General features: G+C 38.9%; 5 protein-coding genes across 13 annotated transcripts; all 5 read left to right on the forward strand.

Annotated features, from left to right (window-relative positions):
* Positions 1-1,842: 1,842 nt before the first annotated feature.
* On the forward strand, positions 1,843-11,834 carry plagx (pleiomorphic adenoma gene X). 2 transcript variants are annotated; one of them, XM_017487803.3, is made up of 3 exons: positions 1,843-2,076; positions 6,697-6,763; positions 6,858-11,834. In XM_017487803.3, the coding sequence occupies exon 3, from the start codon at positions 6,904-6,906 to the stop codon at positions 8,050-8,052; it is 1,149 nt and encodes a 382-aa protein (XP_017343292.1). In that variant the 5' UTR covers positions 1,843-2,076; positions 6,697-6,763; positions 6,858-6,903; the 3' UTR covers positions 8,053-11,834. The 2 variants fall into 2 exon arrangements, with proteins under 2 accessions (XP_017343292.1, XP_017343291.1); XM_017487802.3 differs by having other exon boundaries at positions 6,697-11,834.
* A 3,008-nt stretch (positions 11,835-14,842) lies between these two features.
* Positions 14,843-18,590, forward strand: trappc6b (trafficking protein particle complex subunit 6B). The gene is given in 6 exon segments (NM_001201221.1): positions 14,843-15,055; positions 15,291-15,358; positions 15,971-16,088; positions 16,276-16,359; positions 16,715-16,808; positions 18,299-18,590. Coding segments are annotated over 6 exon segments (498 nt in total). The 5' UTR covers positions 14,843-14,953; the 3' UTR covers positions 18,331-18,590.
* Positions 18,591-20,320: 1,730 nt separating this feature from the next.
* Positions 20,321-28,132, forward strand: tpx2 (TPX2 microtubule nucleation factor). Of its 4 annotated transcripts, none has more exons than XM_017487807.3 (18): positions 20,321-20,442; positions 20,738-20,861; positions 22,239-22,388; positions 22,533-22,656; positions 22,973-23,044; positions 23,128-23,172; positions 23,455-23,577; positions 23,686-23,795; positions 23,885-24,030; positions 24,650-24,821; positions 25,094-25,232; positions 25,440-25,656; positions 26,081-26,176; positions 26,281-26,451; positions 26,629-26,775; positions 26,920-27,031; positions 27,260-27,447; positions 27,721-28,132. In XM_017487807.3, exons 2-18 carry the CDS (start codon positions 20,756-20,758, stop codon positions 27,829-27,831), a joined length of 2,229 nt encoding a protein of 742 aa, XP_017343296.1. In that variant the 5' UTR covers positions 20,321-20,442; positions 20,738-20,755; the 3' UTR covers positions 27,832-28,132. The 4 variants fall into 4 exon arrangements, with proteins under 4 accessions (XP_017343296.1, XP_017343299.1, XP_017343300.1 ...); XM_017487810.3 differs by having other exon boundaries at positions 20,327-20,442; positions 27,281-27,447; XM_017487809.3 differs by having other exon boundaries at positions 20,332-20,366.
* A 797-nt stretch (positions 28,133-28,929) lies between these two features.
* On the forward strand, positions 28,930-41,789 carry mylk2 (myosin light chain kinase 2). The gene is made up of 16 exons (XM_017487804.3): positions 28,930-29,559; positions 29,964-30,267; positions 30,455-30,540; positions 30,768-30,855; positions 31,140-32,268; positions 32,361-32,554; positions 34,418-34,520; positions 34,793-34,886; positions 34,975-35,084; positions 36,753-36,894; positions 36,973-37,043; positions 37,569-37,697; positions 38,436-38,507; positions 39,105-39,185; positions 40,005-40,137; positions 40,235-41,789. The coding sequence occupies exons 2-16, from the start codon at positions 30,069-30,071 to the stop codon at positions 40,313-40,315; spliced, it is 2,712 nt and encodes a 903-aa protein (XP_017343293.1). The 5' UTR covers positions 28,930-29,559; positions 29,964-30,068; the 3' UTR covers positions 40,316-41,789.
* Positions 41,790-42,235: 446 nt separating this feature from the next.
* On the forward strand, positions 42,236-57,751 carry LOC108275525 (CD63 antigen). Of its 5 annotated transcripts, none has more exons than XM_017486395.2 (9): positions 42,236-42,375; positions 44,796-44,880; positions 48,855-49,037; positions 52,025-52,099; positions 52,320-52,415; positions 55,407-55,550; positions 55,707-55,790; positions 55,906-55,962; positions 56,275-57,751. In XM_017486395.2, exons 2-9 carry the CDS (start codon positions 44,815-44,817, stop codon positions 56,389-56,391), a joined length of 822 nt encoding a protein of 273 aa, XP_017341884.1. In that variant the 5' UTR covers positions 42,236-42,375; positions 44,796-44,814; the 3' UTR covers positions 56,392-57,751. The 5 variants fall into 5 exon arrangements, with proteins under 5 accessions (XP_017341884.1, XP_053542439.1, XP_053542438.1 ...); XM_053686464.1 differs by lacking the exon at positions 42,236-42,375 and adding an exon at positions 42,711-42,894; XM_053686463.1 differs by lacking the exon at positions 42,236-42,375 and adding an exon at positions 43,087-43,300.
* Positions 57,752-65,609: the final 7,858 nt, after the last annotated feature.

Genomic DNA, 65,609 nt, shown 5'->3' on the forward strand with positions numbered 1-65,609 from the left:
GCAGGAAATTCTTTGTGTATGTGCACTGCACTTGTATTGAATTTTATCATACTATCATTATAAGTCATTCCAATTAATGAGTTATCAAGTGAAACTGTGGGGTATTCTGGAAAGTTGGTTATTCTCAGACCTTAGAAAATAGTTATGGCCAGGAAAGAAAAGTGAAGAAATTAAAACTGGCATGCAGGATATAAAATATAAGGGGGGAAAAGCCAACAAAATGACCACATTTTTAAAATATAAAGTGTTAGAAATTGTAAATATAAAACAAAGAAAAAATGAATGAATATATATATATATATATATATATATATATATATATATATATATATATATATATATATATATATATATATATATATATATATATATATATATATTCCATCCTACCTGACAGACCTAACGAACACCCTATGCATTGCACATATTTATGATTTGTACCTAAATTGTTAGCCTAAATGTTAATTGTTCCCTGTCAACAGTGGACGTTTGTAAGCATGGTCCCACATGGTGTCCATAATGAATAGTTAATATAATGGTTAAAGGAAATTTTGGAGAATTTCGATATCATTCAGGACTTAGATAGTCAGAAAGACAAATAATCTTTTTAAAACTTAAATATTATATCAAAAGTTTTCTGCACTTCAGGTGATTAATAGTAAGATTATATGTATGTAAGCATATACTGTATACAAGTGTATATGTATATTATAACTTGCAGTATTACTGTTTAGTTTTATTACTGTTATACCACAGCATTAACCAATCACTCTTATTTTAAGCTACATGTAGCCTACCTTGCTGAAAAAAGCAATAGAACCATCACAGAAATTCTAATGGTTTCCATTACAAATTATAAACCAGTACAAACCATTAGTTGGTCACTATTAAAACAATTACCAAATGGTTTCCATTACGTAGTAGGATGTATTAAGGATGTAGATCCTTAATGGTATCCTCTAGATACAAAATGCCACCAACAGAAGGCCACAAATTACCAGTAGAGACCCACGGGGGGACCATTACAGCTTCCATTAAAACCAATACAATTCCCATTATAAGTATTAGAACCATTAAAAATTCTATGAGGGATTGTATTGTTTTGTTTTGTTTTGTTTGAAATAGAATTTGACACATTTAAAAATGTGGCATATAGGTGAACATATGTATATTTTTAATCCTATATGACAGATTTAATGAAGACTGTATGCATTTTTTTTTTTTGTCTGAAATGTTAGCTTTTCAGACAAAAAAAAAAAATGCATACAGTCTTCATTAAATCTGTCCCCTGGCAACAGTGGAGGTTGTTAGTCTCCTGCTCATATAAATAAATATACATAAATAATTTAATATTGTGTTATGCTTACATATAACTATATATATATATATATATATATATATATATATATATATATATATATATATATATATATATATATATATATATATATAAAAGTTTGACTGACAGTTTATTTAGAACATTTGGCTATTTTATATTTCCGAAAAACCGTCAGTCGACGCTGTGCTACTTAACCGTTTGATTCGACTATATTTCTATGCATATTGCCATGGAAACGGAACAAAGATTTGAAGTAAACGTTGAACAACATTTTTAGACATAAAATGACCTAAAAGCAAAAGTGAGTAAAAACAATCATTTAAAAAAAAAACACACACACACACTTTGGGATTTATTTCCTGAGTACTCAAAATAGTTGAAATGATGATTTACTGAAGTTAAATAGAGATGAAGGCTACAAAGCCATGCACGAGCTATAAAAAAAGGAAACGAAAAAAAAGGGCGTGACGTCACGTTCCCACAATGCACGCGCTCTTCTTCAGCAGCTCGAGCGCCGCTGTGTTTAGAGGGAAAACACCGCAGGCCTGGACAAACTCCAGAAAATAAAGAAAAAAAGAAAGACGGGGGAAATGAAAAGAAAAATGAGAAATGTATTGCAGTAAATGTTTTGGGTGCTGATGGATGCAGGAATGGCAGAGCGAGCGTGTTTTTCGAGCCTGGTTAGTGATCTGATCCGGCACACAAAGTGGACTTTTGCTGGGCTTTAAAGTTTTGTGGTGAGTGCTGCTCTGATGTTTTTAATGCATTTATAATTATTATTTTTTCCCCCTTAAATATCAAATGAATCCGTGGTTCAGATCAAATCTGGTTAAATATCTCATGTGCATAAATATTTATATAGATATTATTATTTTAATTTTTTTTTATGCATAATGTAATTTTTCGATTTAAAAGTGGGGGGAAAAGACTTGCCCGGTAAAAAAGAAAAAAACAACAGAAAAAAAAAGCATTTCGATGACTAATGGTTGAACAAACCTTCACTGAGCATATATACTTTACATATATAATCTATTTATATCTATAGCACATAAAGTTGTTTTTGTGCTTTTTCTCTGATTTTTTCGATTGAGAAAACTTGTTTTTCGATGGATGCCCAAATATGCATGTGTAGTCTAGATGTTTTGTTGCAATTGTGTGATGTGAATGGTGTGTGTGTGTGTGTGTGTGTGTGTGTGTGTGTGTGTGTGTTAGCTGTAGCTGCATGGTGGTGGGATGATGATGATGGGGGTCTAATGCATGCAGCATTACACACTTCTGCTGACTAAGAGCAAAGTTGTTGCACTGAATAAAAAGTCTCTCTCTCTCTCTCTCTCTCTCTCTCTCTATATATATATATATATATATATATATATATATATATATATATGTATATATATATATAAATCTCTCTCTCTATATATATACACACACAGTATTTTACCATTAGTGTCATTTGCATATAAATATTTCCTTTATATTCCACTTTATATACATGAAAAACATCCAAGACATTTTTGTTTCTGGTGCGTTTCCTTTTCTAAAGTGTCAGGTGGTAACCAAATGAGATCGAATTGTTTATATAGACTCTTTCAAATCTAGTAACTTTTACACGCTTCATTTTTTAATAGTTTGAAAAATATCCTATGTCGTGACAGATTTGAAAGAAGGGGAAAAACCCACAAGTATATTTTTTAAGCATATTTAAATTCATATTACAGTCATAGCCTCTTTTTTTTTTTATCTCTTCAGAATTTTGTAAGATTTTAAACATACACAATATAATCTGTAATTGTTATGTCTGGGGTTTTTGGGGAGATTCAAATTATACTGTAATTTTCACTGCAGAATTTTGACGAAAGGAAAAAAAAAACCCCAGTTCTTCTAGGATCGAGACATTAAACATGCATAAAAGAACTTGTAATGATTTATATATAATTATTTCTCTGAGAATGACGTTGCACTTGATTTTTCAGTTGTATTCCATTAGTTATATCGTAATAATTATATTAACAGGCTACACTCACTCGCCTCTACGTAAGATCTTTTTATACGACCCTTTTCATATGGGTGAAATCCTTTCTAATCTCTAAACCTTATGTTTCTGGTAAGCATCTAATTAAGCAGAGGAATTTCAAGTTTATATTTGGTTGTAGCTGAACACTGGATTGAATGAACAGGAAAAAAAGAAAAAAAAGGGCACAAAAAAAACCCCAAACAGTGCAAGTGCAAATGGAAAAATTTTATAGACAGCCTGCTTTAAGTGTACGGCTTTGTACCTGTGCGTCTGTTCCATTTCCTGGCCTTTGATTCATTTCCCTATCTTGAGCATGAAGACTAAAATGAAACGGATCAGAGTGCAACTTAAACAGTTCGAAGGGGATAATATAACAGCTATAAGTTAGAATAAGTTTTATATAACTTATATATATGTTTTAGAAGATTTTTTGTTTAATGGCGGAAGAGTTTAATATAGTAATGTGGTTATTACACGGTCATACATAAAGTTAGTACAGTACAATGCAGTTTTGTAGCAACTCGGTGTTTCATATACACTCACCGGTCACTTTAATAGGAACACCGGTACACCTGCTCATTTATGCGGTTATCTAATCAGCCAATCATATTTCAGCAGCATAAAATACAGCTCAAGAGCTTCAGGTGATGTTCACATCAAACATGTATGTTGGTCGGGCTGCTTGAGCATTTCAGAGACTGCTGATCTTCTGGGATTTTCACACACAACAGCCTGTAGAGTTTACACAGAATGGTACAAAAAAAAAAACATCCTGTGAGCGGAGGAGCTGCTGTCTGAAACACCTGGCTGATGAGAGAGATCAGAGGAGAATAGTAACTCAAATACAACTGTGGTGAGCAGAAACGCATCTCAGCATGCACACAATATAAAAACCTTGAAGTGGAAGGGCTACAACAGCAGAGGATCACATCAGGTTCAAGGACAGAAGAACAAGAACAGGAATCAGAGATTATCATGGGCACAGACTCACGCAAACTGGGAAGTGGAAGACTGGAAACAGACCAGCTGATTTGTTTCAGTTTCGATCCAGATTGCTTCCACTGTCCAGTTTGGTTGAATCTGTGCCTATGTTGGCCTCAGATTTAGGGATGGGGCGATATCTTATCGTTTGAGATATACCGGGAGAAATTCTCCCCGCAATAAGAATTACTCTTCCCGTGATGATAACGATAAAGCCTAGTTGATGACGTATTTCTGTGGGCGACGTTCCGCGACCCTTTCGCATCAAAACGAGTACGACGGAAGGCGGACGTGAAGCCGAGGAGGAGTTTATCGCTAAACGAGGAGCCACCTCTACAATCTGGAACTGGTTTGGTTACAGAAAATCAGTTTTACTTTTAGATCAGTGTTTGTGTTTCTGAGGCTCTCAAGATCACAGCTATCACTTGTAGCTAAAAACAGTGGTGTATGATGCTATGTTTATATCGTAACTGATATCGTTATCGCAATAAATACCAGAAAATATCGTGATATAGTTTTAAGTCCATATCGCCCGTCCCTACTCAGATTCCTGTGCTTGGCTGACAGGAGTGGACCCTGATGTGATCATCTGCTGTTGTAGTACATCCACTTTAAGGTTTGATGTTTTGTGCATGCTGAGATGTTTTTCTGCTCACCATGGTTGTAAAGAGTGTTATATGAGTTATTACATCCTTCCTGGCAGCTCGAACCGATCCGGCCGATTTCCTCTGACCTCTCTTATTAACGAGACGTTTCCACCCACAGAACTGTCACTCACTCGAAGTTTTTTGTTTTTCGCCGATTCTGTGTAAACTCTAGAGATTGTTGTGTGTAACCGCACGAATGTGCAGGTGTACAGCTTTTCCTGATCAAGTGGACAGTGAGTGTATACGGTCCCCTCCGAAAGTATCGGAACGGCAAGGCCGGTTTATTTTATTTTAGTCTTTGCTGTCCTGTAGACCGAAGAGATTTGGGTTGGAGATCAAAAGATAAATATGAGAAGAGAGTTTAGAATTTCAGCTTTTATCTCCTGGTATTTATGTGTAGATGTGTTAAACGACATACAACACACTTACAACGATGTACTGAGCAACAGACATCAAATGGTCGGCTAAAGAAAACAACAGCAGCTGATGACAGAAACATTGTGAGAGCTGTGAGGTAAAACCCAAAAACAACAGTCAGTGGCATCGACAACAACCTCCAAAGGGCAGGGCTGAAGGTCTCACAATCCACTGTTCGAAGAAGACTTCGAGAGCAGAAATATAGAGGCCATACCACAAGATGCAAACCACTCATCAGCAGTAGGAATCGGAAAGTCAGATTGGAATTCTTAAAGAAATACAGAGATGAACCACAAAAGTTCTGGAACCAAGATTATCCTCTACCAAAGTGATAGAAAGACCAAAGTGTGGAGAAAGAAAGGATCTGCTCATGATCCAAAACATACAAGCTCATCTGTGAAACATGGTGGAGGTAGTGTCATGGCTTGGGCTTGCATGGCTGCTTCTGGAACATTCTCACTGATCCGTATTGATGATGGAAATCATGATGGTAGCAGCGGAATGAATTCAGAAGTGTACAGGAACATTTTATCTGCCAATTTACAGAGAAATGCATCCCAATTAATCTGGAGGAACTTCATCACGCAGCAAGACAACGATCCAAAACACACTGCCAACTCAGCAACCCGACCCCCCCACCCCCGAAACAACCAACAACTGAAGGAGGCTGCAGTAAAAGCCTGGAAAACCATCACAAAAGAAGAAACCAACAGTTTGTTGATGTCATTGAGTCACAGGCTTGATGCAGTTAGATATGCAAGAGATATGCAACCAAATAGTAAGTGTTATTTACTTTAATTTACTTCAAGGCTTATTTGTTTGTATATTAATGCTCACCTAAAAATTCGGTGTTCTAATACAAAATGTTCTATGTTTTATTTTGTTTAACACATCTAGATGTACATACCAGGAAATAAAAGCTGAAATCCTAAACTTTCATCTTTTGATCTCCACCTTTTGATCTCAAACCCAAATGTCTTTGGTGTAAAGTACAAAGAAATGAACCGGCCTTGCCGTCCCAATGGTTTTAGAGGGGACTGTATACGTATGAAGTGCAGAAAAGAGTCGAGTAGAGAGCTTTATTGTAATTTTAGCCTTATAGTATAATATATAGTCGAATGAAATGGTGCAATATGTAGTGCAAATTGTGAATGTTCCAGTGCAAATGGACAACAGAACACAAGACAATAAATGAATGCTGAGTAAGTCGACTCAGTACAATAGAAAGAGCTTAATAAATACAACACCTGGTCTATAACTAAAGCTAAACTTTATCGCATATTTGTGTCTTTGTGCAGGATGTTGAATATGCAAAAGGACTTCCAACCATCTCAAGAGAAGTTATATGACAAAGTTGGATCTCTGGTATTCTGAATCCCATCGACTCTTATATATGTATATTTATACATAATCGTAAAACCCATCATAATCATGCTGTGCAAAAAATGGCTTCTCCTAGATGTCCAAGCACAAACGTCCTAAAAACTGCTCGTACGTATGAAACGATGTTCCATGGAAAGGAGCAGCTAAACAGCCACCTACAGACTCATGACTCCAACAAGCAAGACCTGCAGTGTGAAGAGTGTGGCAAACACTACAACACTCGGCTGGGTCTGAGACGCCACGTGGCTACCCACGCCACGTCTGTGACCGGAGATCTTACCTGCAAGGTGTGCCGTCAGGTTTTTGGAAGCATGCCGACTCTCCTCGAGCACCTGAGCACTCATACCGGCCGACCTCCACCAGGCGTAGCCGTGCGGGAGCGAAAGCACCAGTGTGAGCGCTGCGGCCGGCGCTTCTTCACTCGAAAGGATGTGAGGCGTCACGCTGTGGTGCACACAGGCAGAAGGGATTTCCTGTGCCCTCGCTGTGCTCAGCGCTTCGGCCGACGTGACCACCTTACACGCCACTTGAAGAAGAGTCATGCCCAGGAGCTGGACGTCCTCACGTCTGCACCCTCCAGTGTGGTAAAGGAAGAACCAAGTCTGACCATGTGCACCTCGGGATCCCCTAAGGATGCCTCGGAAGCCTTTTCGATGGGTATATTCAACCCCCAAGGTCTGCAGGGTGCCTCTGCCTCCGGGGTCAGTCACCATCACCCTGTGGTGCCTGGGTCCCTATCCAGCCCAATGGGTGTGGGCTGCTATTTTGAGCCAAGCAAGCACCAGCCCCACCAGTACCACGAGGCTCAGCGATACCAGCCTGCCTCCGCTACCTCATATCTGAAAGCTGAGATGGAGAACTTCCTGAATGAGCTCCAGTGTGGCCCGATGCCACCTCAGGCTACAGTTGCAACCTCTGCATCCAGACCGAGCGACCTTCTTCCTGATAGTCTGGGAGGTCCGAGTGCCCACTTCACCCTCAGGAACTCCTTCACCACTGCCGAGCCTTCGCCTACCGCTGCTAACGTGGACCTCTCACCACTGCTGGGCTTCCTGCCATTTGGCCTCCCACCGTACAGTTCAGGGGGCCTTGTGATGGGATACTCTACCACTACCACAGATTGCTCGCCGACTCCTACCTCTCAGCTCTCTGGGCCACTCGCCTCGTTTCAGCCACAGCCGCTGCACGAGCCTCAGGCCTTGGGGCATTTAAATCAGCCTCCTGGTTTCTCTCCTACTCTACCTCGATTCCATCAGGCCTTCCAACAGTGATGTTTCTTTTAAAACCTGAGTGACAAGTATTCTTGCCAAATGGCATACACATAAATCGAAGCGCTCAGTGGACTTGTTCGATTGAAGGCTCTTACTTTACAGTTACTGCTCACTAAATTCTGTAGAATAATAATAATTTCTGAGAATTTTGGATTGACTAGAGGTTGTTTTAGAATAGTTTTGACTTCGTTTTTGTTTTTGTTTTTTCTTAGTAGGTCAACAGTTTATTTGGTTGTAGTGATTTTACGGTGTTATTTAGATCGATTTAGTATTGAGAAGTCCGCATTGAACTAAACTGAGGAAATACGATGCTGTGCGAAAACTCAGAGACCACCGTTTATTCAACTTCCGGTCAAGATGGCAGTTCAATGAAAGTTCTTAATTTCTCCACATCAGTAATGCAGGAAACGTGTATTTAACTGGAAACTAAACAAAAGCCGTACAAAAGTACGTGAATTTATGTGCGCGTGGATGGATTCCTGCTTAACACACAGTGTTCCTCGGATACTCTCCACTGCAATTCACGCCAGAAGCCAACACAACTACGCTCTTTACAGTTTTAAAGCTAGAATTTGTACGCCTTCTTTAGTTGGCCCACTGGGGGGGGTGGGATCTAAAAAATTAAGAACCCATACCTTTTGCAAAGAACTCTTGAAACAGGTTTACTTTGTTAACTCTTTACTTTGCGGAGTTTTCCATATTTCCAACAAGATGCAGCTGCGATCTCTCAACAAAAGGCGTTCCTAAAAGTCTCACTGACATTACGTTAAGACTTACCGTTTAAAAGTGACACTCGCGTTCGAACAAGGCCGTGTGCGTCGAAAATAGCTATAGGAGATCTTTTTGAGACGGATACTTACCTTGCATATGGAAGTGGAAAGTCAAAGGAAGTTATGTTGTAAAGCACCGGAATTTCCACATCCTGATGTGTGGAGAAACGGAACCTTAACGATGATGGCTAACCCTAACTCTAGATCACTGCATAAATAGTTGTGCCCAAAAGTTTGCATACCCCTTGCAGAATCTGTAATTTATCAAAATTACCCCGTTCAAAAGTTTACATACCGTTGATTCGTAATACTGTTTGTCGTTACCTGGATGATCCACGACTGTTTTTTTGTTTTGTGATAGTTGATAGTTGTTTTGTGAGCTGTTAAACTTTTGAACAGGATGATCGGTGTGGTAAATTGTTAGTATTTTGTCTTCTGGGAGACATGTAACTATTTTATTTAGTGTCTGAAGGGTAGTACAAAACGAGAAAAAAAAAAAGATCTTTAAACAAAATTATAACAATTTACACCGATCATCCTGTCCAAAAGTTTACATCCCCCTGGCTCCTAATGTATCGTGTTGCCTTCTTGAGCATCAGTGAATGTTCGCACCTTTTGTGATAGTCGTGTACGAGTCCCTCAGTCGTCCTCAGTGTGAAAAGATGGATCTCGACGTCATATAGACGCTGTTGGAAAGGGATCACATATGCAGAATATGCAGGAAAAGTAAAGAATGTGCAGGTCCTGGAGGATTTTTCTGAAGAACAGTGGGCAGTTTAACCGCTCAGGACAAGCAAGGGACTTGTGAAGAACTCTCACAAAACAAAAGAACATTCGTGGATCATCCAGGTAATGACACACAGTATTAAGAATCAAGGGTATGTAAACTTTTGAACGGGGTAATTTTGATCAATTCAGCTATTATCTTGTCTTATGGACTATATGTAAACATCTGTTATGTGAAATAGTTTATACAGGACAGCACTAAATCAAAGAAACAACATGGGATTTTTATGATCCCTCTTATTTTGTTAACAGTATTAAGATTTAGCAGATTCTGTAAGGGGTGTGCAAACTTTTGGGCACAACTGTATCACGCTGAGATGAACGGTAGTTAGAGATGGCCAAAAAAATCAATCATAATAAATCAAGCTCCACTCTTGTTTTAAATATGAATATCTAACACTGAGAAGACAGCTGGGTCTGAAAGGATGTCAAAAAGCCTTTTCTGAAAAAAAGTTTTTAAAAAGAATTTAAAAATAAATACATTTTAAACCACAAGAAAGGAATTTTTGACAGTATGTACACTCCCAAGAAAGAAACAGAAAAACTCTTAGGACTATGACGAGGATCAAGTGGAGTTTTTTGGAAGTGCAACAACATCGGAAGGCATTGGGATGCTGAATAAACGCTGATAAATACTTGGAGAATATAATGCAATTTAGACCGTTTTCTGGGAACTAATTCATTCTACAGCGAGATAACGAGCCCAAGCATGGGGCTAAGAAGATTGAGATGAGGTGTCGAAACTAGCTGCTATCCCAGAGTCCAATTCTCAATATTAACAAACATCTTTGGGATTCTTTTTGGGTACTAGAGATGTTATCAAAAAACAAACAAACCGTGGTATCATCCTTGGGGATTTCTTTAAGAACCGCACACAGAGATTGAAAGCTGTAATAAAGATAAGGGTAGACATGCTAAATACTGAAATGTCAGATCTTTAGTTGTGCGGCTTAAGTGTGTACGTTCCCGGAGTCACTTCGACACTGAAAAACAAATTACGTGCACTTGATGTCCATTTTGGCTGGAAATGAAGTAAACAAAAGGGTTGTCTCTGACTTTTGCACAGTTCTGTACCTTGTAATATTCTTTGGATAAAGAGACTGGATTATCACAGTGTTCTCCATTGTACAAGCACTTTTTCTCAGTCAGAAGCACTTCCATGACTTAAGAGTCAGTTTGAACTGTGGTCTCATTCACATCTCAACTCGCAGCTCACTCAGTACATAATCTACCTCTTTTAGTGGACTTCTCCGCAGGGGAGCCTTCTTCCTATCATGATATTGGCTAGAGACGCAAAGTGAATCCTTGTACGAAATGATGTAGTGGATGTAGAGAACTTTTTTTTTTTTTTTTTTTTAAGTGGGGATTTTAGAGTGCATTTCAGTAGTAATGAAACTGAGACAACTATAGATTCAGGAGTTATCAAAAAAAAAAGTAGCTTTTATTCTTGGTGTTTTAGCATTTAAGGTGAAATTTAAACATGTGCTGTTGCGTTCTGCAGATTGATGACGTACGGAACGACTGTAAAGAGTGAACGCCAATTTCGTTCGTCTCGTTCCCTGTAACTCTTCATTTCTCTCTGTTCATTCCAGAAAGTTCATTGTAAAAGCAAATGATTTCAAATATAAAGTAGCTAACAATGATGCTGAAAATCGGATCGCTACTGAAGGAACATATGATTTCTGGTTCCTTACAGCAGGAAGTTACTTCACTTCTTTTTTTCTTTTTCTTTTTTAGCTCATCTGGATTTTTTAAAGACCCCCAAGAGAAAAAGAAATACTGTTTTTGATCCTTTTATCCAATCTAAAACAAAGTATTTTGTCTTATGTGATTTCTGTTGCGTTCCTCTTACGGATGTTACATAAATTAATGACACCATTTTCTGCAAATGGCACGACTCCGGAGCAGAAGTTCATTGGCGAGATGAACTCAGTTTCTGCAACAGAAGGAAAACAGGCCTGAGTCTAAACGGACTGGAAACCAATGTTACTGTGATGTGTTTGGACTCAGACGTAAACTACCTCAGACGTATCTGCAACTGTGTTTATGTGGGTATCTCACTGGAGTAAGATGGTTTACATCTTTAATATGTCCAATCGTGGCACTTGTTGTCTTTCAATTGGCCTTTTGTCAAGTCTTTTTCACGTTTTCAGGAAAAAAAGGCTGAATTCATTTAATGTACTTAGTAACAAATTCATGGATGACAGAGAAAATAAAATAAAGTATCTTCAAGACTTCCGAGTATTTTCATTCTTTTAACCGACCTTATAATTAAATAAACAAGTTTGTGATCTGAACTAACTTTTTGACTGCTTTTCGAGAAAGAACAGCATATGAATGTATACATATTTTGCTCAAAACATTCTTCTAGACTTACAATTTAGCACACTTTTGATTATTTTTATTGATTTATTTTTCTTTGCTTTACAGGAGAAATGTGTTTTGTTTTTATTATTTAAGAAAATGATCAATGCCTTGGTGGTGTAGAACCAATTTTCCAAAGATTACCATTTTTAGTTTATTAATGAACGATACAATACTTTTTATCCTTTTATATTTACATTCAGTGTTGTGGAACGTCCCTGAAACACGTTTCTGGTGTCATTTATGTTACACTTAGGTTTTTTTTTTTTGCAGTTTGATATGGTGTATGCAAAGAATCTCTAATATAAATTATCTAACCTGATGTTCAAAATGAAGTAACTAAGTCTGGGGGTGGTTAGTTCGTTAGTTGTCCCACTGAGGATCAAGAACAAACCTCTCAGTAGTGTTCCCTATCAGAAAAAAACTTTTAGGAGGTTTTAAGAACCATTAATTAGCCAATGAAACTTCAAAGGAACCCTTGAAAAAGTACAAAGTACCACAGTTTGAAATTGCTGCCAAGTTATAGATATTAAGAAAAAAATAATTACCAATAATTTGGAGTTTGTGACATATCATTACCCAGTTAATACACCTTTAGAAAAAAAAAATCACTTCAGTGGTTCTTTGCCTAAAATGAATGTTTTTTAGTTTCCACAAAGAGGAACCCTAAAGATAGGAAAACCCTTTGTTGACACATTTAATTAGATCGTTTATGAATACGGATGCTGCATGGTTTTAGTATTGTCACTTCTTTAGTCACAAAATGTTTAATGAGAAACGGGGGTCATGAGTGCCGCCCGTTTCAACGATGTGAACAGGAAATCATAATAAGATGAATGTGATGGGGAATAAATAATCTGCAATTAGCGGTCTCACTGAAGATGCATTTTTGTTAACTTTAGGAAGGCAAATTATTTCTGAGAAATGAATTTGGTTTGTAATAATTGTAGTATAAAAATAGTGTCATAAATGTATTATAATTGAATCAAAATAAATTATACAGTATATAAGGGCGTAATAGAATTACCTAAAATAAAGTTTTTCTCATATACGGATGCGTAGATGCTGAGTCATTTAACTCGCCACCTTCTGAGGGGAGAACAGTTCCACCTAAGGTTCTTTGGTTATTCAGTATATTGGATCTGTGCGTTAGGTCTAATAAACCTGCTGCTGTCTGTGTCATTAATGTTCATCAAACAACAAAAGACAAAGAGAAAATCACTCACTCACTCCTTTGATAGAATAACTTCAGTAAATGTAATAAGAATCAATGTATATATCATACAGTGAAGTCTTTTTTTATTTTACATTTAATTGCTTTATTCAATTTCTGTAGTATTTCTTACTTGAATATTACCGATAGACCTACCCGAGAAAACGTATCGTTATCGTGAAATAAGATTGTAGTTGTATCGCCCGCCCCTAAACATTAGCATTTGGTGATTCCAGTCTTGAATTTCACGTAAAATGTGAAACGTACTTCTTAATGTAGTAAATATCATTAACCCTGCTGAGAAGGATTATTTTTTATTCACAGACAGATTAAAAGCAGTAATAAAGCGTGAAGCTTGTTGTTATGACGTGCTGCTGATTGTAACTCCACTCTGTAGTCTCTCTCTCAGACTATATAACTGTGGGGGAGAGGCATCAAATCACTGAAATGTCAACTCCAACTGGAGGACGCAATATAGTGTGATACAATAACAAAACAGGTTCGTTTGTATTTTCATACACTTGTAATATAATAAAAATTTCTATATCCCTTTTCGATAGGAAACTAGTTGAGGTGCTGATGACATGAAATACAAATATTAAATGGCAATGGTAAGATGTAATAGTGGTATTTTTTTGTTACATTTATGTTGCCATTGGTTTGTGAAGGTTAAAATATGAATATAACAGCTCAGTGTTGAGTGTATAAATTGCAATTTCAAATCTTTTTTCAATTTAATTACTTTCTGGACTCGATTCGGGCTCGGCCATTAAGGACTTGGACTTGGGTCCAACTTGGCCCCTTTTGGACTCGGACTCGGCCATTAAGGATTCGAATTTGGGTCCAACTTGGCCCCTTTTGGACTCAGACTCGGCCATTAAGGACTCGGACTTGGGTCCAACTCTGCCTCTTTTGGACTCAGACCCAGACTCGATTGGTTAAGGACTTGGTCGCCACTGGAACTCGACAAAGGTGGACTCGAACCCGACACTAGTGTTAACTGTCAAGGACCCTTCATGAACCCATTTTATGTTTTAAGTGCATCTATATTTAAGACCATACGCTTAAACATACACTTCCTCAAGGATTTAATTACATTTAAGGACATAGATGTGTGGGGGCTTCAGTACTATAACTCAAGTGGATTTTTGGATGTTGTATTTTTGACTGTAATATAAAGAGCTATTTCACTGAAGGGAAGCTGTAAGATCATCTTTTCATGTTTGACAACGAACGTGAGCAGAAACAATGACCTGCTTGTTTCAGCTCATTTTAAAACCAAACGTACTTGATAACGCTTTTATAATATTTCTAACACAGCCAGCACTGTGAATCGTTAGTTATTGTATTGTAATTTTTATTGTATTGTTATGAAATTGTTAACATTTCTATTTTTATTTCTACGTTCCAAACAGGCAAATGCACGGACAGCTAAAGCAACCCGGAAGCCCAGGCGAAGGACTCTTGGTTGATTCTCAAATGACTCCCTAGTGTACACATAGTGCACTAGATAGGGCGTAGAAGCCCATAATTCACAACCTATTTAGTGCACTTCGGTAGGAAGTTAGGAGCGGTTTGGAGTTCAGCCACTGGTTTGTGGGAGTTTGGCTCTACTGTGTGTTTTATGGCTTTTATACACATCTGGGAAGCAAAAATAGATGTAACCGAGCAAATATATTTTATTTATATATATAAGTCGCTGTTGTTGTTTGTGTTAAAAAGCTACAGATGATAACCATATCCATGTACTAGCTGGGTAATTCGCTGGATGAGTGTTTTCTTCCCAGCAGAAATGGCAGACGAGGCTCTTTTTCAGTTCCTCCATAATGAACTTATACAGTATGTCAACAACGCAGAAAGCGGAGAAAATGTAAGATATAATATTATAAAGTTACAGGTTTAATCTATAATAATATTATTTTACAAGGAGTTAAGTTATAAAATGTTAGTTTTAGGTTAGATATAAGTGTTGAATGCCTTTAACTAACTGGTTGGTGTCAGTTGGTGATATTTCAGTGTAATTAAATGTATATACTCTCTGTGAATAAATGTGTCTTTTTTTTATAAATTTCTTAACAAATATACGGAACATTTTTCGTGTCCAGGAAAACGGACGGTGTGTTTCTAAGCTTGAGAACATGGGATTTCGTGTGGGACAAGGTCTCATTGAAAGGCAAGTCAATATTGAGTGTGTATTTAAATATGGCTGTAATTATTTAGTTTTTTTCATTGTATAATATCTTCTATCTTGATTAATCAAGTGACTGACAATTCTGCCAAGACAAATTTCACATAGACGCAAAACTAATAAGCATAATTGAATTGAATTAATTTACTGTGTCACTATTAGGAAATCTTTGCCCTGAAACACATTTGGGGGGGGGCCACGGTGGCCTTGCACCTCCGGGGTTGGGGGTTCGAATCCCGCCACCACCCTGTGTACATGGAGCGTGTATGTTCTCCCCGTGCTTCGAGGGTTTCCTCTGGGTACTCCGGTTTCCTCCCCCAGTCCAAAGTCATGCTTTGTAGGCTGAATGGCATGTCTAAATTGTCCATAGTGTGTGATTGTGAACTGTGATGCGTTGGCACCCCGTCTATCGTGTCCCCCGCTTTGTGCCCCGAGTTCCCTTGGATAGTCTCCAGGCTCCCCCGTGACCCTGTATAGGATAAGTGGTACGGAAAATGAACGGATGGAAACACAAAATATGTTTAGATTAAGTTTAAAACCTTTTTGTAAAACTATAACTGATCACGGTGGTGGTTACTGTCTTTACTGCCTCTATAGGTTCACCAAAGACACAGCACGTTTCAAAGATGAGCTCGACGTCATGAAATTCATCTGCAAAGATTTCTGGACCTGTGTGTTTAAGAAGCAGATTGATAATCTGAGAACAAACCACCAAGTAAGTGTGCTCAGGTCAACTTAAATCATCATCACATCCGGTCACGGACTGAATGTGTTAATGGGTTGAATATCTTACTGACACATTGATGTCCTGTATACATAGACACATTTTTACCTCAAATACAGCAAACAGGGTGCAATGGTGTGTAACTCCACTCATGTGTCTCATACCCTTTTTTTTGTAGGGCATTTACGTCCTACAGGATAACAAGTTTCGGTTATTGAACCAACTGTCTGCTGGTAAACAGTATCTGGAACATGCACCAAAGGTAAACAAGCCCCCTGACAACACCGTCAGTGTATGAATTAACATCTTTTTAAACTCTTACAACAACCAACAAATCGTAAATCCTTTCAGAAATGGAGCGCCAATCTTTATTTCGCTATTGGATGGGACACTGGTCCATTGCAGAGTGCTACACACACGCATATATAAGCATTCACACACTCTTTCACACCACTCTAATTGCTGCCATGTTTATGGGAGGTCTGAGGAAAGCAGAGGACACACACTCCTCATGTATTTCTCTTGGCTTTCAGTAACTTTACTTTGGTTTCACTGAAAATTCACACTGTCTTGTTTTCATGACTATACATTTGTGTTATTTGTTTCATCCTGTGCAGTATTTGGCGTTTACCTGCGGTCTGGTGAGAGGAGGGCTCTACAACCTCGGTGTAAAGAGCATCGTCACAGCTGAGGTGTCCGTCATGCCTGCTTGTACGGAGCACTGTTTTTATGATTATACACAAACATATACACACACACACTAAAGTTTACAGTTCCTTCATAAACCAAGTTAGTACATCAGCTCCACTTGATCCAAATAATCACATGGGCGAGCGAGACTCAAAGTTGAAGAGCGAGACAGAGAGGCGAAGAGAAGGACGTGAGAGACAGAGAGACAGGATGGAGACTGAGAGAGACACAGAGAGGAGAGGAGTGTGACAGACAGGAGAGAGAGAGAGAGAGAGAGAATGAGTGGGAGACAGACAGAGAGAAGAGAGACAGGATGGAGATAGAGAGAGAGAGACAGAGAGAGAGAGAGAGAGACAGGGTGGAGACAAAGAGACAGAAACAGGATGAAGATTGGAAGAGAGAGAGAGAGAGAGAGGGTGGAGACAAAGAGACAGGAGAGACAGAAACAGGATGAAGATTGGAAGAGAGAGAGGGAGGGAGGATGGAGAGAGAGAGAGAGAGAGAGAGAGAGAGACAGGGTGGAGACAAAGAGACAGGAGAGACAGAAACAGGATGAAGATTGGAAGAGAGAGAGACAGGGTGGAGACAAAGAGACAGGAGAGACAGAAACAGGATGAAGATTGGAAGAGAGAGAGGGAGGGAGGATGGAGACAGAGAGAGAGAGAAACAGGATGGAGACACAGTGAGGGAGAGAGAAACCAGATGAAGATTGAGAAAGAGAGAGAGAGAAGCAGGATGAAGAGAGAGAGAGAGAAACAGGATGAAGATAGAGAGAGAGAGAAACAGGATGAAGAGAGAGAGAGAAACAGGATGAAGAGAGAGAGAAACAGGATGAAGATAGAGAGAGAGAGAGAGAGAGAGAGAAACAGGCTGAAGATAGAGAGAGAGAGAGAGAAACAGGATGAAGATAGAGAGAGAGAGAAACAGGATGAAGATAGAGTATGTAGACAGCGAGAGAGGATGAAGGCTGAGATAAAGAGAAAAAGACAGGATGGACACAGAGAGGAGAAGAGAGTGACAGACACAATGGAGAGAAAGGATGAAGACTGAGAGACAGGCAGAGGAGCAGAGAGACAGGATGGAGACTGAGACATGGAGAGAGAGAGAAATGCAGGATGAGACTGAGAGAAACAGGATGGAGATGGCCAGAGAAAGAGAGAGAAGCAGAGGAGAAGAGAAAGACAGACCTGTTAGAGTCAGAGAGAGAATGGATGTGAGAGAGCACAATGGAGAGGGGAAGAGATGGAGACTAGAAACAGGATAGAGACAGAAGCAGAGAGAGGGAGATGGAGAAAGAAAAGAGAGACAGAGAAAAAAAAGAGACCAACCGAGAGAGAGAGACATAGGGAGCATAAACAGGGTAGTAAATAAGGTACTGGTGTACAGCATCAGCGTGACACTTCCTGCTCGTCCTGAACTCTTTGGGAGGATTAGTGATCACTGACTTAATATTATTTCACTACCAGCTCATTTTAACTGACTCACCCATCTGATTGTTCTTCTCTCTTTAGGTAAATTCCAGGTGATGATCCAGAAGATGTAAAACACTGAACATAAGAACAAATTCCTTATAATATATACACATCAGTCATCGTTTTGTTGACTTTTGATTTTATTGTACTATTTTTTTTTTTTTTCTATTGAAGCTTGTCATTGGTTCCTTGCATGCAATTTACATCATGCTAAGGTCAAGCCTTGTTGTAATGTGTTCATTTGTACCATAACCCTGATTTATTACTAGTTTTACACCTTATGTTCTAAAACAAATTTGCACAAGTTATCATTAAAATGTGTTGAGTTGGAGTTTTGCACCATGTTTTATTTATATGTGTGGGATATAATATTGGCTCAGCTAGTTGAATTAGTTTAAACAAGCGTTAAGCCATACCTCAAAGTGCAGTCCAACGCATTGTTTTCGGTTGGATTTAATAAGACTGCTCATAAGACTTATTTCTCAGTTGCTTTGTTTACTGACAAATGAGTCTTTTGGGATAAAGTTGCCATCCTGCATTAAAGGAAAAATCCACCCTGAAGAGTTTACACCAACGTCGCTGGATTTCTCATTAATATGGTGTTTAACCTCCCTGGAAAATGAGTAAGAAGAAGTGGGTCTTCTGTATTTGCGGGCTAACAGCAAAATCTGACCCTTAAGATTGAGTTTGGTTCTCCTATTAAACACCATTGCAACTGCATTAGCAATGTCTACCTGAGACAACAGCACGGCAGATAACCTTTAACTTCCAACAAATCACAAACTAACTACTAACTACATCATGAAATTTCAATATAAATTATTATTATTATTATTATTATTTATTTATTTATTTTTTTTAAAGTTCTATCACCCAGGCAGAATTGTACAATAATTACTTGTTTCCCGTTATTGTAGATTGACAATCGATTGCTTTAATGGAAATGTCAGAGCCTTACTTTTAGGTGAAAAGTCTGGTTATCTTTGAACAAATGGAATCATGTGCATGTTTTTAAAGCTATTAGCACTGTAATTACAGTGAGTGCAAAGAATAATTGAAACCAAATGTGAAATACACTATATGCCCAAAAGTATGTGGACACCTGACCTGACCATCACACTCATCCTGTTCCAGACTTAGTCCTTTCTTTGCTGTTATAATAACCTCTACTCTTCTAGGAAGGCTTTAGACTAGTTTTTGGAACATGGCTGTCCTCTTTCAGCCGCAAGAGCATTAGTGAGACTGGCTACTGACTTCGGGTAAGGCTGCTTGGCACACGTTCCAGTCGGGGTTCCAGTTAATCCCATAAGGTGTTCAGTGGGGTTGAGGTCAAGGCTCTGTGCAGGACACTCGAGTTCTTCCACTCCAACCTTAGCAAACCATGTCTTCACAGCGCTCGCTTTGTGCACAGGGGCATTGTCATGGAGGAACAGGTTTAGGCCTCTTAGTTCCAGTGAAGGGAAATTGTACTGCTACGGCACACAAAGACATCCTATACACAATCCTATATGAGTTCTTCCAACTTAGTGGCAACCTTGTGGTTTGGGAAAGAACCACATATATCCACATACTTTAGCCCTTAAGTCTATGTAGCTGTAATCACCATAGATGTGTTTTCCCACATGTAAATGGATGAATAGATCAGAAAGCTTTTCATATAAACTAATATATTATGAGGGGATTTTCTACCATTTAAGTTTAGGAAGGCCTACAAAAACAGTGCAGACCCAAGACCCCTGATAAAAAAAAACGTACACACCACTAGTGAAATATTATTATTATTATTATTATTATTATTACAACCAGCATTTACGTATAATACTTTCATGAATACAAAAAACCACTGCATAAAACATAACATAATATAATATCAACCTAAAGTTCGTTGTTATTTTTTTTTTTAAATGCCCAGGAAGTAGACTTAACCTTAAAAAAAAAAGCACGTCACGTGATCCAACTCGTACTTTGACGTGACCAATAGGCAGCCGAGTTCACCCTGAGCAGCGATGCTATTGGCTGCTTTTTAAACGCGGACCAACGGCGCTGATATTCAAACTCATTTGGACTGTTGAGTTTCGGACGCGTTCGTCGGGGCGAGTTTGTGGTGGTATTTTTTCTTATTCTTCTCTGTTTTCTTCTGTGTTAACAGATTTCAGCAGCAATAGAAGAACATTTTTTTGAGGGTAAGAATGACAAAGTTAACCGGTTAGGTGCTAGAACGTTGTAGAAGTTTCTAGTAACGTTAAAGCTACTTTATATGTCTTGTTTGTTACGTTTATTAGCATGAACATGCTAGTCCTCCATTTTCTGCTGTAGCCACGTAGCTAATGGTGTAACTACATACGAAAGCACACTTTTATTCCATGTTAATTGATGGTCCAGTAATGAATAAAGTACAGCTAGTTAAATTTGTCTGATGCTATGTGTTTTTAGTGCGTGATTGATTGATTGATTGATTGAGTTAGCTTGGCTTTGCAGACCCCTCGGGTTTAGAAGATGGACACGCAGCAGCCTGGAAACTCTGCTGATCCGTACTCATTCGATGCCCCGTCTCATGTAATGCAAGATTTTAACTCCGAAGATAATGCTGATCAGTGGTTTGGTAAGCTAACACGTCATCTTGAACGTTTTATTTTTGTCATCACGTCCTGTCTGCTTCCAGATGTAACCTTTTGTGCATTTCCTCAACCTCCACTTGCATGAGCAATAGTTCTCCACACTCACTCTCTTTTCATTTTTTTTTTCACTTTACACCACAGATCACAATTTTTCATGTGTATGTCGAGATAAGTGAGATTCCTCAGACTAAGCACTGTATAAACAGCCTCAGTGAAGTTTAGATTGTAGCCAAGGAGTTGCAGAAATCTGCTTTGTAGGTGGAGGAGGTGATTGAGGCTTCAGTGGAGAAAGCTGAGGGTGTTTTTGAGGAGATCCATTAAAAATGAGGGAGAACTGGACACGAGTCTGAAAAGATTAAAACAAGGAGGATACTTGAAAAGGTTCTTGGAGCCAACCCTGCTGGGAAAACAAACAAACAAAATGGAAAGCACTACAAATACCATGATTATTGGTCTTTAATGGTATTATTATGATTATTGGTCTTTAATGGTATCTACTAGGCACTATGAAAGAAGCTACAAAAATAAGGCATCAGTTTACCAGTAGAGAGTCACAGGGACCATTAGATTTTCTGTTATAACAATAAAAACCATTATGAATTCTATGAGGGTTTCTATTTAATTTTTCCCCCCCAGCAGGGTAATGGAATGAATGTACACATTTACTGTGTTAAATGTATTATATGTGGTGATGGAGGGATGTCTGTGTAACTTTTTTTTTTATTATTTATTTATTTATTTTTTTATAAATATAAATGTTTTTTTCTTTTTGTATTTATCATTTTGAAGTAAATGTATGAATTCTTTTTGGACACGGATATCGGTCCATATCGTGATCGTAGAAACGAATGCAAACTCTGCTATATTCTGAGGCGTTTGCAATCGTTCAAAGGTGCGGCAGGTTTTCTGCGGAATCCGTGCGATGCGACAGTCAAAACTCTCATTCAGCTTCTTCGGTTCACGTGTCTGACATGAGTGCAGATAAAAGATCTCGTTTACCAACAAACGTCACTGCGAAAGAGTGCAAGACAATTTTGTGTTGCACTTTGTGCCAATTCAAGTAGTTTTCTGGGAAAAAGCTCAAACTCAAAGTTGCAGTGCAAATTCTGAAGAGAACAAGCCACAGCAAAATCAAGTGTTCTTGGATGCCATAATCGCACAAACCCAAACATGTCATGCACTTTAGTGTACTGACTTTGCATGCATACATGTGTTCTCTGGGTTTATGCACACTAAAGGAAGAAAACACAAAAACAGCCTATGGGGTTTACGTAGTGGTTTCTACGCAGAGTACACCTATTTAACTACATAACTGGGAACGTGTGGTCTGTATACAACCATGACTCTCTTTCTTTCTTTAGACCTGATGGCTGCCTCCACAACCGGGGAAATGGAGCAACTCACAACCCCCTTAAGGGTTCCAAAACCTTTTGATGGAATGCACAGTGAAGCCCTGCCTAAAGCCATAGTGCCGCCCATGGTCCATGTGTCAGAGACCACAGTGTCAGCAGGTAAGACTTCTGTAGTGTGGACTTGCTTCTATGCGAATGCTGTTGATTACAAATGAAAGAATAGTGTATGATATGATATAGACTTTCAATGAGTACGATTACAAGATGGGTTTTTTTTTTTTTTTTTTTTGGGACTCTGCTCAGATGTCATAGCTGAAAGCATTTCTCCAGAACCTCCATCTAACATTGTGACTTCATGGGGAGATGGCAGACCAGCAGGAGCTCCTGGCCAGGCTCAGAGGAGCAACGTTCCAGCTCAGCCACGCAGGTACAGACCGTTCTTACCATTCACGTAATCACTTATGTATAAAAATCAGTTCTTAAGCAGTGCTTTCAGTAGGCTGAAGGTGAGACGATATTACATAGTCAACATAAACCTTCTAATATTATTAAATTGTTCTACTAATCTAATGTGATTTGCATGGCCCATTAAAAAAAATAACTTTATGCTAGGATATGAAGCATCGTAAGCTTATTCCATGCAAGTGGCAGTAGAAATTTATTGCGGTTCATGTTCTAGCCAAGGTCTTAGTGGCTGTTCTGCCTCCGTCCTCTCTTAATTTCTTTTTATTCCCCCCCTACAGAGTATTGAAGCGTCCTGTGGTCAAAGATCAACCTCAAGCTCCTTCTACACCTCCTGTGATGAAGAAGAGGAGGTAAGAGCAGGACTGGCATGCAAAATTAATTGCAGTGGTTTATGTAATAGTGTTCAGTTAGAGGCTCATGTTGCCATTTCCAGAGTTGTTCCAACTTCTAGACGAACGGTTTTCCATCCACCTCGAAGGTAAGTGTGTGTGTAGATCTTGGGGCACAGGGTCAATGGTGATGTTGCATGAACGGGGTGCGAGCACTTCTTAAAAATGCACCACACGCGTTCCTTTTCTTTATTGTTTATTTTAAGGTTGGGTTATATTGGAATCTTATGATGAATTGTTGCGGCTCGTTTCTTGGTCGTCTTCTAGGGTTTTTCAGTGTTCGCCCACTCCACTATTTAAGAAGGAAAAAGTACATAATGATTTCATGAAATTTTGCTACAGATGTGTGGACACCACTTCTTTTTCTACAGGAGCTCAACGAGTGCAAGGCAAGCTCGCCGCAGTGGTGCTCCCACTAGACGCAGCATCAGGCAAAAGAACAAGCTGTCCACGCCCTCAGCTGCTGCATCCGCTTCTACCTCCTCTGCTAACCAGTAAGTGGCAGTACTGTTAAGCTAGTTGTCTACCCTGAGTTGTACGCACACGGTAATCGCTTTAGTTCTGTAATGTGCTACTTACTCAAGTTACTTTTTGGACTGCAGGCAGAAGAGCACCGAGCAGCAGGAGCTGGAGCGCATTGAAACTCTACAGAAGGAGGTGGCCGAGCAGCGCAAGAGGAATGAAGCTAGCTACAAAGCTGCGCTTGCAGGAAGTGAGTATGCAACCTCTTGCTGGTATGAATCCTTCCCTGACCCTGCCCCTCTCCCTTCAGACAAGCCTACTAACAATCTTCCGTTACAGGCCAGCCTCCAAAGAAGCATGTGCTGTCCTCCACTATTCCCAAAGAATTCAACTTCCGCTCCGATAACAGAGTGAAAAACCATACAGAAGTTTCATATAAGGAGTGCGATTTTACTTCCCAACTGCGCAAGCACCCTTCCTCACCTGTGAGTATCAACTCTGAAAGTAGGTTTGAACATCCAGGGCAGGGGTGTGAAGATTTGTGCTTAAATATTTTAAAGGTCCAGTTACAAAATCCCACATAAGCAACTAATGTTTAGTTGGCAATGTTTTGGTTAATAGTAGCACTTCTACATGTCTGTCTAGTGCCACAAACCCTGAATAGATAAAGATGCTCATCTGTTTTTGTCTTGGTTTTTTTTGGTCATCTTTGACTTTTCTTTAAACAAGCCATATTGTCCATTTGCTACTCAAACTTGACTGGGCAAATAAAATGAAATTTGTCAACACTTCCTTATCTGATCAAATATCTCTAGTGATGTTCCAGTGAGCTGCTCAGCTAAAGCATTCATATAAATGCATACGAGGTTCAGAGGTGTGACCCTAATAGTGTAGTAACTCCTTACAGTAACCCCCACAAGCCATCTTCTAACTATGATGAGGGTGGAGAATAGTTTCTGTCCCCTTTTGGCTGTGTTTTCTTCTGGTTCTTGGACAAGATGAGATATGAAGCTAAAAGGATTTCTTAAAGCTTTAGACTTGACATAAGCAACAGTTTTAACCCACAGACTAACTTTATTTCTAATTGTGACACTTTTATTACAGCTAAAGGCTCACAAGGGCACCACAATCCCCAAGCCCTTCAACCTCTCCACAGGCAAGAAGAGGAAGTTGGAGGAAACCAATTCCTATGTGTCCATGGCTGAGCAGATCGAACAGTTTCAGAAGCGCACACCAACCCGTTATCACTTGCGCAGCCGTCAGAGTCAGGAAAGGGGTGGGTAAAAGCTTCAGTTCTTAATGGTTTATTTGACCCTTACTACTTCAATGTTGGTGAGTGTTTTTTATGTTCATGTACTAAGCGCACTGTGTATTTAATGCATAAATATGTGGAGGTTAAACTTATCCAAGTGTAGTTCATCAGCAGATGCTTGTTTGTCTCATGCACAAAATCTGTAAGTTTATAGCTTTAAATAGTTCTTCAGTATGTTACCCAGACTTTCGTGTGTCACAGTAAAGTAAGCTGGATTTTATTTCCCTTGTCCTCAGGCCCATCACCAGCGAAAACTGAGAAGCCCAAGGTTACTCACCCTCACACCCCTCAGCTCTTGACCCGCCAGAGAAGCCGTCCTGCCATGGTGAAGAGCGCTGCTGAGATCGAGGCTGAAGAAGTGGAAAAACTGCAGCAGTATGTAGCTCTGGATTTGTCTCTTTTTTTCATGTCCTCCCACAAAACACCTAGCTTTTGCTATACAGAGTAAATTTTCACCTGATTTTATGTAAGGTGTGTTTTGGGTGGGGGGGTCGGTTAAGGAAATCCTGATGAGGTTCCTTTTTTAAATGGTATTCGTGTGGCGCCACGCATACAAGACGGTACACCCTTGTCTTCCCTCAGGTTTAAGTTCAAAGCTCTTGAGCTCAATCGCAAGATCCTCGAAGCGGCCCTGGCTCCGAAGAAGCCTGCTCCTAAAGAAGTGACCCGTCCAGAGGGCTTCCAGCTGGAGGTGGAGAAACGTCTGCAGGAGCGACATGCCGCCAAAAAGACAGTAGAGCAGGAAGACCACACCTTCCACTCCAGACCGTTACCGACCCGAATCCTGGAGGAGGTGGTGGTAAGAAGCGCTTCAACTGTTTAAAGATAAGGTTTTTGGCAGTCCAAGTGAATTTGTCAGCGTTGCACTTTCCAAATAGGCTCTTCTGCATTTGACCTAAATTTGACTCGTTTAAAGTGTTTATTTACGTGGCAAATCCAATCGGAATTAAATTTGTACATGCTTTGAGTAAAGTTAAGTGTGACAATATAGACTAGCATGTGAGTGTACAAAGTAATGCTAGATGTTTGCAGAGTTTTCATTCATGTAGATCCTCTCAATGTTACAATAACCTCCAGGCTACTGGGGAAAGATTTGGATTAGATTTTTGGAGCCTGGCCATTTGGGTTATTTTGATCAGATTCAGTAAAAAGCATGGGTTCAGCTTATTAGGCTGCGTGTAAATGGTGTTCTGAGCTTTCTAACGTTTTACTTTTGTCCTTAGGGTGTCCCAGAGAAGAAAGTACTGAACCCTACTGTCCCCGAATCTCCTGCTTTTGCACTCAAAAACCGTGTACGTGTGGAACGCAGGACGGAAGAGGTACATGCTGGCTTCTTAATTTGGATGAACTTGATTAGGAGAAACAACTTTTCTTTTTTGGGGGGCTGCTCCTGAATTTCTTGTATGTGTCTGTACATTCACAGGTGAAATTGCCGGCTCCACTGAAGGCACTTCCTGTGCCCCACTATGTGCCCTTCCAACCCAAACCTGCAGCCAAGAACCATGTAGAAATGTGTCCTTTCTCATTCGAGCAGCGTGAGCAAGAGCGCAAAGCACAGAAAGAGAAAAGGCTGGAAGAACTGAGAAATGAAGAGGTATGACTTCTCAGCTACGTGGTATTGAGTCATGACTCTCAGCAACATACAATCATTAACAACTGGATTCTTTTTTTTCTTTCTTTTTTTACCATAAATTTTTCAAGAAAACGAAATGCGCATGATCTTACCGTTGCCGATTATCCTACATGCAGCATGTTTTTCTAACATTTCCAGGTGCCCAAGTTCAAGGCTAGGCCTTTGCCTGACTTCCATGAAGTGAACCTTCCAGAAAAGAAGGTAAATGAACCTACCAAGCCTGCTCCTTTCAAGCTGATGGTGGACGAGCGTGGCTCTGTGAAGAGTGAACGTTGGGAGCAAATGGTAAATTTTCTTATTTATTTATTTTTTTACTAAGTCCTGTACATGAAGGAAATGGCCTGGGTGCTGGCTGGCTTTTATTTATTTTATCCCCCCCCCCCCCCCCTCCCCCAGTTGATAAAAAGGTTTTCTTTACTCCTGTCATAGATAAAAGAGGAGTTGAAGCAGCAAGCTGATGCAGCGTGCTTCAAGGCGAGACCCAATGCAGTCGTGCACAAGGAACCCTTTGTGCCCAAGAAAGAGTCCCGCTCCATCTTGGGTATGTTACACTTAACACATCCTGCAGTAGGGCTTGTGGCTGACTGTCTTGAACCTGTGACCCTCACTGCTGGCTCTGCTTCACCGTGGTTTTGTCTGTGGTTCATGTCGAGCTTGCTGCTCTGCTAACTTCCCACCTCTACTTTTTTACTTCCCTTTCCACTGACTTCTCCCTCTACTCTGCCACTCCATTTTGGTCACCTTTTACATCTATTGGCACATTCTCAAGCCGATACTACCCACTCTGTAGTTGCCGAGGGTTTCCAGCTGTTTACGGAGCAGAGGGCCAAAGAACGGCTGGAGTTTGAGCGGGTCATGAAGGAGAAGGAAGCGCTGAGGGCGCAGATGGAGGAGCGACAAGCCAGAGAGCTAGAGGAGCGTGAGAAGGAAGAAATCGCCAGATTACGGCAGGAGCAGGTATATCTGGCAAGCTTCGTATCGGTGGAATCTTAATCAATTTGTGAGCCATGTAGCATGGTATAAAGTATTCTACCTTCAGTACCCACTAACCATACATTACTGGATCATAGTAATGAACTCTAAGTGATGTTACAATGTGGGTTGTTTTGTTTTTCTTTTTTTTTTTTCTCCCCCGCCCCCCTAAACGGAGTGACTTAGCTTGAATGCATTGATGGTAAATTAAGTGTTTGAGCTGGGGTGTGTCTAAATAGCTTTCTCTTGCTTTTCCAGGTGCACAAAGCCCAGCCAATCAGGCGCTACAAACCAGTCGAGCTGAAGCACAGCGAGATGTCTCTCACCGTGCCGCAGTCTCCAAACTTCTCCGACCGCTTTCGTCTTTAAAGTCTCATCAGGACAAATTGTACATAACTTTAAATGTTTTTGCTTCCTCTTAAATCACGTTTGTTTTGTTTTTTTTTTTTTTTTTTTTAAAGTTGTGTGCTTAGTCAGGAATGTTTTTTTTAACCTTTGAGGCTATAGGCTACAATCGGACTTGGACACTTGTTTGTGACTGTGATCCATTGCATTATGTGAACTGTTGTATGATACATGTTCTCTCATTCTTCTCTACATGTAGCCTCTGCCATTTTCTGTCTTAAAATTTTCCCTTCTTTTTGTAATGTATTAAAGGTGTATTAGAACAGTTTGTTGCATGATGTGGGTTTTTTACTTTCTTTTCTCCCCTCTCCTACTTTCTCTTCCTACATTGGGCTGTTTGTTGGGGAATGATGCTATAAGGGCTGAGATGTTGCTACAGTTGAATGTACTGAAAAGTGTGTTCTCCTGTACTAATGGACTATCCTGTTTGGGTACAATGTCTTGGATGGCTTTTCTAATAGATGTAAAACAAACCAAGAAAAGTAACATTCACATCTTGCACTTCAGTAAGATGTGTTAAGTCATTAATTCAGTGAATGTTGTGTATAGGGCTGCGTGATGAGTCATGATACTTAGACATTTCTGCGATGCATGGTCTGTATCATAACATACAGGTCTGCTAATGGCGGTGTCGCATTGTGTGGCTTTTATTATTATTATTATTATTATTATTATTATTATTATGTAGTTGAAGGATATTTGTATTTAACGTATAGGAAAAGAAGTTACTGATGGTCTAGAAGAACATCTTACAATTTTAAAATCCAATCTTTTGTCTCCAAAGTTTGTAAGAGGAAAACAATTGCAGTGTATCTTAGATGCATGTTGACAGTTTATCATGATCTTGATGTTTATTATCCAGCCCTAATTCTACAGTTATACTATAATTTTCTATAATAGCAGCTCTGACAGTAGTGCTGCTGAAGACAAATCTTCACATTTTTAATAAATTTATATATATATTTTAAATAAAGTAGCCTTGTCTAATAAACAGATTCATGTGTTAAAGGAAAAACATTTGTTATGGTTAAGCTTTCTATGAGAATATGTTTAACATTTTATGGAAGGAGTCTCTAGTGCAAGCACTCTATAAGTGTGTTCTGCCACAGGAAGTTTCCATGGTGGGGGATATTGCACTTTCCAGTCAAGCAGTAACATTACAAACTGATTATGTATTTTAATTAGTTTATTTAAAAGCTTATTAACTGCAAAATAGGCTGTTGAGGGGACAATAAGCTTCTGTAACGTACAATAATAGGAACATGTTTTATGAATGTTCCATGATATTAACACTTGCACAACAAGAACAATATTGTCTAGGTAACAGGAGTGTTCTATTTGTCCTCATCCTTTACCTTTCTGTGGTGATATTTTAATGACCGTGGCCCATTCAGCATGGACACAGTATGGTATGTATAGGATACATGTGTTATTGTCGTAGATCCGTGTGCCCCCTTGTTGAATGTGGCCAGCCTGACATACCTCATTTATCAGTTACTATTTGAAACTCCCCTCCAATCGTGTTCCCTGCTTGTTCTGGCTATTTCTGGTGTGGTGGTGGCCACTGAGCTCAGATAAAGGAAGAATCTGAAAGGTTGTTGCATTGGCAGCTTCAGGGGGAACCAGTCATAACCATTTTCTCTGTTCATGCTCTCTTCTTTAAGACTTGATATTAGACTGCCATCTCTGTAGGTAAGTGAGTGTGTGTTTGGACCATGATAGTGCTGCTGATTCTTACATTCATGGTCAGGATTAAGTTTTGACTTGTTTGGAGATTCGCATGAAATTCCATTGTGTTTAACTTCCCTTATGTTTTTAAATGATATAAACCTGATTATTTTGTGTCTAATGTTATTGTCTGTGTGTGTTTATAATAATATTTTTTTTAAAAACAGATCAGACCGTTAATGGTATAAAAATATTCAAAGAATGTATTGATTTAAGGTTGAAGGTCAAAGCGTTATGATTTATGACTTCTCAGTGACACTTACCAATTAGGTTCCTATATACATTTGAGGTTCAAAGGTTAAAGGTAATAAAACTTGTTGTCACAAACACCTGTTTACTTCTTTATTGCCTACAATTGACTTGTGCAGCTTGTTGCCTGCTTCTGCTGCCGGCTTGGTTGATGTTTAGTGAACGTGCGGTCTGTGAAGTGGCCCGCTTCTCCTGCCTGTGACCCAGCCACTGTGGAGGTCAAGATGGATGACCTGCACCCTAAACTAGATCAGCTTTTAGCACGTGGCTCTGGGGGAAGCTGCCCAATGTGTGGGCTCTGCTCCCAACACAGCAGGCAGCAAGAGGCTACAGCCAGCCAGCTCTCAGCTCAGGCCAAGCTCCTTGAGAACCTCGAGAAGAAAGTCATGGACCTGAGGAATGCACTGGAGGAACTGACACATGGTAGGTTTACTGATACGATGTGACGCCCACTTTCTGCAACTGATGGTTTTCTGAGTATATACTGTGTGTTCTGAAGTGTGTTCAGAAATATTCTAATATAATAAGTTGAAATATCCACTGAACTGATTTTATTTTTCATTATATTATATTAAGCGGCATTTTTGCATGTGTTCCTTAAACTTTAAAGGTCTAGAAGAGAGGTCTTGTGAGAAAGTGTCTGTACCTTTAGCAGCTCTGCAAAGAAGGAAATCTTTGCCTGTACGGACATCGGTGGTAAGTAGAGATCCATTACTCTGCTTAATTTTTCAATCTTAATTCACTGCATACCTACTTCACATTGTTAATCTATAATAAACGCCCTTATTTTTAGTAACCATATCATAATATTTCATTTTTAATTGATGTTAGGTTTCTTGGAGGTTTCATGTGATCATTGCATGCATAAGATGTTTTCAAATGACCATTTTAATCGGCTGTCCATTGCGTCCATTCAACCACAGGATGAAGTCTATGTGCAGTTGGATAAACTCAGAGATCAAAAAATAATCCAGCATACTTTTAATGCACCCTGTGGGAAAGGTCACAAAGGTACCTATTTTGTCTTCAAACACTATGTCTGTTAGACTCCATTAACTTGGAAAGTTGGCATAGATCCTTTTAAAGAGTAATCTGCTCTGACGTGATACTATAAGAGTGGTTGACTGGTATGTTTAACTATAGACACTGTGTCCCAGAACACACCTGTCAGGAGTATAAAAAGCAAATGAACTCATCGATAGCTAGCATACAGTGAGATAGCATGGTTAATTGAAAAAGGAGACTCCAAATGGTGTGAATGTTAAATGCCCAATGCTGTTTGTTTCTCTGTTCAGACATTCTGATTGAAGACACAGAAGGTGAGGGGCTAAGAGGCAATGCATCACCACTCAGAAATGATTTTTCAGACAACAAAGTTCAGTACGATCCTCAATCACACAAAGAAGTTAACAAAGATTTATCAAAAGTGACCACACGCTGGTCAACATCACAGCCTGGGAATAAAACACCTAATACAGCCAAGATCGGCGAAGCAAAATCACCATTGATCCAAAATAATCCCAAAACAACAGGAGTGGCTGCTTATACAGCTGCAGCGACCTCAAAGATGGATACACCTTCACGAAAAATACTTACACTCCCATCAACGATGCATATTCCAGCACCAGAGATGATTACTACACCACCAAGGATAAGTCCACCACCACTGGAGATGACTATGCCAAAACCGAAGATGAGCACACCTCCGCCAAAATTGGAGACGATTACACCTTCGCAGAAGATTGTACCACCGATTCCAGTTACAAAAAGCACAACAAAAACAACACCAAAGATCACACAAGCTCCTGTTCCCTTTAAAGCAACTGTGTCTTCATCTAACACAACAACTATACAAACTTCAGTATCTACTGGATCTACAACACTAGTAACAAATCAGAAGATCCAAGGTTTATGGACTGCTCCAGTCACAACAACATCACCAACTCTGGTTACGTCCATGTCCAATAATCTACCAAGGTTTAATGTAACAGATAATACTGCACCACCATCATCAGTCCATAGTCTTCAAAAGGCAAGTTTGGGAGTTCCTATTAAATCCCCTCAATCACCTGTGTCGGAAACAGTAGACTCCCAGCCAGACAGCCCTATCACAAAACCAATGCCAAGAAGAGATGAATTGCTATCGCCAAAAACAATTAGACCTCCTGTCACAAGTTTGGTCACCTCCATGCCCAATTCTCCACCAGAATCCACAGCTACAGAGGATGTTGCACCAAGCCATAAACTTCGAAAGGTGATGAACGCCGGTGCTCCAGTAGCAACAGCACAAAACATAGACAAGCCTTCAACAAATGCAGCAACAACAACACTAGCAACTAAATTGTCTACATTATCACCTCCGACACTTTCAGCAGCAACCTCCTTTCTTAAACATGTCTACAGCTGTCCTGACTCCTTGCAAAGGTAACGTGAGCAAGTAAGAGTGAAACAAGCTTTTGTCTTATACTATTCTTTGCATCCAACTGGCCAAAGCAATGTCTTGTACTATTACCTAGTCTTCAGGCCACTGGAGGAAAGGCTGAGTCAGGTACCACAACACCACTGTTCGGGAAGCCTGGCAATGCATCAGCAGGCATCACCTGCACTGGACCGCTCAAAACTGGAGGAATACAGATCAAAATAAGCTCAGCGCCCGAGAGAACCACAACTCGGACCAAAAGGGCACCCAAAACCTGCTTCAAAATTATAGGTAAGCAACAAAAGAGAGAATCAAAAACTAAACCAAAGAAATAGTCGATAAGCCAAGACTTGCTTGGTGTTCAACGTTTGCTTCTTTGGTTTTGGAATGAAGCTTCAAGGCGAATGTATAGCTAACAAATTTAGTGAAGGTTATATCCTCCAGTTTAGCATCGTTCAAACTGTATGTCAAGATCACCACATGCTCTGTTCAAGCTATGTCTTGTGTTTCGTGTATGATTATGATTTCATGCGCTGTTTTCTATTAAAATGGTCACGGGGCCATCTAGAACCTGGAATCACTTTCTTCTGCTCAAGCTTCAGATGTAAGAAGGAGGTGTGGCTCAAAATTTGAAGGCGGAATTGTATGTTAGAAGTGAAATTGGTGTATTTTAGACTCATTCTTTATTAAGCAAGGTAAGCTTGCTGCCTCACAGATCTACTGACCACGGTTCAATCCTGATCTCAGGTTACTGTGTGTGTAGAGCTTTATATGTTCTCCCCATGTTTGTATGGCTTTCCTCCAGGTTCTCTGTATTAATCTCGCTGTCCAAAAACATGCAGCTAGGTGGACTGGCTAAGCTAAATTGCCCGTATGTGTGAATGAGTGTGAGACTGTGTATGTGCATGGTGCCGTGAACTAGCATCCCATCTGGGTTGAATTCTCCCGCCTTGCGTGCAGTGTTCCTGGGATATGCTCTGGATCCGCTGTAGCCTTGACCAGGATAAAGCAGTTACTAAAGATGAAAGAAAATGTCCATTGCTTATTAACAATGTTCTCCTTGTAGTTTCAGTTTAAAACGAAAGAAGCAAACTCCAGAGACTAAACGTGTCTTCGCTACATTTCAGATGAATAGGACGCTGTGTAATGTTTTTGTTATGGTTGTAAATTTCTTATGAGGACTCATACAAACTATTTCTGGCATGAATAGTGCTTTATATTTTGTAAGCCTTGGGGCAGTGGTGGCTCAGTGGTTAAGCTCAAGCTACCACTGTTGGGCCCTTGGGCAAGGCCCTTAATGCTCAGTTGTATAAATGAGATAAATGTAAGTTGCTTTGGATAAGGGTGTCTGCCAAAATGCCATACATTTAAATGTAATGTGTCATTTTAAAGGTGACAGGTAGAGAAAATAGACTTGATTTATTGTGCTTCATGTCGCTTGTATTTTACAGAATGCTTTAATTGGTAGATTTGTGCCCTCAAAAATATCTGTTCACAATTTAATCTGCAAACTTTGTTGTTGTTGTTGTTGTTGTTTTCCCAGATTATTTTGGACATTTTGCAAACATGAGATGACATGAGATGCGGACATAAATACAGGAGTTAATATGATAATACGATGGTTATTTCATTGCTGATATCTACACATTAAAATATATAAAGCACAAGTTTTGAATTTGACCTTAAGACCTGGTATCCAGAACAGGCTAATCCCTGGCCTCATTGCTGCCCTGTACACATTACTTGCAGCTGTTCAGACCTTGGGAGACAGACGGAGAGACATAGATCAGGTGTCGGCATGCCCGACATGCCTTTTTTGTTGTGTTGCATCATACAAAATACGACTACGGTACACAACACTTTGTTTTGTTTAATATGTAATGTCACATTAAGCTAGCTCAGACAAGATATTTTAACTCCCGATCAAGAAATTCTTTCACAGCTAGCATTGTCGTGATGAACATCATACGGTGTAAAGCAGCCTTAAATCACTTCTCATACAGCCCTAAAACTGTAGTCAGGTCAGTAAGCAATGAATAAAACACCGCGTCTGAGAATTGTGAAGACTCTGACTCTTATTATTCTATTCAATTATTCATAATCATCTCAGATTTGTGAGGAAGTTAAAACAAACGTTTCTCCTGCTCTGCGTAGACGATGTTCCTCCACAGCCAGCGCCTTTCCCACATCGATGTGTGTCTCTAAAGACGAGTCCACCATCTGACTTCAGCATCCACACCCGAGAAGTGCTGGGAGGGTGAGCTCAAAATAGGACTAATGATACAATATTTGTTCTAACTATTATACTATACTGTAATATATTCAATTTAATCACAAAAGCCAATCATATAGACATGAATTGTGCGTGGAGACTCCGTGTCATTGTGTGATTGCTGCGACGGACTTAAGAGTATTTAACAGTTTTTCCATGGTTTATAGCGATACAAAGAAACATAATGATGCATTCATTTCTTTTAATTGAGTACAAAAAGGCACGTCATACATTCAACTAATATTCTCTCATTTTAGTGGACGTTTCGGCAAGGTCCACAAATGCACAGATAATAAATCCAGGCTACGACTGGCAGCAAAGATCATCAGTTCGAGAAGTGCCAAAGAAAGGGTGAGCGCTCCTTCCTTGACCTTCTTTTCAGTTCAGGAAACTGTCAAGGTGAGCAGAAGTGAACTGTGGAACTTTTCATGTTTGGCAGGAAATGGTGCTGAATGAGATCGAAGTAATGAACCAGCTGAATCACCCCAACATCCTTCAGCTGTTTGATGCCTTCGAGACCAAAAATCAAATAGTGTTGGTACTGGAGTAGTGAGTATCACTCAGGTTGTTACCTATATATTTTTTTAAATGCTCAATTAAGTGAAAACGAAATAAATAACAACAGTGAACGTGAGTTGGGGTAGACACGTAAATATACATTCAATAAAATGGAGGCGAAAAATAACTATGTTATAATGTGCTACATCTTCGTAGCGTGTTTAGTTTAGGAATTTGTTCACATTTTCCAGCTCCAGTAATAAGTCGTCACCCCCCCTCCCCCTCCTCCTCCTGCTCCCCCTCCTCCTCCTCCTCCCTTTGAAGCAGACCCCTATTCTCCATCCCTTCTTGTAACCTCGTGTTCACACTGGCAGCATCTTTTGCATTATGGCACTCAACTCTATGTTGGATGCTAGTGGGGGTTTCTATCTTGAATTTATTGTTGGTTGTCATGATTTTCATCATAGCTCCAGGCTATTACATCACTAGCTACACAATGCATGCAAAACCACTCATTTGAGGCTCTGTTGAAAGTGTTTACCCTTTCATTGGGAGATCACGAGTTTGAATCTCAGCGATGCCGTTCATGGCCGACAGCCAATGGAACAAAATTGGCTGTGTTTTCTGGGTGTGAAGGACGTCATGTGCTTACATTTTACAGCATTCGGCAGATGCCCTTATCCAGAGTGACTTACATTTATAAATTGACTTATACAATTGAGGGTTAAGGACCTTGCTCAAGGGTGCAGCAGAGGCAGCGCTGGGATTTGAACTCACAACCTTCTGGTCAGGAGTCCCACGTCTTAACCACTGAGCTACCACTGCAAATTAGAAGGCTGATGTCTTAACTCGTGTACAGTATGTGGAAGATGGCGGATATTACTCGCTTCTGAGCGTGTTACGCTGCCCTGTGATGCAGCATGAGCGGCAGTTCGAAAATATGCAGTTGGCTGGTATCACGTGCCTCGTAAAAAGTACGTGTTAGCCTTCACCCTACCTCATTTGACCAGATCTGAACAAATCAGTTGTTTCAATCAAATATGAAAATTCCAGAAGGAAAATAAATCCATTTAGTGTTAGGATGAGCCAGACATAATGTTTGCATTTTATGATTTTAATTATATTTCTTTACACAAAGCATTTAAATCCTGTAGGTTACATGGCCAGTATCACAAATCTAAGGGAACATAAATACCAACCTTTACTCTTATTGCTATTGGCTTCCCGTTTGCATGAAGTTGAACTTTTTCCTCATCACTTGGGTTGCTGTACTGTATGTGTGGAATTGTACATTTCTCTGCATGTCTGTATAAGTTTCCTCCAAAAAATGGGTAGGTGGATTGGTGACTCTAAATTGCCCCTGTGTGAAAGTGTGTGTGTGTGTGCGCATGGTGCCCTGAGATGGACTATGTTGTCCTATTCACGGTGTACTGTATTCCCGCTTCAAAACCAAGCCTTTAATCCACCACCACCCTGAACAGGATAAAACAATTACTGAAAATGAATGAAAGAATTCAGTCTTTAATAATGTGCTGTTAGTTATTTAGTTTTGAGAATGAGAATAACAGTTGATCATAAATATCTCTGGTTATTGTTGTTGTTGTTTTTTTTTTTGACTGCTCATATTCAGAATTGTAAAATATAAGGCTTTTTATTGAACAACACAAGATATCAGAGGTTCAGGCCAGCGGTTCTAAGGACATTCTGAATTACCTGTAGTGTGGAGGGAGGGGAGCTGTTTGAGAGGATTGTGGATGAGAGCTGTCCCCTGACTGAAGTGGACGCCATGGTGTTTGTGAAGCAGATCTGCGAGGGAGTCCAGTACATGCACCAGATGTATGTCCTGCACCTCGACCTAAAGGTATGACCCACTGTCACGCATTCAACAGCTGTAACACAAGTGTTAATCAGCGTGTCTTACGAGCTGCTTCACTTTCAGCCGGAGAACATCCTTTGTATGAATCGGTCGAGTCATCAGATCAAGATCATCGACTTTGGGCTTGCCAGAAGGTAGAGTGTGTGTGTTAATCTCTTTCAGATACTTGTAAATATCTGTCAGGGCTTTGGACTTGCTATGTTGTGTTCTTCCATTCTTCCATTCTTCCCACATGCTGTCTTCCCTCTGTCGATTAATTGTGTCATTACTGCCACCTATGGCTCATTTCCCCTGTGTGTGTTTAAGTTGCCCTGTTCCTTAGTTTCCTGGCTGGGTGTTTAATAGTGTTGCTAGGCTAGTCTTTCATGTCTCATTGAACTTTTACCCCATGTGAGTCCATTTTTGCAACTGGGTCCCTGTGGCTTGCTGGTAGAGCATCTGACTCTCACACCGCAGACCTGAGCTTTAGTCCCGGCCCTGACAAATATCTACTAGAGTGTTTACATGTACAAAATAAACAGCAATCTGTTTTTGGCAATACTTTGATTACCATGGTTACATGCACTGACGAAATCTACTAATAACAGATCTACATAATAACATAATCTGCTAATAACAGATCTTTGGTCCCGATAACCATCGGCTCTTTTCTCCTGTAGGTACAAACCACGAGAGAAGCTCAGAGTTTCGTTCGGGACACCTGAGTTCCTGGCACCAGAGGTGGTCAACTTTGACTTTGTTTCCTTCCCTACAGATATGTGGACTCTTGGAGTTGTCACATACATGCTGTAGGTCACGCATATACATTTCCATACTGTTGTTTAAATTTGTAAAATTTGTGAAAAGGAATGATTGTTTTGACTGAAAATCCTCACAATCAGCTCTAAAGAGAATAAAAGAATACATTTGAAGAAATTTTTAAAAATTAGTTCTCCAAACAAAAAAAAAAAAACCCAAAAAATTCAAACCACCCAAAAAATGTATTTATTTATTTATTTTAATTTCGCAGATAATTTATACAAGCCAGTGAGGCAGAATCATGATCGAATCTCTGTTTGTCAAGCAGTTCAGGATTGAGGGCCGTGCTGATCAGATGAACAGGGCCAGGATTGAGTTTTAATTACTGTAGTTTCTTTAATTACATAATTTCTGTAGTTTATCTAAGCAAGCTGCACATTTATTAAGATATATGTTAATGCTGAATCAGAGATAACTGACGTGTTTGATTCCTCTTATACCACAGGAATTTACCAATGATTACAGTTTTTATTCATTAAGAAACTACACGTCATACTGTGTGCATAAACTTTTGACCGGTAGTGTAAGTATATAATGGACAGTCCAACAGAACTAACTGTATTCTCAATGGCCATGGTATAACTGAACATGCCTGAGCTTGATGTTTTGCAGAGACATTGCAATGACATTAGGATTTTCGTGCATAATGTGCGAAGCTAGGGTTTAAAATCACAGAAGGCGGAGCCAGCTGGAGAAATTGTGCCAAACTTTTCTTCTATTGACCACAGATTAAGCGGCCTATCTCCATTTCTGGGTGATGATGACAGCGAAACCCTAAACAACGTATTAACACTCAACTGGTACTGTCGTCTTTTACCCTAACATCCTGAACATTTATATTATATATTTATAACATTTATTCATAGTACTTTTCAACCTAATCTCTGAACGCAACCTCTGTACTGTATGTATAATGTACAGTGCATGCGAATGTTCATTAAATGAACAAAAGAAGTGAAAAAATGGTTATATAGTTAAAGAGAAGCTATTGAACTCCTTTAATAAACATATATACAAAACAAATATGTATAGAACATTTGAATGAAATCTTCAGGCGATTGTAAATTATGCTTTGAATCTGTATAATTTACCCTTCCAGACTAGGGACTGCATAAGAACAGTCCCAAGTCCCTAACTCCTTCATTGTTAAAATGTCATCGTTTCAATTCATGATATACAGTCGTATATTTTAAACAATTATTGACAGCATTCACCAACTGCCCTTAGACGTCCATTATAAGTGAGTTTGGGTTTGAGTTCTTTCTCAATACAGAGAATTATGACAAAATTCATGTCCGTGGTAATTGCACATAGAGATTACGCTGGAAAACAGCAAAACTGTTTTTCAGCATTTCGTTTCGTGCAATATTTACTCTCAGTGTTATTTCCCTGCACAGGTATTTTGACGAGGAGACCTTTGAGCATGTCTCAGCTGAGGCCAAAGACTTCATCTCCAACCTGCTCATCAAAGAGAGGAGGTGAGGCATGGACACCTTTAGGAGATTCATCTGAATTCGGACGTGGGAAGTTGGAGCTCGGAAATGTGTCATTTCAGAACTCCACCTTGTCGAGCTTTTTTTCTACAAACTAGAGGGGAAAAAAAGCACATGGATGTCAAATCTTTTAAGTCTTCAAGTCTTTTATTTGCTCTGTCTGAGCACCAAAAGCTCATGAACTAACAACGAGCTAGCCAGCTAACATTAGCGATATGAGTGATAACTTTAACGTTCATGATACACCATCTCAAAACAGAGAGCTGTCTGGTCAGTGCTATAGATTTAAGGAGCTACTGACTATGTATTTTGATGCAATAGGTAATACTCAATATAATCATTTAAAAAATAGCATAAAGAGATCTAAAGATATTATAATATACTATATAATCATGTACAGTGGCAGAGTGGTACATTATTTACTGTAGATGGCAGCCATATTGAACTTTCCATATCGAAGGGGAATTTTCTTTGGTTTTCTTGGAATGTCAGGAAGGTTTCCACAACCCTGATGGCACGTAAACCGAGCATTTAAATAGGTCGGTAATTAAAAGGAGCATTCTGCCAATACTATTGTTTAATATGTTATTTGTCATGATATGTAATGGATTCTGTACCAGAGTTTTGCATCTTTGCATTTTGGCTATGTGATGTGACTCATGAGGTGAAAACTCTGCTAGGGTCATAAGGCGAGGAATGGGGCTCCGACATGTTTCACACTAGTTATACATATAAGATTTACACAGCTACGAGCCAGACAGGGCTAATTATTCTCACTCTTTCTCTTTCTTTTCTCTTTTGCAGTGGACGTCTTAGTGCGGCTCAGTGTCTTAAGCACCCCTGGCTGAATAATATATCAGAGAAAGCAAAGGGCAATAATATTATCCTAAAGTCACAGGTTCTCCTCAGGAAATACATGGCCAGACGGCTGTGGAAGGTAAAAAAAAAAATTCTACATTCATACACATAAAACAATATGCCATACGTAATAATCTTTCTATGTGCTCTCTCTCTCTCTCCCTCCTTTCATGCAGAAAAACTATATTGCTATAGCAGCAGCCAATAGGTTTAAGAAGATTGGCAGTTCAGGATCCCTCACAACACTGGGAGTTTGAAATGTTGCTCATCACTGACTTGTACCAAATGTAATATTATTTGATTATGTCTGTGCGGTTACTTGTTCAAAACCCCATGTTAATATCTAAAGATAAACAGAAGTAATGTTACAAAATATTTAAGTAGATTTTATTCCTGCCTCAGGCCCAGAATAGGCTCCAGAGATACCATGACCCTGATCAGATCAGAACAGTACAGTTGTTAATGTTTGCAACGTTAGACTTTTGGCTCCAGTGCAAACTGAAGAAGTAAACCTGATGAGTTTCATTTCTGTGTAGCGTTTGTTTCCTTATAGCTGAAATAAGAATAGGAAGCACACTAGTAAAAACAAACACCAGTAATTCCCCGCAATATGAATACGAATTGATACTACGGACTATTCGTTTTAAGGCTGCAGCACTGATGTCATGTCTTGTTTAAGATTAAACTTAAACCAAGTCTTAACAATATGGGTTTTCTCTTTATTAAGCAGTTGCACATGCACTGTGCAAAATATTTTTTGGTTCAGATTCCAGTGAATGCCTAAACATTACAAAAAAACTGAAGATACATTTTCTCTTCAATATCAGATGCATCAGGTGACTTAGTGGTTATCACACTTGCCTCGCAACTCCAGGGTCGGGGGTATGATTCTCACCTCCGTCCTATGTTCATGGAGTTTGCGTGTTCTCCCTGTGCTTTGGGAGTCCTCCTCCACAGTCTAAAGACATGTGTGGTATAGGCTGATTGGTGTGTGAATGTGTGTGATTGTGCCCTGCGATGGGTTGGCACTCTGTCCAGGGCGTCCCCCACCTTGTCCCCGGGGATAGGCTCTAGGCTTCATGTGACCCTGTGTAAGATAAGCGGTACAGTATTTGTATGGTCATCAGCATGAAATATTTTTCTATATTTTTATTTCAGAATTTTTGTTTAAGATCTTGAAAGATTTTTTGTGTGTATTTCTGGTATAATATTTGATCAGTTTTTATTGATGGTATTCCTACACATGGACAATCTATTTGCTTCTGAATATAACATACTGTGCAAAGTGTTATACACATGCAAAGATATGCTATAAATCAAAGGTGCCGTCAACAAATAAAGAAAATTAAACATTTCTACAAAGCAGTAAACAGTAATATGCTTAAAAAGGCCATATTTAGCATGATATTCCTTTGATTCTGAAAAATGCATCAGCAGTGTCAGGTAGTTTGTGCAGTTTTATAAGGAAATTAGCGATCTTATGCATAACGTATAAAACTAAACTAAACGTAAATACTTTTACTGAGTATTTTGGAGAATCTAACACACTTCTGTAGACTTCTGTGACTGTCACACTTGCTTCTGTTTTCGCAGGCAAAACTCGACAGACCTAATTACGGTTTTTGTCTTAAAACTTGTCTAATATTTTATATGTTACTATATGTCAATGATGCAGTTGTGTTAAAATAAACATCTATACCAACGCAGTTCTGTAAGTGACATTTAGAAAAAGTCAAACTTCATATGACATGCAATAATAAAAACTGTAAATAATCTGGAAATGTTTTTAATATGTTTATGCTCGAAATGGTTAAGTAATAATAATAATAATAATAATAATAATAATAATAATAATAACATGAATAATAATAACACTAACAACAACAATAATAATATTAACATGAATAATAATATTAATAACAACAATATTAACTTGAATAATAATAACATTAACAACAACAATAATATTAACTTGAATATTAATAATAATAATAATCATTAACAACAATATTATTATTAACATGAATAATAATAATAACAATATTAACATGAATAATAATAGTAATAATAATAGTAATAATAATAATAATAATAATAATAATAATAATAATAAACATAAATGAGTGTTCCTATGTTTATTTCCTGAGTGCCCTGCCCTTGTGAAGCGCAAGTGTAACAGTAAATCATGCCATGAGGAGTGTTTCATGTGGGATGAAGGGGTAGTGAGTAACCACTGCCATCACAGCAGAATAAGAAACCAGATATCCGCCCACGCATTATAACTGTTTACTGCTTCAGCCGGTATCTAAAGCTTAAGGTAAGTGTTTACAGACATGTGTTTCAATCTATATGATTATGATGAAAAAAATAATAAATTGCACTTACACCTCTACTGTTTTTTTCTTTCTTCTATTTTTCTAATTTGTAAGTCGCTTTAGATAAAAGCGTCTGCTAAATGAATAAATGTAATGTAATGTATTATAGTATGAAGATGTTTTAAATGGAGTAAACAGAGTAACAAATGTTTTGTTCTCGGGAATAATTTGTGCTGCTGGGAAGTCCTTTTTTTTGTCAGTCTGTTCACATGGAGAAATATCAGAGAAATGAGAGTTTTGCTGCAGCACATGGATGGCAGTAATCTAAATATTGAGCTTAATCTGAGTAAGATAATAACGTGATTAAGGTTGGAAACATGAGTCGCTTTTAGAATACTCCTGTCATGTTCCCGTTTTACAGGTTTTAGAACATAATTAGATTAACAGCCCGCGTCATTACGTCACCGCGCCACGCCGTCCGACGTGCCTCCAGAATTTCACGTATCAACATACAGTTCTGGGTGTGTTTATTTAAATTTTTTTTACGAACGCTTTAAGTGCAGTTAATTATTTGTCATGCTGTACGTGCTAATAGACGACTGCTTGCAGCGGTGGGTGTGTCCCAAATCGCGTAGGTACCGTCTATATAGCCGAGATACATGTATTTTCCCCCACTACAGGTCTATAGTAGGAAAGTATGCGATTTGGGACAAAGCCGAACTCTCTTGTTCGCCGTAAAACTTAAAACTGCCGTGTGTGATCGTGTCCTGTCGCAAAATGCGGTGAAAACTCCTACACGACGTTCATAATGTGATTAAGGTGTTTACATGTCACTACTACACGTCCATAATGCGACTAAAACAGTAGTACTCCACCTGTCTTAATTAGATTATTGCTTACTTCGATTATGACCTTAATTAGATTAAGGTAAGTAAAAATTGCTGTTTACATGATAGTTTCTTAATTGGAGTATGGTGTTAATTAAGAGATCTTAATTAAGATTAAGAGTGGATTATTGTTGTCCATGTAAACGCAGCTAGTTACACTTGTTTTGTTCTCGGGAATAATTTGTGCTGCTGGGAAGTCCTTTTTTTTTTGTCAGTCTGTTCACATGGAGAAATATCAGAGAAATTAGAGTTTTGCTGCAGCAGTCAAACAGTCATTTGTTTGTAAATAGGAACGTTATATTGTTTGTATTGTATCCAGAAGTTATTATTACTTTTTCCTGTCTGAGCTTGTTTTAATTACAAATATGTTCACTAGCTTTCATAAATTGACATTGGACCTAAAGATGAAACATTACCTCGGATTTTGTCAGCAGATACACGGATTCTTGACTAAAACATGAAGACTGTTTTAAACTGGAGGAACAACTCCTCCCTTTTAACCCAGAGGTTCTCAACGTTTTGTAACTAAAGCCCCCCCAAGCCTCCCCTGTCATGTGGCAGAAAACCAAACTCATATCATATGGTTCTAAATAGAACATTTAAGGAGAGGAAATCTGTAGCGTGCTAGAAGGAAGCTTTTTTTTTCTTCTAGGAGTCTAAGCTTATATTCCTCTACTATCTACATTCTTAGAATAAATGGATGCTTGCAGAACCCTAAAGTGTTTGTTTTTTGTTTTTGCACAACTAGAAGAAGCCTTAATGCAAGGTAGGTCGAATGGGGTCATGAAAAATACTCACAATCATTGTTTTATAAAAAAGACATTAATATCGAGTAATTGAGTCATTTCGTACACGATGTGGCCAAATAACTAAATAGAATGAAGGACGGAGCTCATCAGTTTAACATTCCTGTGCATAAAACCTCTAAACATTTTACAGTTGGACTTGAAAGCCTGATGGACATGAATGCTTGGGCTCTGATGCATGAATGTCGCATTTAATATATAAATTATGTGGGCGAGTGTGTGAACAATGTGAACGCTTGTGCTGCTGCTGCTTCTAAGTATAAACCAGGCTCCTCTGCTCCACATCAGCCCAAATCACACAATCCCCTTATTGTCCTATAACAACACAACACTTCCCACTAAACTGGTAAATCAGTGCAAGGAAAATTCCTTTGGTTTTTAGTTACTTACATTACAGATACGTCCATACAGTATGTTTCTAACATAGTCCAATTTTCAAATGTTCATTCATAATTCAAAATGTCCATTTGAGGTCATCCTAAAAAGTTGGGAACCCCTGAGTTAAAGGTTTCACGGTATACCTTTGCTATCACCTTTTTCCCCCACTCCTTTACTCCACAGAATCTAAACCACTGAAAAGCCAGCTACTGCCCCATCTTAATGAGGTTATTTAGGGCATTCCTCTCAACTCCACACTTTATCCAGACGTCACTGAACACCACTGTACAGCTACATTAAAGAAAAGTTTATAATGTTACATTTCTGATGTAATTTTCTTATCCTTTTCAGGATCCAAATTTAAAACATTATGGCTTTGGACCGAAGACTGAAGTGGGTGAAGTTCCTGCTTTTATTCTTCAACTTTGTCTTCTTTGTAAGTTTTCAGCATCATACATCATTTTAAGATCATTGTAACATCATTGTAACATCATTGGGGACTAGCCATTAGATACAAGCCAACAATAGAAACAATCGCAACATTATTAGGGATTTCATATGGTTTTTTGCCCGATTCGCTCATTTGTCTGGCTTCATACTAATAAATATTCATAGACGCCAGTCTTGGTAACCACTTTACACCTATTTATTGTTTGCAATATATGGGAAAATCTTGATTTGATCTGGAAAGATCAATGAGCTTCCTGTGATATCTTTAACCCAGATAGCTGAAATAAAACTTTGTTTAATAAATGTTAATTCCTGTATGGCAAGGCAAGGCGAGGCAAATTTATCTGTATAGCACATTTTCAACAACAGGGTAATTCAAAGTGCTTCACATAAAACATAAAAGCAACACAAAGCAACATTTAAAAAGAAAAGACATTAAAAATATCTAAAAATAAATAAAAAAGTAATAAAAAATAAAAACAGGTTAAAACAGATTAAAAAGATTACAGTGCAGCATAAGATATTAATTAAAATACCATGATGATTTAATTAAAAGCAGCAGCAAAAAGAAAAGTTGTTTTGATTCAAAAGAACTGAGAGTTTTTGCAGATCTGCAGTTTTCTGGGAGTTTGTTCCAGATATGTGGAGCATAAAAAATAAATGCTGCTTCTCCATGTTTGGTTTTGACTCTGGGAACAGAAAGCAGACCTGTTCCAGACGACCTGAGAGGTCTGGATGGTTCATAATGTACCAGTAGATCAGAAATATATATTGGACCCAAACCGTTCAGTGCTTTTTAAACCAACAACAGTATTTTAAAGTCAATTCTTTTACAGACAGGAAGCCAGTGCAGCGACCTCAAGACTGGAGTTATATGATCTACCTTTTTAGTCTTAGTGAGGACCAACTGCAACTGTCTAATTGAGATCTTATTTAGCCCCGTAAAGACACCGTTACAGTAGTCGAGTCGACTGAAGACAAATGCATGGACAAGTTTTTCTTGCTGAGACATTAGTTCTCTAACCCTTCCAATATTTTTAGGTGGTAGTAGGCTGACTTTGTAACTGTCTTAATATGGCTGTTGAAGGTCAAGTCCGAGTCCATGACTACACCAAGATTACTGACTTGGTCAGTGGTCTTTAACATTACAAACTGAAGCTGAGCGCTGACCTCTAATCGCTTCTTCTTAGCTCCAAAAACAATAACTTAGTTTACCAGAGTGGTATTTCTCCATGGAGATCTTTTCTTACCAGAGACCACCTTCACCTTAATGGGTGCAATGGTGTCGATAACATTTGTAATTTTAGGACTGAAATGATCTACAAGCTCATCTAATGAGACCCATGAGAGGGCGGGTGTGGAAGAGAAAGCCTGAACAAATATTTCACTGGTGTTCTCAGTGATTTGTTGTTTTTTGATTACCTCTGTTTGAACTTTAGTATGCACGGAGATAGCGCTCTCAAAGAATACACAGGAATGATCAGCGAGAGCAACATCAGTTACCACAACCTTTGAGATGTTCAGACCCTTGGAGATGATTAAATCCAGAGCATGCCCCTTATTGTGCATGGGCTCAGACACATGCTGAGTCAGTCCATAGTTATCAAGAACAATACACAGTTCTTTAGTCTCTCTGTCCTGGGGGTTGTCAACATGGATGTTAAAATCACCAACAATAACTACACAGTCAAAGTCAATGCTAATTATAGCCATTAGCTCAGCAAAGTCATCAAAAAATGCTGCACAGTATTTAGGTGGCCTGTATACATTTAGAAATATAGATTGAGAAGAGGAATTCAACTGAAGAGCCACATATTCAAAAGAATCAAAATTTCCATAAGACATCTTCTTACACTGTAGAGAGTCATTAAACAAAATGGCAACTCCACCTCCTTTCTTGTTTAAATCAAAATTTCCATAAGACATCTTCTTACACTGTAGAGAGTCATTAAACAAAATGGCAACTCCACCTCATTTCTTGTTTACCCTATTTCCACTTGCAAAACTAAAGTTTGGAGGGGAAGACTCAATAAGAACAGCTGCACTGGTATCTTGGTCTAACCAAGTTTCAGTTAAAAACATGAAATTAAGATTGTGCTTGATTATAAATTCATTAATTAAAAATGTTCTTCCTGCCAGAGACCTAATATTTAATAAGGCTAAATTTAGTGTGTTAAAAACTGTCCCATCTGTCCCATTTTTTGCATCAGGCTGTGGCTGACGAGTAATTAATGCTAAATTTGCAGAATCTGCAAAGCGTTTTCTCTTTCTCAGCAGATTCACTGTTCTATTTCTCTTACCTATCAACACAGGAATTGAAAAAGCTACTGGCACACTGGGCCCTGGCTTGTCCTTGTAGCCGGGGTCCAGCATATATCAGTTAAATTCATCACCCTGTACATAGTTCTCCTGCCTCTTGTTGGTGGTAATTAGTCGTGAGTTAATATGCTCTTGTCCATTATTCTGGGTCCGTGGAAATGTAGTGTCGTTCAAACATAGTCTATTCACATCCACATTCACTTCTAACCTGTGTATTTTGGTTCCCAGCACTGCAATTTTCTTTGGAAGATTCTGGAAGTCGTCTAACCTTTGGATTTTGGTTTCCAGAGCTGTAAATTTTGGAATAAGTTTCTGGAAGTCGTCCATGGAGAAGGGAGGCATCTTGTTGCTAATTAGCCTCAGCTACAACTCCAGTCATAGACTTGTAATAACACTCCAAAGACACGAACACAGACATTCTTAACAAGGCTGAAAATTTCAGACACTTTGTGTAATAATTAATAAATAAATAAATAAATAAATAAATAAATAACAACAATCATAATAATAATAATAATAATAGTGTAATAACACTCCAAAGACATGAACACAGACGTTCTTAACAAGGCTGAAAATTTCAGACACTTTGTGTAATAATAATAATAATAATAATAATAATAGTGTAATAATACTCGCATCTTACAGTGATGACACAGCAGTCTCTGTAGCGAGATCCCCTGGTCTGAATACTGGGGAAACCCCCTTCTGATTACATATCTTAGAGGTGGGTGCAAAATTTGGAAAACTACAATGGTTATGAAGGATATTTGTGTGGGTGGGGAGGACGCTGCTGACTAGATCATGGCATTCTCAGCGAAGTGAAATAGCTAGGTGGCTACTGCTAATAAGCATTGATTTTGCTTTATGAATAAATTATTGTGATGGAGCGAATGGATTACTCAGGCAACAGAAATGACTTAATGGAGATAGAGAACCTCCATTTCCTTTAACATCTTCTTCGGCGGAAGATCTTCAGTAGTCCCCTTTTGCTTTTATAGTTTGAAGTGCTGGCACACTCATAAATTTCCATAATTTTTCGGTATTAGAGAGACTGTAGTGTTTAGTGTTTGTAAACAAAAAGAAATTTCTAACCTTGTTAGATAGTGACGTGATTATTGACCCTAGCAAATGAGCTATTGGTTATAATCTGATTGAGGTATCTATCAAGAATTTTATTTAGGAATCAGATTGACATTAGCTAAAATGTTATCCACATATTAGCCTGCAATGGACATATATACGTATCTCACAGAAACTCTGAGTGTTTATACTGGACAGAAATGAATGTTGCTTGATGCTTACAACATTGTTGTTTTTGGGCACGTTATGATTTGTTTTTTTACGATGAACACATTGGGGACATTGTTACACTGAAAGTCAAGGCGCTACCTAAACTGAAGCTATGAACAATTTTGTAAATTGAACAGTTTAGATTGTTAGATGGCTAAGCATAGAGCTATGTAGGTTTGTTAAAGCAGTATAAACTAGGCATGTTAGTTAGCTAGTGAACGAAGTATGCGAACAATGCTGCTCCAAATGCTGTTTGTGTAACTTTTTGCTTCTTGGAAGTGGAATTTTTATATGATACAGCTGAGGCATTGATTTTCTTAAATACGTTGTTTATTGTTTCTCTCTGTCTAGATGTTTGGCCTGACTATCATGGTGATTGGCGTTTGGCGTTTGATGAGTCTGAACGATGTACCTAAGGTTGTTCAGGCTGTTGGAGTAGCCATTTTTCTCATCGTGGTAGGTTTCATCTTCCTCTTCATCGCCTTGATCGGCTGCTGTGGAGTATGGAAACGGAACTTTTGCATGGTCACTACGGTAAGGAAAAGAGTGCTAATGAGACGTTTACTCTGGCTGATTAATTATAGAAAAAAGACACATTCTAGACTGGAATGCGCTAAACTGATATATCAGCTCACAATCTCTTATTCCAGGCTTGATTGCCTTTTGCCTATCCCTGGGTAGCATGGATGCTTAATTTGTAGTTTTTAGAAGTGTGCTTTGCCATTTTTTTTTATTTATTTTTTTTTGAATATCTGAAAACTAAATTCTTATTCTTATTATCGTGTCTGAATTTCAGGGAGGTTCGTTCAAAACAAATGAATACAAAAAGGATGTTTTTCTACGCAGTTTATTCTATGCTATGAATCGAATGGTGTTTAACGAGTTAAGTATTTATGAAGAATTCACTGGGTTTTAACATGCAAATATTTATGTCTATTTTTTGCTTCAATCATTCGTTATTTTACAATTTGTTTGCGTTTTTGAACCTGTGACCTTTCTCTTTTGCTTTCTGTGTTTTCCATTAATTGATCATGTCACAGATCGTTCTTGGACATTTTTATTAGGCTTAGGATTGGCTTTATTGAATTCACCCACAGTCTAAAAATCCTGGTCAGATTTGCAGAAGATAGTATTTTTCAGTGCACGTTTACATTGAAACTTCAATTATCACTGAGAAGCCATAAGAATTACAACTGAACACAGGGCTGTATCATGAAGCAAGCTTGGGTTTTGGTATGGTATACTTAACCAAACACTCACAAACTGGCTTAAGGGGTTAACAACTTGTTATGTTGAGCAATGTTTTCCTAATGAAGTCACCTGATGAGAGCCCTTTCCTAATCAGTGCGTTTACATGGACAACAATAATAATAATAATAATACTCGTAGTGTACACAAATGGAATTAAGACGTGTGGAGTATTCCTGTTTTAGTCGCATTATCGACGTGCGTTACAGACATGTACACACCTTCATCACACTATTAACGCCGTGTAGGAGTTTTCACCGCGTTTTGCGACAGGACATGTACATACACGGCAGTGCTCAACCGTTTGACGGCAAACAAGAGAGCACGGCTGTGTCCCAAACCGCGTACTTACCTACTATATAGTAGGAAATCTCAGCTACTATATAGTAGATAAGTACGCGGTTTGGGACACAGCCCACGGCTTCAAGCAGTCGTCTCTTTGCACGTACAGCATGACAAATAATTAACTGCACTTGAAGCGTTCGTAAAAATTAAAAATAAAAACACCCAAAACTGTATACGGTACCATAACGAAGACCAACTGTATGTCGATACGTGAAATTCTGGAGGGAACGTCGGACGGCGTGGCGTGGCGTGGGGACGTAATGGCGTGTGACGTTAATCGCTCTATGTTCTGTAACATGTAAAACGGGTACATGACAGGAGTATTCTAAAAGCGACTCATGTAAACACCTTAATCACATTATTATCTTACTCAGAGTAAGTTCAATAATTAGATTACTGCCGTCCATGTAAACGAGTCATAGTGAGAGTTACTTCATCAAGGCAAGATGTCACACTGGCTCAAATTAACAGTGTTTTTAGAAAAGCTAAAAGTATCGAGTTAAGGCTGTATATTTTAAGACAGAAAAACAAACAATAATATTTCATTTGTTTGAAGAATTCGGATATATTTTTGCTGGTATACTATTGGTGAAGACATATAACAAAAAAATCTGACTATGTAAATGCATACATTGTAACATACAATTTCATTTTCATTCACATGAGCCTTGAAGTAAAAGTAATTGCAATTCAAATATTTAGCAGTAAATTGTTATTACTAATTTCAGCTGCAATCCCAATGGCATTAGGCAGCAGATAAAAATTTCATTATATATATAAAAGAAATTATTATTAAATATATTATACGAAGTGGTGAGTAGGCTACTTGTCTAAAGGTTGGTGTGCATAATCTCTTCTTTGTCTGATTGATTTATTTATTAACCAGTGGTGGGTAATTGTTTTAAAGGCTCTGGTTTACTGATCAGAAGGTTGTGGGTTCAAGCCCCCGCACTGCCAAGCTTCCACCATTTGGCCCTTGAGCACGGGGCACTATAACAACACTGACCCTAGGTGAATAAGTGTAGAAAGGAGTTTCACAGTATTGTAATGTCTTCTTCTTCTATGACAAAGTGATTTGGTGATATTTCTTACATCGTATAGGAAAAAGAGTATTTTAAAGCCAAACCATATACAGTAATGTAGTCAGAATTCATACTAGGCTCTAAGCGATGACATAGCTGTGATTCTGAACTGACCAGGCTATTTTGTCTCAATGTTAGTAGTCAGTGACTGAGCACAGGCCATGCAACCACAGGAAAAAATGTCCCTGCGCTATAAAGGAATTCTACATTCAAGTTCTGTTTAAACCCAGTTTGTTACTATTAGATACTTCAGCAAACTGACTTCCTTTTAATATAGTCTGATTCATCCCCCAATATGGATGCTCTCATAATGATTTGTGGGCAGTCTAATGCAGCCATTCATCTGGGAAATCCTAATAGGCAGATTAATTACCAGTATGCTTTGTAGTCAGTTACCTGCTATTAAATAAAAATTATATAAATGCATGTAAATCATTTTAGAATTGGAAAGCAGTTCCCGAAAGCAAGCTGTAGAGATCCTTTCTCAATATGAGAGCTATAAGCTCAGCAGGATCCTCATACTGGGCTTTATATGCACTCAGTTTGGTTAGCGTCAACTTAACTTTCCCCCAGAGCAGTTTAGCCAGGTGGAGTAAGTAGGCAGCTAAAAAGAAAGCCACCTTTGTGGTATGGACTCGCTAACCTTAATCTCCTGCTTCGTGGTACACTCCTCAGGTCCCAACCAGATACTTGTTAAGGCTTCTTGCCTTAGTAAACACACAATACTGATCTGCAGAGAGAGCGATGATATGATTATGTCCTGTTTTATGTGGACATGAAGCAGCTACACTTTGCAACACATGACTACACAGCAGTATTTAAAAATGCTTCTTCCTTCCTCCTCAGTTTGCCACCCTGCTCTTCTGTTTCGTGATCATGGACATTGTGATAGTCACTGGTGTGTATATCTTAACTAACAAGGTGAGATTTTTACCAATACAGTCCAGTTCATTTCAGTCCAATCATTTCAATAGAATTAATTGAAAACTCAGACATTAATTGAAAACTCAAACTTGTCGTTCATTTGAATTGATTTTGTTGTTTTAGTCTTTTACCAAAAATTTATCTTCGCATTTGTTTTGGAAACCACAGCACAATCCAGCATTACATTTTTAGATGACTCTTGTTTTTGTTCTTCCAGGTGCTGGATATAGTGGACGATAAAATGCAGAGTGATATCAACAGCTACAACACATCTGAAGTGGCTAGGGAATACGTTGATGTACTTCAGGAAATGGTTTGTGTCCCACATGGTCACTAATAACCTAGGGATATGCTGTGAGCTTCCAGAATTCAATAACCCCTTTTTATAACACAGTGCTATTCAGTGCTCGATTCTGATTGCTCAAAAAGCGTTGATTCATTTTCTCTTACAGCAGCACTGACAATAGTTCTGGCTTCAATGCAAATTACAGGTTTATATGAATGAACTTGTTCAAATACAGTGCCATGAGTAAACATTACATACAGTTTTAAATTGCTAATTTAATAAAATAGCTAATTTCATTTATTGAAGCAAAAATGTTATCCAACACTAACTGACCATGTGTGGAAAACTAATTCCCCCCTTAGTTAGTCAGTCAACCAATTAACATTGATAATTGGATTCAATTTGAGTAGAAACACCCAGGCTTGATTACTGCTATAGCCCTGCTGAATCTATGAATCTGTGTATGTTAACAAATGAGTGTGTTTACACCGGACATGAGCAGCAGTGAAGTGGGAGTTTCGGCGTTGAGTTGATATTTTTTTGCTGCGCTGCTCGAACTGCATCAAACATGTCGTCGGTTTAACCGTATCAGTTCGAGCCTAATTCAGAAAATGCGGCTGATCGGAAGCAAGTTTGCAAACATGACTTGAGCAGAAGGTTTCACAATGGGAAGTGTTTATTCTGTAACTCTCTTAACTTTCAGATACGATGTAAATCCCGCCGCCCCGCCGGCGGGGCTAACTATGCTGTACACAACCTCTGTGTCTACATACGTACTCATGCAATATATCTTTGGAAAGCTAGGATTTATGCTTGTGATTCGATTGATATGAACCGTTTCAAGATACGATCACAACAGCAGCTACAATCAATGCCTCTATCAGACCACCAACATACAAGCAAACACTTAAAAAAAACTTTAGGAATTTAGCAAGCTTTAGCTAGCACATTAGCAGAGGTCTACAACTGAGCCACAACACACAACTCAATATTTGAACAGTCAATAGAAGATAAAATAATCAAACACACTTAGAGGTTCTGATTCAGAAGCACAAGATTGTTCGAGCAAAGTGGGATTCACCCGACTTTTCAGGAATAGCCTTTGTGTGTAGCCTGCGTTGTACTCTCCCAGGTTCAGGAAGCTGTCCTCCATAAAATGCGCTGTGCACTAGCAAACATTTGGGTTGTACTGCTCAGGAACAGAATTATATTTTCAGAAGGCTAAACAAAGCGGTTTTGCTTTCGCACCAAAACACACAGCGTGTCCGTGACATTCCATGAATTCACTGCAGCCTCGTGGCTGCGTTTGGGCGGGTTTATGCTAATAGTGCCCGCTGTGACGTAGACATGTCTAGACTTCTAACGATGTGTTTCGGGTATGTCTGGAGCATGGAGTGTTCTCTGTTAGATAGAATAAATCCCTTGTGGGGGGGAATTGAATTTTTGGGACTTATACATGCACAGACAGATACATTTCACTCCCAAACAGAAGAAAAACATGAAAAATCATGTTATGACCCCTTTAAACAGAACATTTCCAACAATGTGAAGTAGACTAAAAGGTCTCAACATACAGCACACTATGCCAGCATCAAAAGAAATACTGGAAGCCATTAGAAGGAAAGTTATTGACATATATCAGTTTGGAAAGGGTTACAAAGCCATTTCTGAGATGATGGGATTCCAGCGAACCACAGTGAAAACCATTATTTCTTGGAACACTTGAAACGGTGAATCTTCCCAGAAGTGACCAGCTAATTAACGTTCCGCCAATAATGTACAGATAACTCATCCAGGAAGTCACAAAAGAACCCAGACAAACATCTAAGGTCTTGCCTCGGATATCGTCAGCATTCTTGATTCCATCATTAGAAAGAGACTGGGTGAAAATGGGAGAGCTCTAAGTGAAAACCCCTGCTAACAAAGAGGACCATAAACGCTCAGCTTACATTTGCCAAAAACATCTTCATGACCCCCAAGCCTTTTGGGATAATGTTCTGTGGACTCATGAGTCGAAAGTGGAACTTTTTGAAAAGCCATTAATTAAAACATTTAATTTGACATTAAAAAAGCCAAATTGAAGATTCGAGGGGATCACTAAGAAGAAGACCTAACTATTTGGAGGAAAGTTCTCTGGTCAGATGAAACAAAAATGCATAACTTTCAGCACTATGTATAGAGAAAAAAGGTTGAGGCTTTTAATCCAAAGAACACAATCCTAACTGCGAAGCATGGGGGTGGCAGCATCGTGTTGTGGGGTGTTTTGCTGATAAAATGTCTGGAAAACACTTCAGAAAATAGATGGCGTCATGAGGAAGGACTGAAGCAACATCTCAAGAAGGTTAAAACATGGTTGCAACTGGCTCTGCCAGCAGGACAGTGATCCTAAACATACCATACCTCTAAGCCAGGGGTGTCCAATCTTATCCGGAAAGGGCCGGCGTGTGTGCAGGTTTTCATTCCAACCAAGCGGGAGCCACACCTGATTGCACCTGTTTAATCAGTTGATCTTGACTTTCACTAGATTCAGGTGAGGCTTCTGCTTGGTTGGAATGAAAACCTGCACCCACACCAGCCCTTTCTGGATAAGATTGGACACCCCTGCTCTAAGCAAACACAATTGTAACCAATTGGATTTTTTTCCCCCAGAAGTTACCTGTGGAATGGAACTGAAGTAGATACCCTAATTAACACTTAACACAGGAAATGAGTAGTAACATGAAATGTGTGCAGTTGTGAAAATTTGACTTTGAATGTCTCATTTAATTTAATTGATTAATGAAAATAGTAAAAAATAAAAACCCCTGTGGTATAAGAGAAAAAAAAGCATTTTGAAACATGCTGTTATTGAAAAATAGTGAACTTCAGGGAGGTAATTAAGTCTGCTTTCTGTCCAGCCCTTGTTGCTATCTACTTTCCTATAACAACACACAAAGTAATTTAATCCTTATATAATTCACTCAACAACATTGTCTTGTGTGTGTGTGTGTGTGTGTGTGTGTGTGTGTGTGTGTGTAGGTGGGATGCTGTGGACAAGTGAATGCTTCTGACTGGGTGAACTTCCGGCCTGACGGTATCTCCGTCCCTGACACTTGCTGCAGGATAGTCACAGTGGACTGTGGAGCTGGAGCCATGAACAACGAATCCATAATCTACACAGAAGTAAGTGGAGAAAAAGCATTGTTTTCCTGTGAGGCATTTCAGACCACAGTGCGTAAACCAAAACTCTCAACAGGATAACTCTGAACTCTCTCCTTTTAAACCAACATGTTTTGGTTGTAAACGTAATGATGATGATACTGGCTTGTTGCGCTGCAGGGTTGTGGGCCTTTTGTGGAGTATATGTACAAGATGACGAAGCTCTGGTCTGGCATAATAGGTCTTGTCTTTGCTTTCATAAAGGTAACACACAGTTTTCTTTTTCACTGCCATCCAAACATACAGAATTTTTCTGAAAAATCCATATTTTACCTCTCCTCATGTCTCTCGTTCTTGCTCTTGTTTGTGTTTGCTTTAGATCTTTGTTATTGTGCTTGCCTGTACGCTGATGTATGGAATCCACAAAGACTATAAGGTGATGTGATCCCTTTGTAAAACCTCTGAAAAATCACTTTCACCCTTAAAGTCTGTAAATGCGTTCTTGCTGAGGCTAAAATCTCATTACGTCTCATATATTTATACTTTAGTATTCTTCATGAACTTTCATTTTAGAAACCTGTATTTACTTTCTCACTCTCACACTGCATGGATATTTTTTCCTAAATCTGAGTTCCTTAGCTTAGGTTTCCTCTCTTCGTCCTTGTCCACCCTAAAAAGTATAATAACACGAGGACGCATGTGAGTGGAGTCTTTTTCCTTTATTCTTTCCTCAATTTCCTCTGTGCAGATTCAAGAGCCCTTGCTGAGAAGCGACCTTGCTTGTTTCCGCTGTTTTCAGAGACGTTCCCAGCCAGTATCAGTATCAGTATCAGAAGAAGGTAGCCCTCATCACAGGGTCAAGTGAATGACTTTGAAATTCTCCGAATATGAAAGGGAGATGATATTAACCTTGTTCTTATTTTTTGGATTTTTAAAAGGGTAAAAAAAATAATAATTCTGCCTACATGGCGTGTCGTAGTTTTGACTTTTTTCCCCCTTGCTTTTATGCGAACAACATTTTTGTCCTTATGAACATTCACGTCCAGAATACTGTTCAGGAGTTGCCAGGTCCTCCAGAAAACAAGCCAAATTGCCATTTAAAATATTCCAAGATCAGTAAGACCAGTCCAGATCCACAAATAAAAATGTGACCCTTCCAAAGCATAACCAGAGGTAGTGTGATATTTATGAAGTAGCATTGTACAATACGTTTTAATGAAGCAATATTAAAACCACAGACTTCCTAAATGTTAGATATACAAGACCATTCTAGGACATACAATGGAAATTAAAATTCTACACACCCCTGTTAAAATGGCAGGTTGTTGTGATGTATAAACATGAAACCAAGATAAATCATATCAGAACAGATATTACAATGTATAAATATTAAGTGGAAAACATTTAGAAACATGTTTTGCAAAAATAACAAAAAACGTACAATAACCTAGTTGCGTAAGTGTGCACACCCCTAAACTAACACTTTGTTGAAGCTCAGTTTGATTTTCTTTCAACACTTGGTCTTTTTGGCTAAGAGTCTATCATATTTTCCCACTCTTACTTTCAACAACATTTTAGATCTGTCAAATAGTGAGGACGTCTCCTGTGCACAGCCCGCTTCAGGTCAGCCCATAGATTTTGAGTTGGATTCAGGTCTGGGCCTGGCTATGTCATCGACTAAAATCTAAAATCGACTGGTATTTGTAGCTATTCATGGTTCCCTCCAACTTGATTGAAAAAAAAAGTCAATCACGATCAAAAAAACAATAGCGTTAAAGAAAAAACTTACTTCTTACTGCTTGCTTATTAACACTGCTTCTATCAGCTTACTCTTGTGCTAGAGTATCTAACATCGTGTGAATTCAGGAAATGTAACCAAAAATCACCTGTTTCCTGTTCTTTATAGTGTATTTCTTATGTAAAAACATTCATAAGTTATGTGAACATTTCCAAAAGCATGCTTGCCTTACAGCATTTCTCTGGATGTTCCTGAGACTTCTGTGAAACGGTGCTTTATTCGCAAAAGTTTTATGCGATATTCCAGTTTTATGCATAAGTTAAATTCGCATCTTTGTATGGAAACATAGCTATTGATATGCATCCTGTTTTATGCAAATACGCCCTTCCACCTAGCCAATCAATAGTTAACCCATTGTCTCTGTTGTGTGTCAAGCATGATATGTACTCTGTTTTCCTTTGAATAAAGGGAGATCTTGCCATTTGAACTTTGTGTGTCTGTATGTAATTTTGGCAACTGTCCCAAGCGCTTGGTGCGGGAAGTGTGTAGGAGCGAGGGCGACATCTTTTTGTGTACTTTGTCTTTCTCTCGTCTTATGAATCGTAACCTGAAAATTCTCTATTCGCAAATCCTAGCACTTTTATGGGGGCTCATTCGGGATGTCTACTGAGAGGTAAGAACAATTTGTTTGCTCTGCCTTGAAGTAGAGATCTCATATATCCCAATTATTCTATATGCATTGCATAAATATTCCGTGGTGTTCCCCCCCAGCATGAGCGCCACCTTTCTTGCTGAGTGGGAGGAGTGGAGTCGATCGTACTGGGCAGAGAGTAAGCTGTTAGACGAATGAATAGCTCAGACAGGCTACCTTATAGCGCAAAGAGAGCTGCTGCAGCAAGCCGGGCCATGTGCCACGTCGTCCTCCGCGCAATTTATCCCACCCCCGCTGCCGTTTAGTAAATGTGTAGTTCATTTATCAGTGTAGCTTGTTGTCACTAGGTTCTTCAGTGAAATTTAGTTAGTTTATCTAGCAGCGTAGCTGCATTTTGGTGCAACATGGCAGACACCTGAAAAGTATTTTTTCTTACTTATGAAGAGAGAATGAGAACTAAACTGGAAGGCAGACCAATGCACAAGATAACTGAATAACTTAATTCAGAAGGCCAGCCACCTCTGCTGAACTTACTTTAAACTCTATACAACAAGGCAAGAAATTACTTCCTGATTTTCTCCATCAGGAGTGTAAACTCTTTCTGAATGGCCCATACTTCATAAACTGAAACAGAAAGAGCTTGAGTGACAGCACTACTTCGCCCTCTAGTGAAGATCCACAGTACTGCAGGTCACACTTTCATTTATTAGAGTAAAAATGGTTATGCTAATGGTTAATAGTACAGTTGATATAGACAATACTGTTAGCTGGAAATACAGGCTGCAGCCAGACTGGTAAGTATTATACTGCCTTATTAAAAAAATATTTTCAACACCCTTAAAAGTCATTAACTTCATCTGGATTACAAATGACTCTTGCATAGATTGTTCCAGACAGTATTATTTATTTATTTATCTATCTATTTATTTATTTATGTATTTTTTAAATTGCAAACCAACATTGCTCTTGGAGTACATTTTCAAATTGAAAATTAATTGTTTGTCAGCAGATCTTTTAAAAATAAAAGGTTTAAAAGCTGAAAAAATGCTGCCTGCACAATTGATCTTGAGCAGAATAACGCTAAACTTGTGGTGTGTCATTTTCACAATGCTTTCCTCTGCCACAACTTGCTTATTCAAGAATCCCCCAGAAATCATTGTGACATTTCCTTCTAGTAAGGTGATATTTGGTAAAGTAACGCAATGCTTTTCCCTCTTAATAACGTGATTGTTTTTCTCGTAATAACTTGATGCGTTTCTAGTAATAACATGATGTTTCTCCTTGTAATGTGATCTTTTCTCATAAAAACATGATATTTTCACGTAATAACGTAACATTTTTATCATTATAATGTGACATTTTCACCGACATATTGATGAGTTTTTTTTACAATTCATGCATGGCAGCACAGAATTTCCATAGCAGTGCAGTCAAGTACATGCACCAGATGTACATCCTTCACTTCGACCTAAATGTATGACCTACTGTCATACATTCAACAGCTGTGGATAACACAAGTGTTAATCGACATGTGAGCTGCTTCACATTCAGCCAGAGAACATCCTTTATAAGAATCGATCAAGTCATCAGAACAAGATCATTGACTTTGGACATGCCAGAAGGTAGAGTGTGTGTTAATCTCTTTCAGATATTTCTAAATATCCCCCAGAGTGTCAATGGTAGTGTTTACATGTGCACAAAAGACTGTTATGAAGCCCATGAACATTACATCACTCCATATTGTGAGTTTTTATTGAAAGGAAAGATGTGCGCTGATGGGCCTATATTAAAGGAGTTTGTGAATTGTGAGTGTTCATTCTGCTTTTTAAAGACAATTTGTCTTATATACATCTATCTTCAAACCACAGCCATCTATATTAATTAAGCAGTTGAGAAAAGTCCTCTCTCTCTGTATTCTCTAAACTAAAAACACCCCACCATTACATTTACATTTATTCATTTAGCAGACGCTTTGATCCAAAGCAAATTACAAATGAGGAAATACAAGCATCATTACTTCGCTGACTCAACCAGTGTGTTCTAGAGCAGTGGTTTTCAAAGTGGGGGCCGCCAGGGGGCGCCCGGGGGTCCTCAACGATTTGGTGTGAAAAATAAATAAATACATGATTTTTTTTACATGATTTTTTTTTCAGACAACCACACACACACACACACACACACACACACACACACACACACACACACACACACACACACACACACACAATCAATTCCTAATGTAATGTAAAAATGTAAGATGTAATTATTAATTTAAAAAAAGGGGGGGGGGATATATTCAGAAGTCTGTATTTTGAATGTGTTTTAAAGACATCTTGAAAAAAGGGGGGCCTCGGTCAAATGTTCATGACATTTGGGGGACCTTGCCCTGGAAAAGTTTGGGAACCCCTGTTCTAGAGGTTCAACCTCTACTACATGGACTCTTGAGCCAGAATGAATACTTTTGAAGCAGTGGATACTAATACCACCAGTGAAACTATACCCTCTGTCCGGCCTCACTCACAAAGAGAGAGACAACTCCCAGGTCACCTAGCCTACTATGCAGTTCGACTCCCACCCCCCCTACACCCAGTAGCTTCACTCAAGCCATCATTCTGGTGTAAGCTATCATTCTAGGTCTATATCTTCAAGCACTACCTCCAAATCCAGCTGCCATTCATGACACAGTGCTTCACACAGGTCTCCCAGACATGGTCTCAGACATCCAAGTCGCCATGCTGGAAGACACTTGAACTGTAGACTCCTCAGTCAAAGGAGGACACTGCTGCTAATATGGAATGTCACAAACTTGACACTCAAGCCAATGAGGCCCAGTGGTTCCAGGAAGAAGCTATAGGAAGACAGTGGAAGGATTGTCACAATGGGTTGGTGTGGGAGAAAGTGGGGAGGTTGAAAACAGATCACACAGCTGCATCCTGGATTAATTGCAGAGGTCGGATGGTGCCCAGAGGCAAAGAGTCTCCAGGAATGTATAGCAGCCCAGTTTTAGTGGGATTAAATTTCAGCTGATGAGCTGTCCATCCATGATAAGATGTCTGCCAGATATGCTGAGATCCGTGCAGAAACATGAGTGCCTGAGGGAGAAAAGGAGAGTTGAGTGTCATCAGCATAGCAGTGGTATAAAAAAACCCATGTGAGGGTATGACCTCACCAAGAGAATGCCTTGTGGGACACCAGTTGAGAGTTCCCTCCATGTCACCTGACGTCATCTGACATCCCTCCAAGTAGGAAGTAAATTGCCATGCTGTGTCACGATTTCCAAGACTCATGAGGATGGACAAAAATCTTGTGACTGTGTCAAAGGTTGCTGCTATAAGTAGGATAAGAACTGATGACAGTTTGGCTATATCTAGTTGCATGAATCTTCTCATTAACGGCCACATGTAAAGTTTCTGTATATCGTCCTGATTTGAATCCAGTTAGGATCCTGGAGGTTATTCTGAGTGAGACAGATACAATTGTTTGTAGGCAATGCTTTCTAGGATTTTAGAAAGAAAAGAGAGAGGTTTTTCCAGTGTTCTCGTCAAGGAAAGTGGTGATGTCATCAGCAGTCAGGGAGGATGGTGAAGGAGGAGATATTTAGGTAAGAAGTGAAGAAAAGATGTTGTGGAGCTTGTGAGGATCACAGGCAAAGGCTTCTAGCTTTCCTTTGTAGAAGGAGGACTTAGCAGCTGTCACATCAGAAGCGAGAGGTATTGGTATCAAGTTGTGATTTCCTCCACTTTCTCTCAACCGCTCTTAATTTGCTTCAAATGCTGTGCAGCACATCTGACAGCCAAGGAGCAGGACGAGAGGGCTTCCAAAGGAAGAGAAGGTTCATTGATGAAGAAAGTGAAGAGACGAAGGCCGGTAGAGATGTGATGAGAGGAAGGTGTTGGTGGCACTTGGAGAACCAACTGTGTGTAGAACACAGTGTGTACTACTGTGTGTCACAATAGTAACAGTTAATCTTTACTCCACCATTTCACCGCCTTAATACTAAATCAGTTTTGCAGTTAAGCTTACTTACTTCCATGAACATTTTTTCACCAGTCAACAAAAATCTGCCTACACTATTATGATCTTGTATGAATTTGTAACCCAACATTGGTTTATTGATGCAGATTGTCAAATGTACATGACATCTGACCCTTATGTTTAGGCATTGATTCCATGACTTCACAGGAAGTCATGAATCATTTCTTGTAGCTACATACACAGGACACCATTGCATTGCACCATGACCAGCGCTGGGCACCACAGGACTTCCTATTTGCTTTGTTTCTGTGTTTAATTTTTGCTCTGGTAAGAGGAAATGTCTCCAATAAATAATGGTTGTTAAAGTGTCCTAGCTATCACGGTATCATGGTTATTTTTCTAAAATAATTCTACTCTATTCTACAAGAGCTTATAAAGTGCAAATGATGTTTCTACACTTTGATCCTTCCAGGAGGTGGATAAGATCTGTGACTAACAGTTTTGTTAATTTCTGTTTATCTACTTTTGTTTCTGGATATTATAAGAATCAGACACATGTAATTACCAACAAGGCCATAATGAACACCATATTATTAAGCTGGATCTATTGTTACAGTTGGTAAAACTTCTTGTGGTCTGTACTTTCTGGTTCCAGCATACCAGCAAATCCTGTAACCTGTTCTTCTTTATTCTTCCTGGTTGAAATATTATAGCCATGCCAATTTTTATCCATCTAACTCTTTTAATAAGAACCATTTTCATAAAGCAGCTTAAAAGAAGCAGTGTACTGTACAAGCCAAAGAAGAAAGAACAAATGCCTCCAGAATATTAGAAGAAAAAAAAAAACATTATCAGAGGAACTGATACTAGAGAAAGGAGAACCATGCAACACTATTTAGTGAGTAAAACACAGGAAATGAAAAATATAGAGCACATGAGAATAAATATGATGGTCAATGGTATGCCAAGTAAAGAATATAAAGATTCCTGAGCTACAACAAGGATCCGTGTGTGGAAGTTTATCAAAAAAATAGTCAGAGGGAGAAACTAGGAATTAGTTTTTACAATGACCAGAGTGATAAATGAACATAAAAAGTGGAAGGTATGGAGGGAAATAAATGGTCCAGAGGTTTTTCTCAATTCATGCAGTGATTGGCTAAAATGTGTCTAACATGTTTCTTATTACAAATCAGAATATCGTAGTGAGGAGATGATTGTCTGTATGATCTCTGAGTGTCTATGAGTGCCAGGAAAGTGTCCCAGTGGTGAATGGCTGCCTCAGAAGTAGCCTACGTCTGAAGAGTAAGCTGGACTAAAACAGTGGCACCACTTCAGGATCTTACACCGGCAGCATCTTGGATGTGTGTATATACAGCAAGGAGGAAAATAAGGTAACTCTGTTTGGAGAGCAGGCTGCTTTAAATAAGGTGTAGGTGGAGTTTGATATTAGTGTTGGGGGCAAAAAAATTTTCAATTGACGTCACACATGAGCACACACAACTGAAGCAAGTTAAACTGTTAAAAGTGAAATATTTAAGAAGAGGGAACTAGCATCTAACGCAAGGTTGGGCAAGATTGTCCAGAAAGGGCCGGTGTGGGTGCAGGTTTTCATTCCAACCAAGCAGGAGCCCTTTCCGGATAAGATTGCCCAACCCTGATCTAACGTCTCACGTCACAACATATCGTAACACATGACATGAGTGCTTCAAATATTTTATACCAAACCAAACATAATAGAATTCAGATTTATTTCTTACAATAATTTTATTTTATTGCATTACTTAAAAAATTTATATATAATACATACAAGAAATATTTTTATTGGAACTATTTTAGACTCAATGTAGTGATATATTTCAACCAGCACAGGGGGTGGTGAGGGTGGGGGACAGGAAATTGGGCAAGAAGTTTCCTAGAAGTCAATAGGAAACAATTCAGCCAGTGAAACATTATAGTAGTCCATCAACTAGCTACATATATATTTCATAGATGGAGAAGGAGTAAGGCTATTTCTAAAACCTATGCATATATAGACGAAAACACTCCTGGAATAAATAATTTGGTTATTAATTGATGCCAAGTTTTTAATTTCTCTGCTTGGGATAACAAAAAAGCCAAAAAGCCAGATATAATATATATCTGTTTAACATATGCAAAAATCTATGTCTCACATTTACATTTACTGTGTACCGTTGAAAACTGACAACGGAAAGTCAGGGAGGATCTTAACCAGTAGTGTTCCATAACTGTGATTTCATCAAGATTTTCTAGTTTGTTCTGTAAGATACACTATATGACCAGGTGTTTGTGGACACCTGACCATCACACCCATATGTGAACATCCTATTCCAGATTTAGTCCCCTTTGCTTTTATCATAACCTTCACTCTCTTGGGAAGTCTTTCTACTAGATTACGCAAGAGCATTAATGAGGCACTGATGTCAGTTGAGGAGACCTAGGATACAGTCTGTGTTAAAGTTCATCCCAAAGTTGTTAATGGTTTTGAGGACATTGCTCTGTGCAGGACACTCCGGTTCTTCCATTCCAACCTTGGCAAACCATGTCTTCATGGAGCTCGCTTTGTCTTTGCACAGGGGCATTGTCATACTGGAACATGTTTGCGTCCCTTAGTTCCAGTGAAAGGAAATTGAAATGCTATAGCGTACAAAGACATTCTATACAATCGTGTGCTTCAGGCTTTGTGGCAACAGACTGGGGAAGGCCCACATATTCATGTGAGGGTCAAGTGTCCACAAACTTTTGATATATGGTGTCAAAAGCTGCATTACGATCAAGAAAGCATTAGCATTGGCAAATAGTCTGATGGCTATAATACATTTTTCACTGTCTGTCTCTGTATTATGATACTAAAGGCCTAAATCTGGGCTGAGATAATTAATGTACATGTAGGTCGTATGCACGAATGGACTTTCTGTAAGATCGTTTTGTTATTTGTTATAAAGAGAACATTTATGGTCACCCTATAATTGTACAGTTAATGCAGTTAAGGTTAGGTTTCTTGATCCACGGTCTAATATCTGCGATTTTTAAAGTATTAGAAATGTAGCCATGGGTGAGTGACAGGGTTTTGTTAATAATGGTCTAATAATGTCTTGTAATAATGCATTCAGCAGGCTCATAAGAATCTCTGGAAGAGCAGTTCAGGGAATTTAGATCAGATTATCCAATTAGTTTACAGGAAGTTTTACTGGTCTCTAGATCCATAATAGCTGTATTAGCTGAGGTTATATCGATTGTCTAAATTGATTAAAATGAGTGCAGCATTTTCAAGCAGACACCATGGGTTTTAAAATACCCTTCATGGTATGGTGATATTAATAATTATTTCATCAGTTAGGGCAAATTTCAAGTTTCTTAGAGGTCTTGGAAAAGTTACAGTTCAGCCCCCTTTGCAGACCTCACTATTATACTCCCTCCGCCATGCTTCACAACTAGCATAAGGTTTTGGTGTTGGTATGCAGAGCCTTGTACTTACTAAACATAGCACGGCTACATCTTTGTACAGTGTAAAGCAGGTGTGTAAACATGAGATGGCAGCAATGTGTTTTTGAAGAGCCAGAGCCGTTTCAGTTTCAGTTGTGATGGTATTTTTGGTCACCAGTTTGAGGGTTGTATAAGTCATGCGTTTTCCTTAAGCACAAATTATCACGGTGGACTGGTGCAGACATGAAATTTGGAAAATACTTTTGTAACACTA

Source organism: Ictalurus punctatus, chromosome 15 (assembly GCF_001660625.3).
Source record: "Ictalurus punctatus breed USDA103 chromosome 15, Coco_2.0, whole genome shotgun sequence".
NCBI classification, from domain to species: Eukaryota; Metazoa; Chordata; class Actinopteri; order Siluriformes; family Ictaluridae; genus Ictalurus; species Ictalurus punctatus.

Coding starts and splice junctions, on each gene's coding strand:
- mylk2 (XM_017487804.3), top strand. CDS start 30,069: ATGGATGACCTGCACCCTAAACTAGATCAGCTTTTAGCACGTGGCTCT. Junction 30,268..30,454: donor ACTGGAGGAACTGACACATG/GTAGGTTTACTG, acceptor TAAACTTTAAAG/GTCTAGAAGAGAGGTCTTGT. Junction 30,541..30,767: donor TGCCTGTACGGACATCGGTG/GTAAGTAGAGAT, acceptor ATTCAACCACAG/GATGAAGTCTATGTGCAGTT.
- tpx2 (XM_017487807.3), top strand. CDS start 20,756: ATGGACACGCAGCAGCCTGGAAACTCTGCTGATCCGTACTCATTCGAT. Junction 25,233..25,439: donor GAAGTGGAAAAACTGCAGCA/GTATGTAGCTCT, acceptor GTCTTCCCTCAG/GTTTAAGTTCAAAGCTCTTG. Junction 25,657..26,080: donor GAATCCTGGAGGAGGTGGTG/GTAAGAAGCGCT, acceptor TTTTGTCCTTAG/GGTGTCCCAGAGAAGAAAGT.
- LOC108275525 (XM_017486395.2), top strand. CDS start 44,815: ATGGCTTTGGACCGAAGACTGAAGTGGGTGAAGTTCCTGCTTTTATTC. Junction 52,416..55,406: donor TTGATGTACTTCAGGAAATG/GTTTGTGTCCCA, acceptor GTGTGTGTGTAG/GTGGGATGCTGTGGACAAGT. Junction 55,791..55,905: donor TTGTCTTTGCTTTCATAAAG/GTAACACACAGT, acceptor TGTTTGCTTTAG/ATCTTTGTTATTGTGCTTGC.
- plagx (XM_017487802.3), top strand. CDS start 6,844: ATGGCTTCTCCTAGATGTCCAAGCACAAACGTCCTAAAAACTGCTCGT.